Raw genomic sequence first — 72,089 nt, 5'->3', positions numbered from 1 at the left:
AAAGAAGTATTAGAAAAAATAATTTTATATTTTTATACAATCATTTAAAAACCAAGTTGCATTTACAAGAATGTATTATTTTCAGAGCTCTTTGAAAAGTTTACAGAAATATTTCTTAAAGCAATTTTTTTCTTTTTTGTAGCAGATAGTGAAAAGTGAAAGTGAGGGACCCCACAAATCTGCTCTAGGAAATTCCAAAAACATTTTGGTTTCCTCTTCAATGTTTCTTTCCATTTTGACCATGAAGGTAGGTGCCATGTATTCTAGGGGCACAATTTCTGTAGGTTGGGCTTGTTTGTTTTTTAATGTAGATTCTGGCACACCTTTGGCTGCTAGCTTCCTCCTGAGTGCCTAGTTTAGAACAACTTGGTTATATTTCCATCTGTTCTTATGCCTTTTTTCCCACTATTGCATATTCAGCATTGCATGTGGATAAAATGGCTGGCAAGACCAGCATAGATAAGATCTTAAGAAAATAAGAATTATCTTTGCACCTAGAAATTTTTATTTATATTCTTAGTTCTTAGGATTTTCAACCATATATATAAGCTGTAAAGGTAAAAATATTATACAAAATAGGGGTGTTCAAATTTATGAATTCTAAACTCAAAACAAGTCTTGAACCAACGATGTAATATGGAATATCCCACTAATTCACTCTTCTTTGTTTAATTGCCAACTGAAGGCTTTAGTAGTGCAAATGCTAGAAATATCCATTAACGATTGACTCTCAAAGAGTTGACATATAATTCTCTAGTGAAATCAAATTAAATTAACACGTTTTTGAACCCCAATCCAACTGCAGCATTTCACTGATCTCTATTTACTTAAAAAGCTTTTCCTACCTACTCATAACTTATTTTTTTACAGTCTGTTTTGTGCTGGAATTGGCATTGTATGTCATTCAATGTGCCAGCCACTAATTAACTAAGTAAAAATTGAGTTTGCAGTGACTAAAAAACCAAACGTTATATTCAAGTGGTATTTGCTATTTTAATTTCTTTAAATTTGAAGTAGAGCTGGCAGTAGGTGATTCTGGAACATAAATTTCCTTCTGACCTTGAAAGAGTTGTATTTTATTATGAAGTTTATAGCCACCTAGGACCTTCCAAATGTATCATTCCTAGGTTTAAGAATTTTTTGAATTATATAAAAAAATATCACTTAGCGATGCCCAAGCCAGAGAATAAGCATGGTCATTGGGAGCATGCCTTCTCGGGAGCATTCCTCTGCAGCCTTCATTTCTGAATTATCCCCACCACTTCACTGTGATTATTGACTGAATTATGCTATTCTGTCAAAGGCCAATTTCCTCTGTAGTCCTGTGGGAAGGAAGACCTAATATTCAGTTAATTACACTTGTCCTATTAAGCCTGAAAATCTCATTGACTCTCTGAGTTCTCAATTTCTATTCCTCATAGGTGGACTTATTGATGTGTCTTACCACACTCCGCAATCCCACAGCAGTGCGCACTGTCATTCAATTGTCCCTTATTTAAAAGGACTCTTAAGTTCAGCTCTGTAGAATTATAGGGGTCAGAAGTTATAAACCTGTTCCTGCCTCTTCTGCCCGTCTATGTTTTAGTTGGTAACCTGGGTCTCCAAAGACTTCAGTCATGTGAATTTGCTTCCCTTTAAAGTAAATAGTGTTTTATATGATTAAGGATTTACAAATTGCTCCACAGATAGGCTGTCATTCAGTCCTGTAAGTATCCTTAATAACCCAAATTTACAGATGAAGACACGGAGGCCCAGAGAGTCAAAGTATTTAACTCAGGTCACTCAATTTACAAATATGGCACTAAAATGGTAATGTATCCACTCTATTTCATAATTTCCCATTTCTCCTTCGAGTCACTTTGAGAGCACAAACTTTAAAGCCAGAGTGCCAACATGTGATGTTTAGGTCTGGCCACTGACCTCAAGCTGGGTAGCCTTAGCAAAGTTGCTTGGTTTTTTTTGTTTTGTTTTGTTTTGCTTTGGTGTCCTCATCTGTAATGTGAGAATAAAACTAATATACCTGCCAGATGGAATGTTGTGAGGTTAAAAGGAGCAAGGAATTACATCCAAAGCACCTGAAACCATGCTTGGCACATCCTTATCTGCATACAATTATCTTTGATTACCAACTGGAATTCTCTTCCAATACTAAACTAGAATCATGCCAATAGACTGCATAATAGCTGCTTAGCATGGATGTCTCTGACCTTTCCAGGATGATGACTACATAGCACTGACGGCCCTCTGTGAAGACTGGGAATTTTGCAAGTATTCAATAAAAGCTTTAAACACAGCCCTGGCCAGCTGGCTCAGTGGCAGAGTGCCACCCCAATGTGTGGAAGTCCTGGGTTTGATTCCCAGTCAGGACACACAGCAGAAGCACCCATCTGCTTCTCCATCCTTTTCTCTCTCCTTTCTCTCTCTCTTCCCCTCCTGCAGTCAAGGCTCCACTGGGGCAAAGTTGGCCGGGCACTGAAGATAGCTCCAAGGCCTCTGCCTCAGGGCATTAGAATGGCTCTGGTTGCAACAGAGCATCACCTCAGATGGGCAGAGCATTGTCCCCTAGTGGGCATGCCAGGTAGATCCCGGTCGGGTGCATGCAGGAGTCTCTCTCTCTGCCGCCCCACTTCTCACTTCAGAAAAATACAAAAAAAAAAAAAAAAGTTTTATATATATATATATATATATATATATATATATATATATATATATATATATATATTGTTCTGAGATAAGTAGTCTAATTTAATGGCCTTGAATACATTATAAGTGGTTTTCTTACTCTAGTTGTGAAAATTAGAAAATTAAATAATTAGCACAGCTAATTAATTATATTATAAAGCCAGGCCTCAAAGAGCACTTATAAACAATTAAGTTGCAAAGCAATGATCGCTATACTTACAAATGATGGGCAAAGCTCGAGTAGCAAAAGAGGTTTAGAAAATCATTATTTGTTTTTGTTGATGCATGTTACTTGTTTATGATGAGAAAGAGCAGAGGTTGGGTTGGATGTGAGTTGAAATGACTGTAGGCAGTTTAACAAAACTATAAAAATAATAAATTGTTATTCTCGTCAGTAGTTTCTTGTTCTCTGTTTTTATTTAAAAGGATGAATTTGTTAGTAAGATTCAAGCATTATGAGGCTTTGGTTCACGGTAGAGTCACGGTCAAGGTCAAGGTAAATTTTAGTAAAAACTACTAAGTTGTATGTCCATTCATTCCACACCACAGATGACATTTCTCCTCCATATCTGCCTTATATTGAGGCTGCTATGCCTGAGTATCAGTTCTGGCAGTTCAAAGATTCTGAACTGTGGGAGGTTGATGAGCTTTCCTAAACCTCAGGCTACTGATTTACAAAATAGAGATAGAGTACTATTGTGATATTAATATACAAAGGACTGGACATCATTAATATATAAGGTAAATATTTTCATATACTTAGCTACTATTTATTTTTAACATATTTACTTAGCTAGGTGATATCAGGAGCATTAATGTTACTAAATATATTTTTAATTAATTACATTTTTTTTCAGTGAAGATTATATTTATATAAAGCTGGACATTTCAAAATGTTTCGCAAAACTTATATGCAAAAGGAACAGACTTTGTTGATCCCTAACCCCAATCCTCTCCCCTTTGAAGCAACTGGTTCCAACAAGTTTAGCTATTTCTCTTGGTCTTTCTCTCTGTTACCACACGAAGTACCTTCACTGTTGTTCCTTCATTTCTGTTTATGTGATTAGTTTACTTCTACAGCTTAGCCGTGTGGCCAAACCCCATTTCCTTGTCTTTGTCTGGGTAAGTAGACAGTGCCCACGTGTTCTGCACAGCTTAGCCACGTAGAGCACAGTCAGAGCATTTAGATTTTTAAAAACATTCCTGGGTGTTACTTCTTGATGCTATTGAAGCATCTTTTCCAGGCATTCTGTCTCTTGCTCCAGCCTGCAGTGGTGATTTTCCTGGTCTGAAGCTCTCCTCCTGGGTGACTCTTTCCATGGTCATCCTGAGAGATTTCCTTCTCTCCTGAGTTGGAAAACCCTTTTTCTGAGTCCTGCTTCTTTTTCCTCGGTTTTGCCCTCATCAGGGAGAAGACGCTGATCCCTTTTTCCTGAGAAAGAGCACTTGAGAATAAAAGCATTGAGAACGTATAGAAATAAAAACGTCTTGGCCCTGGCCGGTTGGCTCAGTGGTAGAGCGTCGGCCTGGCGTGCAGAGGTCCCGGGTTCAATTCCCGGCCAGGGCACACAGGAGAAGCGCCCATCTGCTTCTCCACCCCTCCCCCTCTCCTTCCTCTCTGTCTCTCTCTTCCCCTCCCACAGCCGAGGCTCCATTGGAGCAAAGATGGCCCGGGCGCTGGGGATGGCTCCTTGGCCTCTGCCCCAGGCGCTAGAGTGGCTCTGGTCGCGACAGAGTGACGCCCCCTGGTGGGCAGAGCGTTGCCCCCTGGTGGGCGTGCCGGGTGGGTCCCGGTCGGGCACATGCGGGAGTCTGTCTATCTCTCCCTGTTTCAAGCTTCAGAAAAATACAAAAAAAAAAAAAAAAAAAGTCTTTATTAATCATTTTCTTGATTCTGAATTTATTGTAGTAGATCTCCATTGCCTCTGGGATTACAGGGAAATTGAGAACCATTGCCATACGATAATCAAACTTTTCTAAGTGACCGGGTTACATGTCCAAAACTACAGAAAAAAGCTTGGCGGACATTAGGTGGGTCTCTCATCATCCCTTTAACTGAACATACCTTATGTTCTGAAAAACCTATAATTTCATAAAATTCGATCATGAAATTCTTAAAAGTTTTTTATTCAAATTCATTTTCTTGCCTCTAAATTCCTAAATGTCTATTATTTAGATATTAGGTTTTCTGGACTAATTCTCTAAATCTATTGTTTTTATTTCTCTGTTTTCTATTTCTTTTTGTTGTTATTGTTTTAAAATTTGAGAAGATATTAAATGTTATCTTTATACTCTTTTTTTTTTTTTTTTTTTTTTTTTTTTTTTTAATATAATTTTATTTTTTAATGGGGTGACATCAATAAATCAGGATACATATATTCAAAGATAACAAGTCCAGGTTATCTTGTCGTTCAATTATGTTGCATACCCACCACCCAAAGTCAGATTGTCCTCTGTCACCTTCTATCTTGTTTTCTTTGTGCCCCTCCCCACCCCCTATCCCTCTCCCATTCCCCCCTCCCCCCCCGTAACCACCACACTCTTATAAATGTCTCTTAGTTTCACTATTATGTCCCACCTACGTATGGAATAATACAGTTCCTGTTTTTTTCTGATTTACTTATTTCGCTTCGTATCATGTTATCAAGATCCCACCATTTTGCTGTAAATGTTCCGATGTCATCATTTCTTATGGCTGAGTAGTATTCCATAGTGTATATGTGCCACATCTTCTTTATCCAGTCATCTATTGATGGGCTTTTTGGTTGTTTCCATGTCCTGGCCACTGTGAACAATGCTGCAATAAACATGGGGCTGCATGTGTCTTTACGTATCAATGTTTCTGAGTTTTTGGGATATATACCCAGTAGAGGGATTGCTGGGTCATAAGGTAGTTCTATTTTCAGTTTTTTGAGGAACCACCATACTTTCTTCCATAATGGTTGTACTACTTTACATTCCCACCAACAGTGTATGAGGGTTCCTTTTTCTCCACAGCCTCTCCAACATTTGCTGTTACCTGACTTGCTAATAACAGCTAATCGAACAGGTGTGAGGTGGTATCTCATTGCCGTTTTGATTTGCATTTCTCTAATAGCTAAAGAAGATGAGCATCTTTTCATATATCTGTTGGCCATTTGTATTTCTTCCTGGGAGAAGTGTCTATTCATATCCTCTTCCCATTTTTTTATTGGATTGTTTGTTTGTTTGTTGTTGAGTTTTATGAGTTCTTTGTATATTTTGGATATTAGGCCCTTATCTGAGCTGTCGTTTGAAAAAATCATTTCCCATTTAGTTGGCTTTCTGTTTATTTTGTTATCAGTTTCTCTTGCTGAGCAAAAACTTCTTAGTCTGATGTAGTCCCATTCATTAATTTTTGCCTTCACTTCTCTTGCCATTGGAGTCAAATTCATAAAATGCTCTTTAAAACCCAGGTCCCTGAGTTGAGTACCTATGTCTTCTTCTATGTACTTAATTGTTTCAGGTCTTATGTTTAGATCTTTGATCCATTTTGAGTTAATTTTTGTACAGGGGGAGAGACTGTAGTCCAGTTTCATTCTTTTGCATGTGGCTTTCCAGTTTTCCCAGCACCATTTATTGAAGAGGCTTTCTTTTCTCCATTGTGTGTTGTTGGCCCCTTTATCAAAAATTATTTGACTATATATATGTGGTTTTATTTCTGGACTTTCTATTCTGTTCCATTGGTCTGAGTGTCTATTTTTCTGCCAATACCATGCTGTTTTGATTGTCGTGGCCCTATAATAGAGTTTGAAGTCAGGTATTGAAATGCCCCCAGCTTCATTCTTTTTCTTTAGGATTGCTTTGGCTATTCGGGGTTTTTTATAGTTCCATATAAATCTGATGATTTTTTGCTCTATTTCTTTAAAAAATGTCATTGGAAGTTTGATGGGAATTGCATTAAATTTGTATATTGCTTTGGGTAATATAGCCATCTTGATTATATTTATTCTTCCTAGCCAAGAACAAGGTATATTCTTCCATCTCATTATATCTTTTTCGATTTCCCTTAACAATGGTTTATAGTTTTCATTATATAAGTCCTTTACATTCTTTGTTATGTTTATTCCTAAGTATTTTATTTTTTTTGTTGCAATCGTGAAGGGGATTGTTCTTTTGAGTTCCTTCTCAGTTGTTTCATTGTTGGCATATAGAAAGGCTATTGACTTCTGTATGTTAATTTTGTATCCTGCGACCTTACTGTATTGGCTTATTGTTTCTAGTAGTCTTTTTGTGGATTCTTTGGGGTTTTCGATGTATAGTATCATATCATCTGCAAAAAGTGATACCTTTACTTCTTCTTTTCCGATATGGATGCCTTTTATTTCTTTGTCTTGTCTGATTGCTCTGGCTAGAACCTCTAGTACCACATTAAATAAGAGTGGAGAGAGTGGACAACCCTGTCTTGTTCCTGATTTAAGGGGGAAAGCCTTCAGTTTAGTGCCATTTAATATGATGTTAGCTGATGGTTTATCATATATGGCCTTTATCATGTTGAGATATTTTCCTTCTATACCCATTTTGTTGAGAGTCTTAAACATAAAATTGTGTTGTATTTTATCAAAAGCCTTTTCTGCGTCTATTGATAAGATCATGTGGTTTTTGTTCTTTGTTTTGTTGATATGGTGTATTACATTAACCGTTTTACGTATGTTGAACCATCCTTGAGATTCTGGGATGAATCCCACTTGATCATGATGTATTATTTTTTTAATATGTTGTTGTATTCGATTTGCTAGTATTTTGTTTAGTATTTTAGCATCTGTATTCATTAGAGATATTGGTCTGTAGTTTTCTTTTTTTGTGCCATCCTTGCCTGGTTTTGGTATGAGGGTTATGTTGGCTTCGTAAAATGTGTTTGGAAGTATTGCTTCTTCTTCAATTTTTTGGAAGACTTTGAGTAGAATAGGAACCAAGTCTTCTTTGAATGTTTGATAAAATTCGCTGGTATAGCCGTCTGGGCCTGGACTTTTATTTTTGGGGAGGTTTTTAATGGTTTTTTCTATTTCTTCTCTACTGATAGGTCTGTTTAGGCTTTCTGCTTCTTCTTGACTCAGTCTAGGAAGGTTGTATTTTTCTAGGAATATATCCATTTCTTCTAGGTTGTTGAATTTAGTGGCATAAAGTTTTTCATAGTATTCTACAATAATTCTTTGTATATCTACGGTGTCCGTGGTGATTTCTCCTCTTTCATTTTGGATTTTGTTTATATGAGTTCTTTCTCTTTTTTCCTTGGTAAGTCTTGCCAAGGGTTTGTCAATTTTGTTGATCTTTTCAAAGAACCAGCTCCTTGTTCTATTAATTTTTTCTATAGTTTTTCTGTTCTCTAATTCATTTATCTCTGCTCTGATTTTTATTATCTCCTTTCTTCGGCTGGTTTTGGGTTGTCTTTGTTCTTCTTTTTCTAGTTCCTTAAGGTGGGAAGTTAAGTGGTTCACTTGGGCTCTCTCTTGTTTGTTCATATATGCCTGAAGTGATATGAACTTCCCTCTTATCACTGCTTTTGCTGCATCCCATAGATTCTGATATGTCGTATTGTCATTTTCATTAGTCTGTATATATCTTTTGATCTCTGCACTTATTTCTTCTTTGACCCATTCATTTTTTAAAAGTATGTTGTTTAGTTTCCACATTTTTGTGGGATTTTTTTCCTCTTTTTTGCAGTTGAATTCTAGTTTCAAGGCTTTATGATCAGAAAATATGCTTGGTACAACTTCAATTTTTCTGAATTTGCTGATGTTGTTTTTGTGGCCCAACATATGGTCAATTCTTGAGAATGATCCATGTACACTGGAGAAAAATGTATACTCAGTCACTTTGGGATGAAATGTCCTGTAGATGTCTATCATATCCAGGTGCTCTAGTGTTTTGTTTAAGGCCACTATGTCTTTGTTGATTCTCTGTTTGGATGACCGATCTAGAGCCGTCAGCGGTGTATTGAGGTCTCCAAGTATGATTGTGTTTTTGTCAGTTTTTGTTTTAAGATCAATAAGTAGCTGTCTTATATATTTTGGTGCTCCTTGGTTTGGTGCATATATATTAAGAATTGTTATGTCTTCTTGATTCAGTGTCCCCTTAGCCATTATGAAATGGCCATTTTTGTCTCTGAGTACTTTTCCTGCCTTGTAGTCAGCATTATCCGATATGAGTATTGCTACACCTGCTTTTTTTTGGATGTTATTTGCTTGGAGTATTGTTTTCCAGCCTTTCACTTTGAATTTGTTTTTATCCTTGTTACTTAGATGAGTTTCCTGTAGGCAGCATACAGTTGGATTTTCTTTTTTAATCCATTCTGCTACTCTGTGCCTTTTTATTGGTGAGTTTAATCCGTTTACATTTAGTGTAATTATTGATACTTGTGGGTTCCCTATTGCCATTTTATATCTTGCTTTCTGTTAGTTTTGTGTCTTGTTTGATCCTTCTCTTTTGTTTTTCTATCTTTTGTTTTTATTTGGTTTTTATACTCTTTTTTTAATAAATTTTTATTAATGTTAATGGGGTGACATCAATAAATCAGGGTACATATATTTAAAGAAAACATGTCCAAATTATCTTGTCATTCAATTATGTTGCATACCCATCGCCCAGAGTCAGACTGTCCTCTGTCACCCTCTATCTAGTTTTCTTTGTGCCTCTCCTCCTCCCCCTTCCCCCCTCCCTCCTTCCCTCCCGTGTCCTCCCTCCCCCCACCCCTGGTAACCAACACACTCTTGTCCATGTCTCTTAGTCTTTTTTTTAAAAAAAAACAGCTTTCTGCTATTATGTGTGTCCAAAAAAAATTTAGGTCTCTGAATGATTTTTTAAGTGGTTTTTTTTTCCTGTTTTTAATTCTTCTTTCCCTATTTTATGGTTTAGTAGTCTGTCTTATATCTTAGAACACTGTATTGAGAATTTATTTTTTACCTTTCTTCTCTCACTATTGTCTCTTTCCTCTGATTGCTCTTTTCCATTAATTTTTTTTTCATTTATCCAGTTCTTTATGGTATGTTAGAAGTTTTATGTATAAATATCTGTTGTCCAATATCTGTTGATTCATGGCTGTCAACTGACAGGAGAGAGTTAGAAAATAAAATGCTAATTGGAATCTGCGCATTTGTGGAGATCATTAATTGTGTACTTCAATGTAGAAGAAACTTGATGGTTTTATCTCTGGCTGCCCACCAAGCTTTGCTATACAGAAGTATTTTATTTGAAGCTGGGAGTTTCTCCAGAAAGAAGCCACCCAATCCCTTGCCTGGAATTATTTTTGCAGTAAAAAAAGAGGTTGAGGGAAAACTTATCATTTAATACACTGATTTCTTTTATTTCCCTGATTTTACTTCTGATAGTCTCACTTTCAAATGTGTCTTCTGTCTCCAAACCAAAGTATTGCTAGTTCGATATCTTCAGTGAGTCGAACACTAGGTTTGACATAGTTTGGTTTGGTCAGGAGGGGGTCAGCTAATCATCAAGGTGTTGGGGGTGTTATAAGCATCCAATATTTCTTTCTCAAGGACTTGAAAAGAATTCTGTCTCTAGCCCCATCTGTACCACTGGCTTCTGAGCTAAATGGATCTCCCAGTTCCTATGCCTTTCTGGAGCTCTTTGACATTGATCATCCTGCCCTGGGCCTCCCCTCTGCTGGCTGAGAGGGTCTTTTTGTTTTGTTATTGTTTGTTTGTTTAAAAGGGAGATATTCTTTTTAAGACTTTATTATTTATTTATTTATTTATTTATTTATTTATTTATTTATTTGAGAGAGTGAGAAAGAGAGACAAGAAGTAAGGGAGATGAGAAGCATCAACTCATAGTTGTGGCACTTTAGTTGTTCATTGATTAATTCTCACATCACATTAAGAAAAAAATTAAGTAACAATGTGTTCTACATTTTTATGTACCTTTTATGTACCTAATGCCTTAACCAAGGGACTTAAACCAGTGACCTTGGACTTCAAGCCAGCAACTGCAGGGCTCTACTCAGTGACCGTGATCCCACACTCAAGCCAGCGATCTTGAGCTTAAGCTGGTGAGCCTGTGTGCTCGAGCCGGATGAGCCCAGGGTCAAGCCAACCTTGAAGTTTGGAACCTGGGACTTCAGCCTCCAAGGTCAACACTCTACCCGCTGTGTCATGGCCTGGTCAGGCTTTAAAAGAAAAAAATTACTGATTGCTTTTTTGTTTGTTTGTTTTTTAAGAGAGAGGAGAGACAAAGGAAGGGAGGAGGAGCAAGAAGTATCAACTTAGAGTTGCTTCTCATATGTGTTTTGACCGGGCAAGTCCCAGGTTCAAACCAGTGACCTCAGCCTTCTAGGTCGCACTTTTACCTACTAAGATACCACAGGTCAAGCAGTAAGAGCAATCTTTTTGCACAAAGCCAGTTGGCACTGGTCTGTCTGCATTGCAGCTTTCAAAATGTTATATTGCTGTCTCCCTTTTCATTCTCTTTGTCCTATGGCTTTAGCCCTTTGTTTATCTGCTTATGGTAACTTTAATAAGAGTCAGAGGAATAAGAATGGCAGTCAGTAATAAAGTGTGATGAATACATTTTTTAGCATAAAAGAAAAAGACTCTATTATATAGATTAATAGATATAAATGCTACCTTTACCTTTACCAGACTGTGGATCCAAAACTTGATGTCTAGAAGCTTTCTATACTTTATTTCAGACATTTATATAAAATCCTAATCACTAAAGTACAAGCTAGAGCCTCTGCCAAGAGGAAATGACCATTAAATAAAATACCAGTTTGGTCATCAAAGAGCGACACACATTCTAATGAACAGTTCCCTAATGCATGAATTAAAATGCTCTTCATGGAGCAATGATTTTCTGGACTAATACATCTAAATTTGTTATTTTCCTTTATCACCAGCACTTGTCTGTTGGCCCTTTTATAAACTCACTTAGCTGTAATACCAAGAGCAGTGTGCTTAGAAACTAATGCATCTGTCTCAGCTCTTTGCCAAAATTTCATTTTTCTGATCATGAAAATGGGGCATATGATACCATTTTTTGATAGTTTGTGAAGATGAACTGAGATAATTGTGTGCACAGACCCAGAGCTATCCACATAAAACACTTCCATCGTACTGAGAAGTGATCCAGCTTCCCTGTCCTGCCCTGGTCCATCTTGTCTTCCTTCCTGCTCTTCAGGATGGTGAATAAAGTCACACACTTCCCTAAAACAAGAGTCTCCTGATTTGGTTTCTATGTAAAATCTCACTGTGTAGCCCGCCCTTTATGGCATTGAACTAACTCCCAAGGCAGTGAGAGAAAATGCCATTTTTATATGAGACTTGGCCCTGGCTGGTTAGCTCAGTAATAGAGTGTCCACAGGGATGTGGAAGTCCCAGGTTCGATTCTGGTCAGGGCACACAGGAGAAGCAACCATCTGCTTCTCACCCCCTCCCATTTCTTCCCTTCCCACAGCCATGGTTGGAATGGCTTGGGCAAAGTTGGCCCCGGGCACTAAGGATGGCTCCATGGCCTGCCTCAGGTGCTAATATAGTTTAGTTGCCAAGCAACAAGGCCCCAGATGGGCAGAGCATCACCTAGTAGGGGGCTTGCCAGGTGGATCCCGGTTAGGGCACATGCGGGTCTGTCTCTGCCTCCCCACCTCTCACTTAATTTAAAAATAAAAATAAAAATCATACGAGAATCAATGTGCTGAGATCAAGTGCCTGTCTGAATCCCATTTCCTAAGGAAAGAGCAAAGCTTGCACATCAGAAAGTGAGCTGTGTGACACGCGACACTCCTCTGTGGACCCAGAGGAGGTGGCTGTCTGCATGCGTGTGCCCACAGGAGGCTTGGGAGCCAGGTGGAGTTCAGGCGGAGCTCAGGAAGGAGGTGGCCATCCAGCAAGGCCAACCAGCACCTCAGAGGGCGTGGTTCCGATAACTGGATGAATCTGTCCTAATCTTTTTATGGATACAATAGGAAGATAATTAATTATCCAGATTTTGTACTACAGACTGTTACTCAGCCTAGAAATAGATCTTAATGTTTCAGACGGTATGCATTACACTGAAAAGTGATTTGAACGATGAAAACTTTTAATCACAGCGGCTAATTGTCTCGCATTTTTTCCTCAGGTGGCTCTCTCCCTCTTTCCTCTGTGTCTGTCTTCCTCCCTGCCTGCCACCCCTAACCCCTCCAATCTAGCTTTCCCGCCATCTTTTGGGAGCACAAAATTGCCGTGCGGGACAGTTCTCAACTAGGTTAAGGACTTTCCCCCTTTTCAGGTATTAGATTAAATCTCAGGCATTGGCACAAACACCATGTAAAATCTCTGTCTTACCCTATGTGGCTTCTTTGAGCCTAGATATAAATTTATATCATGAATTAGGTAGTAGAAAGGCTTGATGAGAGACCTGTGTTTTATTTATTTTTTTCTTCAATTACATTCTCTCCCCACCCACCCCCCTTTATAGAAGAAGTCAACTGTTGGAGCCAGAATCTCCTAATTTCTGTTTTATTTATTCAACCTTCACCAGGTGCCAGGCTCTGTGCTAGGCCCCCGAGAACACCATTAGCACTAAAACATTGTTTCTGTCTTCAAAGATCTTGCCAATAGAGTCATGAATAAAAGGCAGCAATCTTTGGAGTATTATAAATACTCCACTTAGAAGTTAGTATAGGGTTTATAAAGTTCATGTTTGCAAATAGAAAAACGCATTTTGATTGCTGGGTTTGGGAAGGATTCATAAAGGAGGTCAGACCTGTTTGAATGTTTAAATGAAAGGAATAGTTCACTGGGTAGATTCAGCCAAGAGAAGGAAAGCTGTAAAGTCTGTAGATATGAAAGAGCTTTGATCATTAGAAAAAAAAACTATATTTATTTTGATCATTAGAAAAAAGGCCTACGTTTAAAGCATTTCTAGAAAACACATGTTAGTCTCTACACATTATAGGAACTTAGAGTTGAGCAAAAAGGTGACCATTTTTAGTTAAGTAAAGCCTTTTATGCCAAAAGAAGGAATTTAGACTTTATTCTATGGGTTCTGAAGGACACAAGATAGGTCTTTTTTCAGGAGCGTGTCATGCTTAATTGCATGTCAGAAATATCACTAGCACAGTGCTGCACGGTTTGGGAGACATGGGGGGAAGGGGAGGCCGGGACACTAGGCAGCTACCTATGGCAGTAAATCAGGCACAAGATAATCAGGGACTAATAGGAGGCCATTACAAAAGAGTCCAAATGGAGGGAATACTTAAGATTAATATGAAAGTGTACAAAAAAATGTAATATTGGAATGAGAGAGATGGAGTAAAGGATTGCTTTGGGGTTTCAGTCCCAGATTAGAAACAGAAAGAGAACAGACAAAGTTTGTAACTTCAATTCTCAGTTTGGGACATGCTATGTTCATCAGTGTTCTGCTCTCCTCTAGTTCTGTCTTTTTCCAAACAGCAAAGGGATTTGAAACATGGTGTTTTAAATCCTGGCTCTTCCTGTTTAAAGCTGTGCTATTTTGAGCAACCTGTTCAATATCTCTGTGCTTCAAAGTATTCATCTATAAAATAGGCTCAATTATAGCACTTAACATGTAGGTTTATTTTCAATTTATTAGGAGGATCTGACATATAAGAAGCACTAAAAATGTTTATTGTTGCTGTTGTTTGAGATGATCATTATCATTATCATCAGTATGCTTGGCTATATGCAGGGAGAAAAACAGAGCTATTACATATCCTTCTAATGTCTCAATCGCAATGAGTTTTCATTTTCTACATCTTTGCTCCAAGATTAACCTCTATAAACTGTGCTGAACTTCTATAAAGGGAATTCATACTATCTTATTGGATCTGTTTTTTTCATCATTTACATAACCCTCTCCTTGCCTGGAATCCTAAAATAAATACATTTTCATCTGTCTCTCCTCTCTAATCCTTGTCTTTATGAATTCTATCTTTGAAGGTCAAAGTAAAATGATATTTCTCTCAAAAGTCCATTCTGGGTTATCTACTCAAATATTTGCATGGTTTTGTGTTCAATATTTACTTTATTGTCTTCTGAGGAATTTTTATTTCCATTTTATATTGCCACTTATCAAATACAGACATGCACTATCAATGTACACACATCTTTGCCCTCTTAGTTTCTCAAGAGCAGATCTCAGGCCTTAAAATCTTCTTTATCATTGAAGGTAATGAGCAAAATGTCTTCTTTAGAATAGAAATTTAATAAATATGTATAGACAAGTAAATGCATTACTTTGTAAAAGGATTAACTGCTAAATTCTAACCACAACAAGTATACATTATCAGTTTTTAAACAATATAGTTTGAACTAAGTTTTAAAAGAATGAAATTATAAGAGTCAGGATCCAAATGAGGTCTGTATGCCATCCAACCCTTTTTTTCCCCCTACCTTATTTCAGGTGCTGGGAAGAAAAAGGTTATTTTCAGGATCATATATTTTTGCTTCTGATTTTAATCATTGAGCATTAAATAGTCTAATCAATCAACACAAACCTTTAAAAATACATTTTGTGTGTATACAAAAGTAAAGAAAAAATTAGAAATAAGAAAAAGAAAAAAACCAGAAAATGGGTCAGAATAAGGATAAACAAATTAATAATTTGGAAAACTAAAGAAACAAAAACAATGCTGGAAGCAGTTCCAAAATAATTGATATTACAAAATACTAAATGCAATGATAATGTGATGCTTATCCTACTTTTACTCGTAGTTGCTCAAATACTATACACAATGTATTCATTGATGTTTAAGACCTTGTTCTAATTGATTTCTATAACCTTGATTTGTAGAAATTTGTCAACATTTTATGTACTGCCATTACTAAGCAGAAGTAATTCTATTCATAAAACTAGGCCAGAAAGCAATTGACCCAATCAGAGTGTAGGATTCCCCTATGCCAGTTTTTAATTAGAAATTTTTTAGCAATTCTACAGTTTTGAATTTCATAGATCTCTTCTATGATAAAAAGTCTGCTTATCTTACAAAAGTAATATCCTCTGAGACCCAGTTCCTACAACAACCTTCAAAACGCAACTTCTCCCCTGCTTAAACTAGATTTTTTATTTGGTTGCACCAAAATGACATCACAGTTTTGTTCAGATGATCTGCACGGATGAGACTTGGCAGATAAATGTCTACCACGCTGTACTTGACACGTTCCTCTCCATCCCCTCAGTTATTCTTTTGGATTTAGGGTAAATTATTCCATTCTGAAAACATTAGTATATACCTGCTAAGAAATAAAATATTTAAGTTTTACTCCAGATATTAGCTTTATTTTTTTATTTGAAGCCACAAGTCTCAAGAGTATTAATTCCCATGAATAAGGAAGCAGAGGTAGGGAAAGAGGGGGAAGAGGGTGAAAAGGGGAGGAAGAGGAAGAGAAGCATCAACAAGCTTGGCGAAGTCACTGAGACATGTGAGAAACAAAACGGGAGTGGGTGGGCAGAGGAAGGAAAAGCAGGAAATATTAGGGGAGGAATTTCAATGGCATTCTTCACTTCGGTCTTTGGAAACCTAAGACAAAGTGAATTAAAGAATGGCATAATATTTTAAGTGGAGTAGTTTTTCTACCTGTTTTTTCACCTGGTAGCTGACTACTCATGTCTCTACTTCATGATAATAATAATGATGATGAGGCTAATGATAAAAAGAACCAAATTCTTTGAGAAATATCTTTCCTTCTTTCTCCAGTGGAAAAATTCCAAAGGAAAGTTCTCAACTAAAAGGAGCTCATAATACACACTAGTTAAGGTGTAAATAACCTACAAGAAATATGCCAATAAGAGAATCTTTCAAACCAAAGAAAGTTCTAGAAGTATCTGCACACAAACTCTGTGTAACATGGAGGTTAAATAGAGAATTCTAATCAATTTAGAACTAGCTAATGCTTAGTTCTGGAGTGGAAATACTAGAGAGCAGAAATTAAGACAAACACTTTCTGCTTCTGCTCTCCACATCAACTCCTTTTCCAGAATTCTCCATAATGGCTGGGGACCTCACAACACCTTACATAACAAAAACTAAAACTATTTACCTCCTTCTATTTAAAACTAACTATTTATCTCTTTCTTCACTAGAATATGATGCTGCTGCAAAGTTTTTCTCTATTTCCCTTCATTCAAAAATGTTTGATTATCTACTAACTTGGACTAGGCTAAGAGTTAATGAAGCCAACCTTTTTGTACCCTTCAAGTGTTAGTTTGTTTCTAAATTCCTCCTCTCTACTAACAACCAATGATGGACTAGGTCAGTGTCAGAAAAACCTAGGACTTGAGCCAAATCCAGCCTGCTGCCTGTTCTGGTGTGTTCATCAAAGAAGAAATCGTTTACTTTTATAATGATTGAAAAAGCCAATTCATTATATTATATGACAAATAAAAATTATATAAAACTTACATTGTTTTCCATAAATAAAGTATTCTTGGAGTACAGACATACTCATTCATTTTCATTTTGTTTAGAGTTCAAGCAACAAAGGGATAGTTGAGTAGTTGCAACAGAGACTATATGACCCACAAAGCACTAAAATATGTACTATCTAGATCTTTTCAGAAGACAGTTTGCTGACCCCTCCCATGGGTCCTTCATATACAGGTCAGTAGTACTGAATACCCTTTAACTGATTTTCTTGCTTCTCCAAATATCTCTCTCCTTCAATCCATCTTCCATAGAGCCAGCAGAGAATGAAATCTAGTCTTGTCACTCTCTCAATTAAAACCCTCCATTGGCTCATCACAAACTACAAGACAGTCCAAGCTTTGTAAATCAGCATACCAACTGTTTATAAATCACTCGATCCCCTTTACTCTACCCTACTCTTTGTAGCCACATTATGAGCAGTGAGGAATTCCTATTTACAAAGAAGGAGGAGATAGAAATGCTCTCTGAAATTACCTATCCTGTGTAAAAAAAAAAAAAAAATGAAGAAAAAGAGACACAAAACAATCCATAAAGTAAGAAGCCACAGCTGAAGAAGGCCTCAGCATCACAGGCAAGACCCCAGGCTTTGAGCAGCATAGCAGAGTGTAGCCAAGTCAGTGGTAAGTTTACTGATGGGGAGGACACTGTCATTCATGCACATCCAGCAACATCCAACAACAAATGTCTACATTTACTGAAACGATCCACTTACTGAATACTGAAACTATATTTTTCTGGGCACTATACAGTACTAGGTATTGACAATCAGAGAACTGAATAGTCACAGATATATATATATAACAAAAATGTTCATCGGCCTAGGAGAAATCCACTGATGATATAAGCTCAGGGCCCCTTGGAAATGCAAAGAAGAGGACCCTGTACAAGGTGTGGAGGGCCAAGGAAGACTTCCGGAAAAACATGACCCCAAAAAGTAAGTAGGAGTGATCAAGTAAGAAATGTTCCAAGCTGAAGAAAATGTTTTGACAGTGGCTTGGTAGCAGAACAAAGTACAGAAACAAAAATATCTGTATATGGGAACAGTGAAACAGGCTCTACTGAAGGAAGATTCTGTGGTTTGTCTATTACACCCGAGTTCTCAATTCTGAGGTTTTCTGCCACTGTGACCAGTCCTGAACCTGTCAGTGCTTGGCTGTGATTTAAGCTTGGAAATCAGCTATATGCACCTCTCTACCTGAAACACTGACATTTGAAAATTAAAAATGAATAAGAATTAATATTAAAAAAATTTGTAAAAAGAGAGTGGGAATTAAAGATTTCATAGCAAGGAATGAACATTGAAGAGTTTAGATTCCACTTGAGCAAGTCCTTTGGTGGAACTTCTGGAAGGGTAGGGGGGCATCTAGTAGTTTTCATTCCTTTTCTGATCTTGGCAGTAACATTGAGCTATTTTTGATGATGGTCTGAAAGAACTGACTATGGGCATCAGCATACTAAAGGATCAATGAATATCTGTGGAGGTTGGACAAGATATTTTAATATTTCCACGATATTTCTCAGAGGTTTATGACTGTCATTTCAAAGTGATGAGGTAAACTTTCCTCTCTTTTTTTGTTCCAATGAGAAAGTCATCTCTGTTGACGCCTCATTTATTCTGTTATCTTTCTGTATATTTTTACAATATTGTGCTTCCATATTTTTGCTTTTTTTTTGTAACATTTCACTTGTTTTACACAAACTGTCTTAAACTAGGGGAAAACAGAATCTTGTACCACTGAAAGTATTAAATGTGAAAGGCGACTGCAGTAACTTTGTTCAGAAAAGCCAGCCATGCTGTTTTCTTTTTAATTGTTCTTTTGTTAGATTAAGCAGGAAAACTTATGTGAAAATCTGAACATAGCCACTGGTACATAATAATCACTCAAAGAATGCCAGTTGTATATTTATCCAATTTTTTAAATCATTTTTATTATTGTCACTTTCAAGTTTTCACAATGTGACAAACACTATAAAATATCTGATGCACTAAATATAACTCAAAACGCTTTTCAGTTTTTTTTTCAATGTGTTGGATTAGCAGTAGAAATATTTTCCATGATAACGTAATTTTTAAAGTAATTAATCTGAAAAATGGATCAATTTAAAACTCTTATTAAAACAAATAGAATGTGAAAATACTGCTGACACAACAGCATTTTGGGGAAAAAAGCATATTGAAAAAGTGATGGACTCAGGATAACAGGACACACAAATTTAAGAGTCTGATTTACCTCTTACTGCCTTTTTTCTTTTTTTATTAACACCTTTTTAAAAAATTTAATCTTTTGGAGATCCTATTCTACAAAATACATAGTAGCCTCATGAGTGTTGGTGTAAATATTGTAAGAATCAAACAGAAAAGATAAAAATCTGACACCTAGAATAACATTCTTATGTTCTATTCATTCAGTACATAACGCTATTTTTATGCAAGAAATTATCAGTTGAGTTATTTGGTTCTGTTCACTTCAACTAGTTGCTTGGGTATGCTAAGATATTTCAGTTCTCAACTACTCTACCTATGGGATTTCTGGTCCAAGCCATAGCACTATGATCAAAAACAAGTGCTTTGAAGTCAGAAAAAAAAATACCATGAATTTAAATCCTGCTTCTGCCCCTCATCAACTATGCAAACTTGTATAAACATTCTGTGACTCATACTGCTCTTCTACAAAATAGAACTACCATCCCCCTCCCGGGGCTGATGCAGGAATACTACTTGTGTTGCATAGGTAGCAGTTTAGCAGAGTTCTTGGTATGCAGACCCATGCTCAAGAATAGCAGTGCTCTCTGTGAATAGTCTCCTCCTCTTTCTCCTTCCTCTTCCTCCTCCATTTTCTTTTTTCCATCTTTATAACCTGAAGAGCTTTACCATCTTGATAAAAGTTTGAAAAAAATACAGTGAATAATCAACAGAGACAGCTTTAAGCAAATTATAATGCAAGGTATAAGAATAGGAGGTCATTTTCAAATAAAGAATCAGATGACATTTATTCTCTGTAGAATAGAGAACAACCTAGAGACACTAATAATAAATGTACAAAACCCATAATTACATAAATAGCAAGTTGAACTGGAGGTCGAAAATCTCTTCTAGTATGAAATTGTGAGCAAGCCCTCATGGCGCGACAGAAGGAAGAATAAACTGCGTCCACTTTGTCCCGAGTTCTAAAACATAATTCAAAAGGTATTTTAACAAGCAGTTCAACTATATTACGTGTCAAATAGCCTTTTGTGATATGTCCTGAGAAAGTAATAATCTTGTAGAATATTCTTCTGTAAAAGCATAACTGTTAAGTTCCAAGCAAATGACTTCTACACAAATGTTAAATCTCAAGCATTTGCTAGTTGGAGACAGATCATTTATTGTTAACATATGAAGATAACTAGGCATTTTTAAAGCTGAGTCCCTAAAATTGATGTGTTTATGCCATTTACGCAATTATTACTTCCCAAACTTGCTTTTACCCTTCTGCCAACACAGAGCATCATTGCAATAAGCTGAATTTAAGTGCACCAGCAGGCAAAAACTGATTTAGTGATGTGACTTATGGCATCTGGGCAAGTGCTTTATATTTAGGGTTGTCTAATAAAATTTAACATAGTCAGACTCACTTTCATTGGAACTTGGGAGTAATAATGAGGAATTTGGCAGTATACGTATGTTCCATGCATAATTTGCTAAACCTTGAAACTTATTTTCAGTGCAGGATGCATTATATATAACTTTTATAGACTTGTGTATGTTTTCTGACACCAAATATGTGAGTTTTTCTGACACCAAGTGTGTATGATTTTCCACACCAAGCAATTCTCCAATTATCTGATAAACTGGGAGGAGGAGGAGAAAGAGAAGACGATGATGGACAATAACAACTATAACAACACCAACACTTGCCATGCGCCCTATTCGAATAAGTATATCCATTTCTTTCTTTCACTTGTTTCTTTCTGTTTGTCAAGAAGAGATAAAGGGGTAGTCTAAGTGACTTATATTGCTGAGAGTTAATTATTGACATCTTTCAGATGGCAAGACTAAGTATAATATTAATAAGCATAAATGCATCACAGTTCTCATCTTTGGTATTTAATAATCATCTAAAATTTACTGAGCAGTTACTATATACTATATTTTAAACTTTGTTCAGCATAACATTCAGCATAAAATTCAATACAAATACAAATTTTAGATCAAATCTTGATGTCAGATTACATAATTTTAAAACATTTTATCTAGAAACACATTATAAACATCTCAGTTTTATTATCTGGAATTACTTTTTGCAAAGATGTGGTTTTTTACTAACTTATTGTTTAAAAGGCTGTTTATAGATAACAAGCAGTTAGTCAACTAGTCAAACAACAGACACTTTAGAGAGATTATAATGTTCAAATAAAGAGATAACAAAAAACACTAACATGGTAATAGAACTTTGGAATGCATTTATTGTTTGTTTTCATATTGCTTGAATTTTAATATCAGAATCGACCTACTTTACATTTGAGTAATTAGGTGACAGACAATAGGCAAGTCAGTCTTGGAGAGCCAAGCACATCTCAAGAAGAGAGCATTCAATCAGAGTGAGGGAGAGAAAAATTTTCCAAAAAAAAAAAAAAAAGAGTCCTGAGAAGAGGATGTAACAGTGTGATCAGTGCCTGATGAGATCAAAGGGTATTTGTTCATCCATTCACAGCTTCACAGTGAGCCCACTTACATTCCAGATCATCCACTGATGCTCTGATGTCCTTTAAAGTAATTCATTAGTTCTGAGGCACAACGGATATGTGTATACATAGAAAGAGCAGGTAGAAAAGAGGTTGACAAGAGGTGAAGTAATGAAAATAGGCAGGGGTCGAACGCAACATTTTACTCTGTCTGGTCTAAGAGCTAGTGAGGGATCTACAGCAATAGGTAAAATGATCCTTTTTTTTTTTTTTTTTTTTTTAATTACATGAAATTTAAACTTCGGTGTCCACAAAGTTGTTTTTTTGGTTTTTTTTTAAGGTATTTTTTATTGGTTGATTCTACAAAGGAGGGTGGATGAGAATTAGTTGCTTCAGTCTAGCTGTTCATTGGTTTCTTGTCATATGTGCCTTGACCACGTTCATATGTGCCTTGACCACGTAAGCCCAGGGTTTCAAACAGGCCACCTCAGCGTTTCAGGTCGGTGTTCTATCCACTGCACCACCACAGGCCAGGCAGTAAAATGATCCTATTTAAAATGTAGAAATGGCCCTGGCCGGTTGGCTCAGCGGTAGAGCGTCGGCCTGGCGTGCGGGGGACCCGGGTTTGATTCCCGGCCAGGGCACATAGGAGAAGCGCCCATTTGCTTCTCCACCCCCCCTCCTTCCTCTCTGTCTCTCTCTTCCCCTCCCGCAGCCAAGGCTCCATTGGAGCAAAGATGGCCCCGGCGCTGGGGATGGCTCCTTGGCCTCTGCCCCAGGCGCTAGAGTGGCTCTGGTCGTGGCAGAGCGACGCCCTGGAGGGGCAGAGCGTCGCCCCTTGTGGGCGTGCCGGGTGGATCCCGGTCGGGCGCGTGCGGGAGTCTGTCTGACTGTCTCTCCCCGTTTCCAGCTTCAGAAAAATACAAAAAATAAATAAATAAATAAAATAAAATAAAATGTAGAAATATCATGTGGCTACAAGAGAACAGAGAGACTAAAGGGGCATGGTATAAAAACAGATTCTAACACACAGTTACTATACTGACTATTTTACTCAAAGTGCTGCTGCCTGTCACTTTGTTTTTCTCCAGTTCGGTCTGGCCTGCCTCACTGCTCACACCCATGGGTGAACGCCGAGGTTATTAAGAAGAGGTCAGGGTCACGGTTTCTGGAGCAAATGGCTTGGAACCTCAGTTCCTCCGCTTGCGACCTGCATGAACCTGGGAAAGTTACTCAACCTCTTCTTGCCTTGGTTGTATCATCTGTAAAGTGAAATAAAGGCAAAAATATCTACAAGGATAGGTCATTTTAAGAATCAAATACATTAATATTTAAAGTGCTAACTAGGGTTTCTAGATAAAATATATAATGCCCAGTTAATTTTGAATTTCAGATAAAAATAACTTTTGGTACAAGATGTCCTAACTGTTGCCTAAGTTTATCTTAAATATTGCATGGGACATATCTAAATTAAAAAAAAAACAAAAAACTTTATTGGTTACTGGAATTCAAATTTGACTGTCTTATATATTTTTTTAAATTTTTATTTATTCATTTTAGAGAAGAGAGAGAGAGAGAGAGAGAAAGAGAGAAGGGGGAGGAGCAGGAAGCATCAACTCCCATATGTACCTTGACCGGGCAGGCCCATAGTTTTGAACTGGCAACCTCAGCATTCCAGGTCAACGCTTTATTCACTGCGCCACCACAGGTCAGGCCCTGTCTTATATTTTTATTTGCTGAATTTGCTAATAAGACTTCCTTACACATATTAAGTAGTAAATAGGTATTAACTCTTATCATAACCCACTTCTTTTACTCATTATGCCCCAGGTTATGCACCAGGAATTGGTAGGCATTGGGTTCTAAAATATTTCTAGGTTTTCTAAGATTTTTCCTTTAATTAAGGCACATCTTTCAAGTTCTCTGAAAATGGACATTATTATTCTGAGTCCTATGAATCTACTTGTAGGTTATAACAGTTAAATTTATGCTTCTGGATTTCCTAAAATAATTTCACATATGCCCTTATAGAGAATTTCTTGAATTTTTCTGCGCAGCTTCTAAGAACAACATTCAATGAGAGTTTAATATTTTGTAATACTTATGCACTTAAGTAAACTATTCTAGAGCCTGGAGTTATGAAAAAGTATCTCCCTTTTGAATAACTATTTTTTTCCTACACCTCTTTGTGAAGAAACTCACAGTTGAATTTTCTGACTTCCCTTCTCTATTGTCCTCACTGTCCTTCTAGAACTTGACACTTTTCTATTACTCTTACTGGAATAATATTTTTCTTTTGTAATATTTGAGCTTATTATTGCAAAGATTCTCAAACCACTTAGCAAAAGAGACAGAGTTTATATGTTGTTAAAGATCTTTATAAAATCTTAAAATTCTAAACCAATGACTATGTCAAATATATTTTCTCTATTTGCTTACTGAGTTTCCAAAGCAGTTTTTCATTACTGTGTTTTACTACTAGTCAGGTATAACAGTAGAAATCATAGTCAGTTAACAAAGAAAAATTAATGAAAGGATTAACCTCTTTTCTCTACCTCTGCTACTTACCTTGATAGTGAAAATTGTTATTGAAATTATACACATAAAGTAAGTCCATTAAATAGGAAGGTAGTTCTCTGTGTATCTATCTATGTATCTATGTATCTATCTATCATCTATCTACCCATCTATCTGTCTGCTATCAATTTTGTTTCTCTCTTTTTTTGTTTTACATACAGGGTTGGCAAATGACAAAACAAAATGTGTCTTATTCTTCCATATGTATCTTTTCTACTGTGTATTGTGCACATACTTCAAATTCTAGTGTAAAGGGATCTAATAAACTCATCCATACCAATTGTCAGCCCTCTCCCCACATGCCTACACATTTGATGTTGCAACTAAAGACTGAAACAAAGAGTCACTGCTTAATACAAATGATCTGATACACTTGGTAAAATTGCAGGCATTGTGGCAACAAGGTCTGGCTGAAGCTTCAGAGTATGAGAGTTTACCTGATGCCCCTTAACTCAAAGTACACCAGCGATACTTTACCAGTGTACTCCCTAGGTCTGTAAACTTAGAAGAAAGCTATTCTCGCAAGAGTAAGAAATAAAGCAGGAAGCCCCTTTCTCTCCCTTGTCAGGAAAGAGAATAAAATCTCAAGGATCGTTACTTAATTATTAAATAATACATGGTAGGAAGGAAAACTAACAGTGCTATTTTATTACAAAATAATATTAATTGCTTAATAGAGACTACAAAGAGAATAATGTGAGATCTAAAAAAGCCCAGTAATTGTAAAAAGAAATCACAAAGCATCTCTTAAATTAGGTGAAACATGTTCCTTCCTCTCTCCTTTGTTAACAACTTTATGAATATTAAAGAGTACCATGAAAACTTCCATTTAAAGAAGTGATTTATTATTTAATATTTATTTTATTGTTATTGTTGTTGCCAAGCAAGCATCTTCATAGTGGTCAAATAAGAATGTTTTTATATTTTAGTGCTACAACATTAGTTCATCTATTATTAATACAACTCATAAATACTCTCACCATCAAAAATAGCCTCAAACAATCTTATCTCGGCAGACTCAGCCTTTACTCCTTCCCCACGGGTTTCCAGTTTCTGGACGATAATTAGTTGTCATCTATTCTGACGGGGAAGATTTTACCAACCTTCCTGGTGTCTCAATAATGTTCTTGACAAATTTTATATCCCAAGGCAACCTAAACAGTTTACTAAGTGAGATCCATCCACTAGTAGAAAGGAAAAAGGTAGAATAGGAAAAAAAAAAGTGTTATTTTTAGCTAAAATTTAATTAGGAGTTTTTGTAGAGTTGTTTTCCTGAAAGTATTCATATTTTGCCAAATGTGTGACACAGGTTATATCACCCCTTAAAATAATTTGAGCCACTTATTTGAATACTTTCTATATCTGTATTTAAAAAAAAGTATTTCTTGCTAATTAAGAGCCATCCATTAAAATTTTATGCTGTTAAATGATTCTTTTAGATTTAACACTTATATGTTATGTAAAATGCCTTAACTGTCATTTATTTCCTAAAACAATTCATTGAGATAATAAATGACCATATGAAAAGTTCAGTAGATTCTAGCCCTGATAAATAATAAAGTCTTCACAATCAGAGCTAACATGAAAAAGCTGGTCATTCTGGGACTATCTCAGTGGGAATCTGGGCTGGTCTGCCACAATGCAAGCTCTGGCAAATGCTTCCAGAAAAAAAAGGTTAAGAATAATCATACCAGAGTCAGGCCGGGCCTTCACTGTTAGAAGGAAGACAAAGGTGGAAATCATCTTGTTTTTGAAGGTAGATCTTAGCTGTGTTATGTATATCTGTGTTTCAACCATAGCTTGATTGGTTTGAGCAAAGTTAGTCCTGGGCACTGAAGATAGCTACATGGCCTTACCTCAGAAACTAAATAGCTTGGTTGTCAAGCAACTGAGCAATGGCCCCAGATGGGCAAAGCATCGCCCACAGGGGGATTGCCAGGTGGATCCCATCGGTGCATGCAGGAGCCTGACTCTCAGCCTCTCCACCTCTCACTTAATAATAATTTTAAAAATCTGACTAGAATATAAAATGTTAACAATATACTGTAATCTCTAAACCAAATAAAATAAATCATACGAAGAAAAATATATTCTGTTGCAATAAAGAGAATAAAGTTTTCAGATAAGGATTAAAATATATTAACGCAACAGAATAGAGTCCAAAATAAACTTGCACATACAGTATATTGATAACTGATTTTCAACAAAGTTGTCAATGCAATGAAATAGACAAAGAACAGTTTTAAAAAATCATATTTAAGAAAAGAAACAAAAAGGACCTCTTTACCTATTCCACATTATACAAAAAAGACAATTTGCAACAGATCATAAACAAAACATAAAAGCAAGTATTTTAAAAGTTCTATATGGCCCTGTCCGATTGGCTCAGTGGTAGAATGTTGGCCCAGTGTGTGGATGTCCAGGTTCATTTCTCAGTCAGGGCACAGAGGAGAAGCAACCATGTGCTTGTCCACCACTTCCTCCTCTCTCTTCCCCTACCCTCTCACAGCCATGGCTGGAGCACATTGGCCCCAGGCACTGAATATAGCTCCATGGAGCCTCTGCCTCAGGTGTTAAAAATAGCTCAGGTGCAAGCATAGCCCTAAATGGGCAGATCATTGGCCCCAGACAGGTGTTGCCAGGTGGAACCTCATTGGGCGCATGCCAGGAGTCTGTCTCTCTATCTCCCCTCTTCTCACTTAAAAATAAAATAAATAAAAGTTCTATATGTTAAGCCTAATCCGGAGGGACTTGACATGTTGAAGACATGAACAAAATACGTCGATTGCACATCAAAGCTTTATTGTCTAGCTTGGCCAAGCGGCGGCAACTCCAGAAATCTGAGAAAGAGCGCACTGGCCCTTTGTTCTACCTAGTTTTTATAGTTTTGTAAGTGGGAAGTACAGAAGCAAAAATTGCAATTGGGAGCCCTTTACCACTATTGGTTATAGTCATATGTCCTTTAACATGATAGGACCACGTTCAATTTGCAAGCCATACATCATTTTGGAGAAAACAAAATTTATAAGTCAACACAATGATAGAAAAATGTCTCTTTACATATTAAAAGGCATTCCTATATTTTCTTGTGTATCTGCTATCTCTCTGTCCAGAGTCACACGTATTAACCACATGCATTTACATAGGAGAGGTAGTTTCCGTGGGGACAAATGCCCACAAATGGCTCATTGCTATAAGAAAAAGTTGATTTTGACTTTTCTCTTCCTGCACCTGGCTAGCCATTCACCCCTTTCCCCACAAGTGTGGTGGAATGTCTGAAAATCCATGTTTTCCTTCCCTTTGCATTTATAATACAATGCCAATCACACAGTACAGAGATTATTCTCAAAAGTTCTCTGCACATTTTAACCCAAATTAATAAAATATTCTTCAAGCCTCTTAGAATATTAATATTAATTCTGTAGCTTTTGGTACTTTACAACACCTGTGGGTGAAGTGGCACAGTGGCTCCTCACTATATGAAAATGAAAGTAACTGTTTTCCTGACCTTGGACTTGAAATATACTTTTTGTATAAGATACAAAAAGATCTAATTATAGGAGACAGACACCAGAGTTCATAAAACCACCAGGATCTTATGATCAGAGTTTCCTCATCACCCACCAGCCTGATGTTTCTTGGGGAAAAAAGTGCAACTGCATAGTCTCTTCTAACCTCAATTGTTAGTTTTTGGCTTGTTGGTTTAATGCTTACTCCGACACCTGATGTCTCACTTCTTCTCTAGCTCAGCTGATCTCCTAACATACAAGGACCAAAATCAATCAGCAATATAAGTAGACATTCAGATAGTTGAAACTCTTCTTAAAACAAAATCCTTCACTATTATCAGTATGAAAACCTGAAATTAACATTATTACAGATAAATCATTTATCTCCAAAATCAAATTTGGTAAATAATGATGTATTATTTATGTGTTCATTTTTGGAGATGGGGTTATTTATCATGGAAAGGTAGTAAAGCCCTTTATTTTTACAGTACAGTTTTCTTAATAAAATCTGATCTATAAAATAAATATAAAAGGGTAACTGGTAAGTGTAAAGCAATATCACAAAGTGGGCATTACCATAAAGCTACCAATCAGACCAAGATCTAAAACATTACAAGCATCCGAATACCCTAGACCTGTTCTTCTTTCTTTTTTTTCTTTTTTTTTTTTTTTTTGTATTATATTTTTCTGAAGCTGGAAACGGGGAGAGACAGTCAGACAGACTCCCGCACGCGCCCGACCGGGATCCACCTGGCACGCCCACCAGGGGCGATCCTCTGCCCACCAGGGGGCGATGCTCTGCCCCTCCGGGGCGTCACTCTGTTGCGACCAGAGGACCAGAGCCACTCTAGCGCCTGGGGCAGAGGCCAAGGAGCCATCCCCAGCGCCCGGGCCATCCTTGCTCCAATGGAGCCTCGCTGCGGGAGAGGAAGAAAGTGACAGAGAGGAAGGAGAGGGGGAGGGACGGAAAAGCAGATGGGCGCCTCTCCTGTGTACCCTGGCCGGGAATCGAATCAGGGACTTCCGCATGCCAGGCCGATGCTCCACCACTGAGCCAACCGGCCAGGGCCCTGTTCCTCTTTCCTAAGTATGATCCCTTTTCTTTTTCCGAAGTAAAAAAACTGTAAAGACACCTAACATTACAGATTACATTTTCCAACCTCAAAAAAAATTCTTAAAACATGTGTTCCTATGCCTTTGTTCCCCTTTCCTTCTGTTTTCACAGTGGCATCCAGACGATAGAGATTTCTTACCTAGTGTGAGGATGACACGGATTCATTGACCTCAGATAAGCATGCAGTTCAAGAGAAATACCAACCTTTGATCTTCAAGTCACTGAGATTTGTTTTTTGTTTGTTTACTGCAGCCTATTCTATAGCATCCTGACAAACAAATATGTTTTCATATTTTAAAAATATATTATGTAAATGATCATACCTTAGATGAAGGGGAAAATGAAATGACTATATTAATATAGAGAAATATATATAACTTTCATCACTCGTTTCTATTAAAAAATCTTAGCAAAGCAGTAATAGGAGGAAACTGCTTAATATATAAATATTTTAAAATGTCCTGGTGAAAGCTCTTAATAAACATTTTAAGTATAATTTTTATTTCATAAAATTATAGATCTGCAGAAAAATTATGAAACACCAATTTCCTGTATTATTATTATCTTGCACAAGTATGGCCCATTGTACAATTAATGAAGCAACATTGACATATTGTAACGCTTTCAATTTATGCGTCACCTTGACTGGGCTAAGAGATGCCCAAATATCTTGATTAAACATAATTTTCTGGGTGAGTCTGTGAGGAATGTCTCTGGAAGTGGAAGAGATTAACATTTGAATCAACAGACCAAGTTTAAAAAAAAAAGAAAGAAAAAAGTAAAAACAATAACAACAAAGCAACCTTATTCATGTGGGTGGACAGCATGTAATTTGATGAGAGCCGGAATAGAACAAAAGGATAAGAGGAGGGCAAATACTCTCTAGAAGTCTGAGCTGAATGATATATCTTTGCTTATCCTCATAAATGGAAACTGATGATTCTGGTTCTTTTTCAGACTCAAACCAGTATTTATACCATCACTTTCCCTAAACTCAGTTTCTCAGACCTTTGGTCTCAGAATGAAATATTCCACTATTTACCCTGCTTCTCCAGCTTTCCAAAGACAGATTTGTAGGTCTTTTGGCATTCCATAATTATGTGAACCTACTCCTATAATACATTATCTATCTATATATTGATCTATCTATCTATCCATCCATGTATCATCCATCTATCAATCTTTACCCTATTGATTCTGTTTCTCTAGAGAACTCAAATATAATCGTTACCAACTTAAGTTTGTTAATTCAGATTTCCTAAATAGAAACCTAATGACCTTTTTTTTTTTATTACAGAATCCCATTCAAAACATTATTTTACATTTAGTCATCACATCTCCTTAAGCTCTTTAGACTGTGACATTTTGTTAGAATTCCTTTGATGTTGATAACCATGACAATACTGAAAAGTATTGGTCAGATATTTTGCAGTCCATTAATTTATTTGAATCTGGCTCATGTTTTTCTCATCGACTGGATTTTATGATTGTCGTAAAGGCATGTTTTTATCACATTGCATCAAAAGTATGTACCACCAACATGATTTGTGACTAGTAATGTTAACTGGAAGAGTTTGTGAGGATCTTCCATTGTGAGTTACTTTATTCCTCTCCTACTGTATGCTTGGAAAGGACGTCATTGGAACAGCCTACATTAAGGAGGGAGACATTATATTCTTCCTTTTTTTGTTTGTTTGTTTTTTATTAAGTGACATGCTGACAGGCAGAGAGTAGAGAGACAAAATCTCACATGTGCCCCAAATGTGATCTACTGGGCAAGCCCCCTACAGGGTGATGACCTACAGGGCCACATCTGGGGCCACTGCTCTATTTGAGCACCTGAGGTGAGGCCATGGAGCCATCCTCAGTGTGCAGGGACAACTTGCTTGAAATATTTGAGCCATGGTTGTGGAAGAGGAAGAAAAAGAGAAGGGAGAGGGGGAGAAGTGGGAAAGTAGATGGTTACTTCTCCTGTCTGCTCTGACCAGGAATTGAACCTGGGACTTCCACACACCAGGCCAATGTTCTACTGCTGAGCCAACCAGGACCATGTTCCTCCTACTTGAGGATAGAATATTTTTTATTTTTTATTTTTTTACAGAGACAGAGAGAGAGTCAGAGAGAGGGACAGATAGGAACAGACAGACAGGAACGGAGATGAGAAGCATCAATCATCAGTTTTTTGTTGTGACACCTTAGTTGTTCATTGATTGCTTTCTCATATGTGCCTTGACTGTGAGCTTTCAGCAGACCGAGTAACCCCTTGCTCAAGCCAGTAACCTTGGGTCCAGCAAGCTGGTGAGCTTTGCTCAAACCAGATGAGCCTACGCTCAAGCTGGCGACCTCGGGGTCTTGAACCTTGGTCCTCTGCATCCCAGTCCAACACTCTATCCACTGCGCCACCAACCGGTCAGTCTTGAGGACAGAATATTTACAGAAGTCTTTTGTAATTTTTCTACATGGAAGATTTGTTTCTTCTCTACTATTTATTTATTTATTTATTCAGTCATTTATTTTCTTATTCAGTCATTTATTGACATCAGTATGGACTCATGAATATTTATTTTATGCTTTGAGTTATGATTTAAATTCATTATCCTGTTGCTCAATTTGCTTCATCTTTAACCTTTACCAGCCTTTTCAGTTGAATCCTGTGTTCCTTTGCCATATCCCATTGTTGTAGTGTTTTTGAATTATGAAGCACTTCCTTTCTTTCTAGCACTAAAATATATTTTATTCATCTTGTATATTTCAATGCTACAGCCCTAGATTCAGCCATTATTTCAAAAGGCTCTTATTCCATTTATTGCTGAATGATAATAGAAATCCAAATCTGGGCACAATGTCTGCTTATTCCTGCTGAGTTGTCAGTGATTCTAGGCCATATCAGGTGACAGAATAAGGAAATATTTATGTTCAGCAAATATTTTAGTGATAGAGTATTAGATACATTCTCACTAAGTCATGAACCATTCATGAGTGCTCAGTGCCGTCATTGCATTTCAACATTGTAAAAAAGATCTCAGCTAGTGTAGCAAGACAAGGAAATAAAAAAGAACTATCTAAGTTGAAGATGTATATATACTTGAGCTAGTATTTACACTCCTAAAAAATATTTTCACCCTATGTGTAAGGTACTTTTCCTGGCCGAGAAGGAAGGAAGGGGTGTAGCCACCAAGTGTGGAATAGTAAAGGCTTTATTCAGTACAGAGCGTTTCTCAACGAGATTCACTGGCCCAGAAGATGGAGGTCAGGAAAATCGCACATGGAGAGACTGCGTGGGCAAATTTAAAGGGGTCCTCTAGGGAAGTCGAGCTAATGTGACATAGCAAAATCTCACTGGCTGACAGTCAGTCGCTTTACTCCCAAGGACTGCTGGGAAGTTTCTTTTGGTGCACTTGGCTGTGGGTGGTCCTAGCCAAAGTTCGTGGGTCTGCGTTCCCCACGTGACCATCACCCATTATCCACCGACCTTACACTATGTAAAGAAAGATATACATAAAATGCTGATAACAACATTGCTTAGAGCACTAAAAATTAAAATGATCCAAATATTCATTTTGGTATAACAAATACAGTGTGAAATATCATATGTGCCTTTCTTTATCCACTGCTAACTGGAATAAATTACATGGCATCATATATATTCATTTCATATCATTATTTACCAAAATTAATAAGTTCCTCATTCTAAAATTGTTCTGTCTACTTGACTTCTCTTCTGGACATTCCATGTTGGTTTGTTTTTTGTCTTTGACACTGGTCATATTTTGTCTCTTTTTTTAAACTCATCTCACCAACTGTTAAGTTTGGAGTGACCTAAGGATCAATTTGGAATCTTTTGTCAGTGAGTTCTTCTAGTTCACAATTTCAGTTATCATCTATGTAATAATAGATTCCAAATTTATAACTGTGGTCCAGATTTCTCCACTGCATTTCATAAAGCTTGACACTGCTACTTGAAACATCTTAAACTTGAAATGTGCAAAAAAGAACTGTGGATTATTCCTCATAGGGGTCCCCAAACTTTTTACACAGAGGGCCAGTTCACTGTCCCTCAGACCATTGGAGGGCCACCACATACAGTGCTCCTCTCACTGACCACCAATGAAAGAGGTGCCCCTTCTGGAAGTGCGGCGGGGGCCAGATAAATGGCTTCAGGGGGTCGTAGTTTGGGGATGCCTGCAACCTGCTCCATTCACATACATTCTTCCCCATTATTGTGCTCCATCATTCTAACACATTAGAAACAATGACAGCTTGATTCAATCCTTTTTTTTTTTTTAGCAATAGAGAGATATAGAGAGGGACACATAGGGACAGTTGGTTTTTAGTCTTTAAACATTTCATTTATATCCCACATATATCATGTCAGAAAAATTGACTTTTCTTAAAAATATGCACAGAAACTAACCGTTTCTTACCACCTCCCCCCACTCCCAAACCCTCTCTCAGGCACGATTACTTCTTCCCTAGGTTACTGGGAGAGTCTTCTATCCTACTTCCCTTCTTATTCCCACAGAGTTCCTTTAAAATACAGTAACCAAAGTGTTCAACATGTCAGTGCAATCGAGTCACTGCTCGGCTCACTAACCTATACCAGCTTCTCTTCTCATGCAGAGTGAAAACAGTGTTTCTTCATAATCCAGGTATCCATCAAAATTCTGATGTCATCACGAGCACTGGCTTCATTCACGGCCCTGCCTGCCAAGTCATCGCTTAGCTACGTCAGTTGTGCTCTTGTGTCAGGGTATTTATTCCCTCTGTCTGTTCCTTCTGTTTGAAATGCTATGCTCTGGTGTCTCCTCCTCCTTCACTTTTATTCTGATTTCTCAAAATTAAAGAAATAAAGAAAAAAAAACCCTCATATACTCCCCACAATACTTAAAATGCTTTCATTTAACTAGTGTACCTTATCTCCTACCATACTGTGTATGGGAAAATAAGTAAATATCTATGATAAAAATAAGTCAATATTATGTTTACTTCTTTCCATCCCGTTAATAAGTGCGTACCAAGATTTATGATTCTCCCTTGTTCTTACTGCTACCTGAGTCCACCATATAGTGTTTGGTACACAGTAGGGACTCAATCAATATCTATTGACTGAACTAATCATTAGAAAGACAAAATATAAAATGGCCTGGAAATCTGTATTGTAATAGCAGGAAAAATGTATTCTCATCAGATATTTGGTACTTTATTTTTAATTTTTTTTAATAAAAAGACAATATAATAAAGGAGCCCACTGCATTATTCACCACAGCCATGACTAAAAGCACTGCTATTCCATAAAGGAGAAATTCTCTCATTTGCAACATAATAAAAAGGTATAAGACATAATTACATAAGAAATCTTGAAGTAATGAAACACAGGGATAAAAGAAGCAATCATTAGGCAATATTCTTTCTCTTTTTAAATACTCACTAGTAAACTGACATGACCTTCAGAATGTTAATAAAGAAAATAATCCCTGAACTTCACTTGAGGAGCAACACGGCTGGACTCTAAAAAATCATCTTTATTATGAGAAGAGCAACTGGAAATATCTCAGTAAAGAAGTCTCAGGGGATTCTAGCATCAGAGATGGCTGAAACAACCTTGTTGGGTTGGGGATTGGACGAGACTATTTCCAAGTCAGTGAACTGTGGGTGGCATGCCGAGAATAGAAACCATTTTTTTTTTAAAAGAAGATTATAAATGTTGTAAAGTACCGTTTCTCCAGGTTTATGTAGAGACACCAAGTTCAAATGAATTTTTAAGGAGTTTTATGAAAAGGAGGAAATTTAATATGCCGGCTGCATATTAAATTTGGCTAACACGGGACATAGCTGACCCAAATCATGCGCGCCACGAACAGCCCAGAGACAGGTTACATACCTTTGATCACATACAGGTTGGTGGGAAAAGGGGGAGGGGGAGTGATGACATAATTCATTAGCAAGTTTATAACACTTGTCTATTGGATTTATAAAAAATTTCTATATATCAAAACTGACAAGGTAACACAATAGCAAAAATGTTGCTTTTTATATTAAAAGACTTTTCTAAAATTTCCAGGGTTTATTTGCTACTCCTTTGTCTAGAGGTATATGTATTAACTATATGCTTTCAGGATGGGGCGGGGAGCCTACATGTCACCAGGGAATAAGCTTTTGCAAATGGTCCATTAAAGAAGGAAGAAGAGGAGAGGAAAAGATTTATTTTCCTCCCATTCCCCTCCACACACACCTGGCTAGGTTTTTAATGTTTCTCACAGAGGTGGGGGAGGGGAAATCTAAATCTCCCCAGCACAAAATTTCTTTACAATACAATACTGTTGTCTATCCTGAGTTGGTGCAAATCACACACAAGTATAAAAATCATATTTACAAAATTTCTCTGTATGCCTAGCCTAAATTACAAAATGCCCTTTAAACTTCCTGGTAAAAAGGGGTTTCTTACACAGTATGTCTCTGCAAGCTAGGAAACTTTCACATTCCTTTACTTTCACTCCCTACAGAAAGGAGAGGACAAGAACCCTGATTTTAAAACATCAATATTAATTTTTCAGTTCTTTGATACCTTACCACATAAAAGTTATCCCAGAGAGAAATGTACCTGTCATTGATTTCTTATACTGTAGAACAACAGGAATGAAAGGCTATAGTTTCTCTCTGAAAAATTAAAAACAGGAGTTTTATAGCTAACCCTTTTACCATTTTAAAAATCCTTTGTGAGCAACTATACTTGTTATTGTGGTTTTCTTGTTAAAAGGCATTCAGTGGGGAAAATTAATTAAAAGAATCAATGATACAGTTATCTTTTGTTGTTCTCTCTATAAAGGATAAGATTTTAACGTCAAAAGACAAGATCAGGAAGTCACTTGACTTAAACTTTAAAGTAAACTGCAAACTTTAACTCTCTTATCCAATCTAATACAGTGTGTCTGTAAAGTCATGGTGCACTTTTGACGGGTCACAGGAAAGCAACAAAAGACAATAGAAATGTGAAATCTGCACCAAATAAAAGGAAAACTCTCCCAGTTTGATATCTATTCAGTGCAGTCGATGTGGGCTCACGCACAGATTTTTAGGGCTCCTTAGGTAGCTATCCCGTATAGCCTCTACAGACTCGTCACTGACTGAGGGCCTACCAGAACGGGGTTTCTCCACCAAACTGCCGGTTTCCTTCAACTGCTTATCCCACCAAGTAATGGTATTCCTGTGTGGTGGCACTTCATTATAAACGTGCCAATATTCACGTTGCACTTTGGTCATGGATTCGAATTTAGCAAGCCACAGAACACACTAAACTTTCCTCTGTACTGTCCACATCTCGACTGGCATGGCTGTGGGCTGCTCCGCTGTATACACAGTGTTACGTCATCGTCTGTGCATGCGCACATGCTGCCACATCATCTTACAGAAACTGGGAGGGTTTTCCTTTTATTTGGTGCAGATTTCACATTTCTATCGTCTTTTGTTGCTTTCCTGTGACCGGTCAAAAGTACACCATGACTTTACAGACACACTGTAGTGATATGCTATCACGCAAATTGTTAGGAGTAAATGGGTCTCAGGTAGCTTGTAAAATTGTAAGAGCTTATATAAAATTAAACAACACTATCAATTCCAATTGCAATTTAAGGGGGTCAGAACATTGACACCAAAATGTGTCGATGTGGCATGTGGATTATTTTGAACTGAAGCCAATCAAGACCTAGTCGACTCAAGAGAAACTTTTATCTCATCCTCAACTACCTGAAGAATAGAAATAGGGGACCTGTACCAGAAAGAGAGCTATTACCAGAGATAACCATTTTATCTGAAAGACTTATCTGTGTTGCCAGGCAAACGTCTAATTACCCAAAGTCTTCTCTTCTTATTGTGCAATGAATTACCCTCTTCACTTTGAAGCTCAGACCGCTATCCCATTCTTTAGCTTGGGATGCCTGACCTGCCCTTGTTTCATTCATTGTCTTTGTGGGCTCTCATACATACATATAATTAAAGTTGGTTTTCTCTTGTTAATCTAGTTATAGCATTTTTATTGTTAAACCAGCAATGGAACTTAAGAGGGTAGATGGAAATTTTTTTCCTGCCAGGAACAATTCAATTGAATACCGTCCTTCTCTTAATAGGGCACACATTCATTGCATAATAATCACAAGATCTGAGAAATTTGGTGCAATGGGTTAGTAAACACAAAAAAGTAAATACTGTGCAGCTCTTGATTCATATCAACTAAACCAAGTGATACTATAAGATCTCATGTACTTTGATCAAAGCAAATGTATTAGATATTTTCTTTGTTAATATAACTGTATTTGTACACAACGATAACTGTGGAATTCAGGATCTGAATTTACAAGATAGATTCATCAAATTTCCTGTTGCCTCTTCTATTGTCTCACAGCAAGAGAAGCAGTTTGTGGAACTATATTTTATTTCCACTGAGTTATCACTATCATTATGCAGTTACTCCCAGGATGACACAACTCCATTATAGCAGGTTATGTATGACTGAGGTCTTCCATTAATGTAACCACATAAATTTATAAAATGCCAAAATGAGAGTTTTTGTTTTTCTTGTGTATTTATTGAACAATGAGTACATATCATTGGCTCTAAAATATTTGCTTTAAAGTAATTAAAAGCAATACTTATGTCACCCAGGGGTAATTGCACTTATTTATTTCTTGTTTTGAAATTTGCCTTCATTAGTTCAGGGTGACAGGGCCAATTGTAGAACACACATCAGGGTTTTAGGATGTTTTGACCATTTGAACTCAAAGAGTATGTAGAGTGAAAATTTCCACAAATAGTACATAAACTTGAATGTGATTTAGCAAGTGATAATGACCTCAAACAAAAAAAGAAAGGCACACAGCTGAATCACATCAAACCTATTTTCCTGTACTTTTAAGGGAAAAACAACACACTGAGGTTGAAATTGATATACAGTTATGCTCATGATTTTATTTAAGCAGCTAATTGGAATCATTGACATCAAGATGTTTCACTGGTTAAGGTAACTCATACTCTTTATTCAGAGTCATCTGACATTATCTCTACATTTATCAAAAAAACAAACAAACAAAAAACTAACCAAACAAAATTAGTACCTCCATCTCAGATGTAAGTTCCTGCACTCACTAAACATTAATCCAACTCAAAGTTGAATACATTATCCTCAAGAATTTGGAGATTCATTTGGACGTATACTTTTGTTGAAAGTTCAAATAATGTTTTTCAGGAAGTATAGACAAACATATACATAAATATAAATATAAAAATACACAGAAAGTTATCATTACTGTTACTTTATTTCATCAAAATGCTAACTGAAGAGAACCATTGATTTTTTTTTTAAGTGAAAGCAGGGGAGATACAAAGGTTGGAATCCATCTAGCAACCTTTGTCTGGGCTGATACTCTGTTCATCTGGGACTGCTTGCAACCAAGATAGTTTTAGCACCTGAGGCAGAGACTCCATGGAACCATCTTCAGCAGCCAGGGCCAATGTGCTTGAATCAATCAAGCTATGGCTGCAGAAAGGGAAGAGGGGGGGGGGTGGGTGAGGAGAGAGAAGCAGATGATCTCTTCTCCAATGTGCCCTGACCAGGAATCAAACCAGGGACTTCCACATGCCATTTGACACTCTCCTGCTGAGTCAAATGGCCAGGGACTAATTTGTTCTTTAAATAAACATAAACTAGACACTCAGTAAGTTTTAGATAATAATTTTAGACAGATTTTAGATATTTAATAAGACATGTGCAAAATACAGTCTCTAGGTAGACTGCAGTGTTATATTAGTAAGGTAACAATAATTATCATAATTATCATGGTTATTAGCCATACTTACATTTATTAACTTTGTACTATGGTAAACTCATTACAAGTATGAACTCATAGAATCTATGAAACAAGTTATGATGCACATTTTCCAGATGAGAAAACTGAGCATCAGAGAAGTTAAGTAACCACTCCCTGTTGCACAGCTAGTAATTGTCAGAGCTGAGAACTGACATCACATACTCTGCATCTAGATTCAAATGTCTTAAATACTATATCTGGCTGTGCCTTTAATAATAACAGGCAAAATGTACCTCTCAAAATGTGTCACAAATACCATATAACTATGTAAAAGGGCTGGTGTTAAAAAGAAAAGTGGTCAAAGCAAAGTGAGAAGTGAAAGCTACTCTGTTGACTTAAATAAAACAAGTCAAGAGACAATGTATACAGCATAGAACTTTCAAAACAAAGTCAGTGTTCATGAGACAGGTAAACTCATGGGGATACAGCAACCTGAGCAAAATTTTCAAGTATAAAATGACCTGGTATCATAAGAGAATTGTAGATAGTTTAGTAGGACAGAGGTTATGATTCAATGGATATACGGAAAGAAAAGAGAGGGAAGACATAAAAGGCAAAACATTGTTTTTTCTTTTCATGCTTCCAAATACTAGATAATTTTAGGAGATATCCAAAGCAATATATTTAAATATACGTTTATTGTAATATAACTTAAGAAAAAAATACATATAATTGCTACTGAAGTTTTTAAGGCATATTATGAGGCTGAAAAAAATATTTAAATTTAAAATGAGAGTTGATTTAAAGAAAACTATCGAGTGTACTGTAAGGAGAGTATTATGGCAACACATGAAGTTTGAAAGAAGGATGGAAACAACACTTTATTTCATCTTTATCCTATGAATAATTAAGAATAGTTAAAAGACTAGAAGTAGTTTTCTGTTTGAATTGCCATCCTGTAGCCATTCACTCAGCAGGCTTGCCTAAGTCCAAGTTGAACTTGGTTACTGATGAAGCTTGGAAATTAGGCAATGGATACAGATCAGGCAGCCTGGAGTGATTTTGGCTTGGGCAGTCCAATGAAGTGTAAAACTATAGTTGTTTTGTTTTGTTTTAGATATTGGTGGGGAAGGATATATTTCAGGTTTGGACGTATTCAGCTTGAATGCCAACATGCAGATACTGACAGCCTAAATATTTGAAGAGTCACTAAGCACTGTGACAGGAACAATGACTTTCACCACTAGGGAGTTGCACTCATAAGCAAAGAACATGTCAAAATAGCATAAATCTATTAAAAACTGTGAGACATCTTGTAATCAAACAATGGTTCAAAACCCTTGGATTTATTTATTGATTTTTAGAGGGGGGAAGGGAGAGTGAGAAAGAGGGGGCAGAAGCGGGAAGTATCTACTCGCAGTAGTTGCTTCTTGTATGAGCCTTGACCAGGCAATCCTAGTGATTTGAACCAGCGACCACAGTGTTCCAGGATGGTGCTTTATCCAATGTGCCACTACAAGTCAGGCAACAATTTTCTTTTTTTTTTTTTTTTGTATATTTTTCTGAAGCTGGAAATGGGGAGAGACAGACCCCGGCACGCCCAACAGGGGCGACGCTCTGCCCCTCCGGGGCGTCGCTCTGCCGCAACGAGAGCCACTCTAGCGCCTGGGGCAGAGGCCAAGGAGCCATCCCTAGCGCCCGGGCCATCTTTGCTCCAATGGAGCCTTGGCTGCGGGAGGGGAAGAGAGAAACAGAGAGGAAGGAGGGTGGGGGGTGGAGAAGCAAATGGGCGCTTCTCCTATGTGCCCTGGCCGGAAACCGAACCCGGGTCCCCCGCATGCCAGGCCGACACTCTACCGCTGAGCCAACCGGCCAGGGCAACAATTTTCTTAAGTAGTTTATCAGCACAGCCTAGTTTGGGAACAACTATTCTTACTAACATTAAGTTCTTCTTTTGGTGCCTGTATTCCCCAGGTCTCCCCACCATTTGGGGATGTTAAAAGATCATGTGAAGCACAAACCAAAGACAGTCACGTCTCTTTCTATTCAATTTCAAGAATCATGATAGACATGTCTACAGGAACCAGAAGTAAATATTCGTGAGTAAAGCAAGTCAGGTGTAGGAGAGAGGGGTCTATATCTCTTAAGCTAAAGGGGGCAGCTGATAATCACTCCAGGTAATTATTGCTTGGCCAGCATGTGAATTCTCTGTTACATATTTGTATAATTTTAAAATAATTAATTGGCAACAAGTTAAAATTGAAAAAAAAAAAACAAACAAACAGTAAATCTGGGATCTGCTTTCAGCCTGTGATAGCACATCAGCAGGTGGCTTTCTTGCCTCCTGGTCAATGAAGAACCTCAGGAGATAAGAAAATGAGAGGCCAGACTTGTCTCCCTAGCAACGTCACAGAGGGCTCCCCACTCACTGGGTCACAACCCCTCCCACTCTTCCCTTTACTTCTTCCCTGCTCCTCAAAGTTATTGATTGGTCCAATCTTGGACCAATGATGATGACAAGAAATACCTGGAAACTCTTATTACAATTTTACAGATAAATTTTATGTCTGTTGGGTTTCAATTTTAAAAGGTAGATCTTACAGGGTTTTGTATTTCACTTTCTTAGTATTTCAGTTTTAGTGTATTTTACAAAAATATCTGTTTGCAAAGAATTAGAAATTAAACAGAACAAAGCAAACACACGGAAAAATTTGGTTCTTCCCCACAGATTAGCTTGCCAGAGTTAATGACTAAAATGATAGTATTTCAGTTAATTTTGAATTTCAAAAAAAAAGTAATAAATAAATGTTTAGCATAATCTGTCCCAAATACTATATGTATTTTCTCTGGCAATCCTACCGTAGACGGTTGGAGAAATTCTGCTCCACAGGGTTCTCGCCTTCCAAGTTCTGATATACATTCTAAGTTGTGTTGTTGTTTTTTTGGATATAGACCTGAGAATAGCTCGAATGTTAAGAGCAGGGACCTGTAATAATCCCTGTAGTTTTCCATAATTATGCCCTTACCTTTTTCTAAATATTGGTCCAATAATTTTGTAAAATATGATTTTTATTTTTGCTCACTTTTATTGTTACAAAATGGTGCTGGGCAGCACCAGGTATATGTGGTCTGAGAAATTGCAAATTACCTTACTGCTTGGGAAGGGCCATTGTTTTGCTAATGTTTGCTGGAGGAGAGGTTTTTGCACCAGAAAGTTTTGAAAAGAGAGAGCAGAAGGAGAAGGAGAAAGAAGCTATGTTTGCAGAGTGAGAGAGAGGAGAAGGCAGAGTGCTGAAGAAGAAGCCATGTTGTCAGGGAGGAAAAGGTATGCAGATGGGAGCAAGAGGTAAGGGGGTTTGGCCTTTGATTCTAGGAGGAACCAGAGAAGATTCTCCTGGTTGTGGAACCAGAGATGTGTCAGTGGCTTTGGGAGCCCTGAGTGAAAGGGAATTGTTTTCCCTGCCTGAAAGTTCATTGGACGGTGCCAGACTTTAATAAAGGAATGGCCCACCATGTTTTGGCTCCACTGTTTCTTTACCATGTGCCTGAATCCAGTAAGAACCTACATGTGAATGGCCATGACGGCCACAACTGGCTCCACACTAAAGTTCCTTTATAAAACTCACCTTTGATTATCCTCATCTGAGTATGCCATACGTTCTTTCCTGGGACACTGACGAGTGCAGCTTCTGGGCTATGTTCTTTCAATTATTTCAAAATCCTAGAATACAGTACTCCTCCACTCAGTTTCTTTACTAATTTCTCCCTCCTCAGAACTGCCACACTGCTTATGCTAACACGATAAGAAAGAACAGAGACAGCCACTGGATGTTGTTGAACTGCCAATCAATATTACCCAGATGTCTGCATCTGGTTATCTCATTCCTCAAAAGCCTTTCTCCCTCCAGCTAACTGCTTTCAATACATAGCTTACGTGTTCTCAGACTCTTGTCACAACCACTTCTTAATTGCACTAAATCATGTCCTGCAACTTTGCAATGCAGAAAATGAGGAAACTTGCTGTGAACCAACAGCTACTAAGTAAGACACAGGACATAACTCCTATTGTCCAGTTTCAGCATTATGCTCTGTATGGAAATAGCCAAGACTCTCCCAAACACCAATTCTTTGTCTCATCTCACACACACACACACACACACACACACACACACACACACACAAAGTGCCAGAACTCAGCTTAAAAATTCTTGACTCATCTTTTAATTTTACAATATGCTCAGTCATATGCAAACTCTTACTTTATTTTATTTTATTTATTTTTTGTATTTTTCTGAAGCTGGAAACGGGGAGAGACAGTCAGACAGACTCCTGCATGCGCCCAACCGGGATCCACCCGCACGCCCACCAGGGGCGACGCTATGCCCACCAGGGGGCGATGCGACACCCCTCCGGGGCGTCGCTGTGCCACAACCAGAGTCACTCTAGCGCCTGGGGCAGAGACCAAGGAGCCATCCCCAGCACCCGGCCGTCTTTGCTCCAATGGAGCCTTGGCTGCAGGAGGGGAAGAGAGAGACAGAGAGGAAGGGGGGAGTAGAGAAGCAAATGGGCGCTTCTCCTATGTACCCTGGCCGGGAATCGAACCTGCTCCCCAGCACGCCAGGACGATACTCTACCGCTGAGCCAACCGGCCAGGGCGCAAACTCTTACTTTAGACAGTGCTTTAGGTTGAAGTGAAATCTGCTTCCTTGTAACTTCTATTATTTCTAGTCTTATCTTCCTATGTGGTACAAATATGCATGTCCTCTTTTACACACAACAGTCCTTCATATAATCAGCATTTAATGTATGGCTAACAAAAGTATGCCACTATATCAGACACTTTCCATTACCATAGAAGGCAATGCAATGCCTCAGTTAACATTGATATTATAAATTATTATTCATATGTATGTGTAGTCTACAAAAACCATGGAAACCTTCCTCAAGGTATAATTTTGTCTAAATGTGACTTAATTTTGTCTTACAAAACTCTAATACTAAGTCATATCGGAACAAAAGACATTTGTTATTTTGCTGGTCCTGTGATATTATACCCCCTTTTTTTTATAGTGTCTCATATATTTCAGGAACACTACCACACACACAATATATATATATTGTTTATTCCTTTAAAAAATAGCTTTAGTTTCTTTTCCTTGCTATTACTATGAATACAAATGTTATTGACTTTCTTAAAATGTATAAATATGAGAGTGTCTGCATTAACCGTCTAATAAGCCTCTCTGGGAACATCGTTAGGTCCAAGGTCATGGCATGGCAAAGCATAACAAATGATGTTGGAAAAGAGTGTGGATTACTTGCTTCTGTTATAAAACTTATTTTGTGTTTGCTTTGGTTTATATGACTATTTCATTGCAAGAAAGTAAAGTCATATTGAAAACATAAAATTGTTAAATGCTTAACTTAACAGTCAATTAACAGTTCCATTTTAAAATATATTACACAGACTCTCCATGGCCTCTCTCTTCACTCAAACAATTGTTTTTTCCAAAGGAAAAAAGAGTAAAAATATTGGTCAAAAAATGGAATATGGTTTAGACAGGTAAACATGTGGACTATATATTTTGATTATTTTTTATAACATTTCTCTGACTTCTTTTCTTTACTTTAGCTTTTCTAAGTGGAGGTAATCTTGTCTCTATACTTTTACTGGAGCCCTTTCTAAATAGTCTTAAGCGGGTCCTGGCCATTTGGCTCAGTGGTAGAGCATCGGCCCGGTGTATAGATGTCCCAGGTTCGATTCCCAGTCAGGGTACACAGGAGAAGGGCCCATCTGCTTCTCCATGGCCCCTCCTCCCTTCCACAGCCATGGCGGAATTGGTTTGAGCACATTGGCCTCAGGCACTGAGGAAGGCTCTGTGGAGTCTTTGCCTCAGATGCCAAAAATAGTGTGGGTTACAAGCATGGCCCCAGAAGGGGCTGCCGGGTGGATCCCAGTCAGGGCACATGTGGAAGTCTGTCTCACTATTTCCTCTCCTCTCATTTGGAAAAAGAAGGAAAAAAATAGTCACAAGTTTAAATGTCTCAAGAACAAGAGGCTGAAACTCATTTTTGTTGCTCTTGTTAACCTCTTCCAGTAATATGGGCACCTACTATGCTCAGAACAATTTTTTAATGAGTAGGTTATTAATACATAATGGCCTCATTCATTTGCTCATTTAACAGGTTTTTTTGATTGCCTACTGTGTTCCAATGTACTTATTGAGGTCTCCATTTTTGCTACCCTCACCTTCTAGGTTATGACTAGAGTTCTTTTTTTTTTTTTTTTCTCAAGTGAGAGGCAGGGAGTTGGACAGACAGACCCCTGCATGCTGCATGCGCCTCAACTGGGATCTACCTGGCTACTCACCTCTGGGGCTGATATTCTGTCCAACTGGGGCTGCTGCTCTGTTGCTCAGCAACTAAGCTATTTTAGCATCTGAGGTGAGGCTGTCCACAGTGCCCAAGGCCAACTTGCTCATTTGAACTTGGCTGTAAGAGGAGAAGAGGGATGCGGAGAAGCAGATGGTCACTTTTCCTGTGTGCCCTGACTGGGAATCAAACCCGGGACTTTTATAAGCTAGGCGATGCTCTACCACTGAACCAACCATCCAGGCCCAGAGAGTTCTTTTTAAAATTTGAAACTCATTGTGCTGTCCTCTTATTTGGACTGTCACTCTGACAACCACATAAGGATGAATATAATTTCCAAAGTTTAGAATATTTTACCTTTTCTCAGTTGGATTCTGTCTTTTTTTTCCCAGATACCTGTCTCTCTGACACCGCACTTGTTTTTAATCTAGTCTATAGTTTATTAATCTATCTGTGATTTCCCCAAATATACTATATTCTTTCATAACTCTATGCATTTGAGAATTTTTTCCAACTGTCATCATATATTCCTGGTGAAGTTATAATCTAATTAATATAAACAATTATTTACTGAGTTTTTTTTTCTTTGACTAGGCACTGTGCTAGATGTTATATCTAAAATATATTATTGAATTCCTGCAAACACCCTGCAAAGAAGGCAAACCTGCCGTGTTTTACAGAGAAAAACAGAAAGCCAAAAACGTCGATTTACCCTTTCTGGTAATACAACCATCTTATTTCAAAGCTGTTATTAAATCCATTATCCCTTACTTTCCTTCCTTTATTATATAATGCCAGACTTGGGTCACTAATTAGTGATCTAGGATTTGTACATATACTTTTATTCATAAAATTGGTTTAAATATTCTCTCCTACACTGTCCTTGCTTCATTTTGGTATAAAAATAAAGAAAAAAACAAAAAACAAAAAAAACTACACACACATATATATGAACCTATATGGCCTTAATTCTCCCCTCAGCTTAACTAAACTTGAGATGGGTCTCTTCCAATTATAAGTCCTGACTTTTCCTCTCTTAGAATATTTACTTAGACCACTTGCTTTTGTAAATTATTTCTCTGATTCTTTGAGACATAAATCTTTTCCCAACTTCTCACCAGTTTTACAAACCAGGAAATTATTTTTTATCAAGGACCTGGGGGCCATTTCTTTGAAATGTATATATAGCAGATGGAGTCCCTATCTTTGGGCCTTTGCAGGAAGACAGAAGCCTAACTTCAATAAGTGCTAATAGCAAATTCTGATGGCCAAATCAGATTGCTCCACCTCCGCATTGACATTTACCAGTACTTGTCTACTAGCTCACTTTCGGGCTTAAAAACTTAACCCACTTCTGTTTCAGTGCAGTTGAGTTCAAACTCTCTCCCCTATTACAATAGCCTTGCATAAACTCTTGCTTGCCCCTTTAACCATGTCTGGTACAATCATTTTTGACAACACATGCACGTACATTTTATCTGTCTTTCTGGTCTTATGCCTTTTTAAAAAAGCATTTCATTGTTATATATAATGAGTCCAAAGAAGTAAGGTCTATGTCTTATTCATCATCTGTATCTATTATAGAAATATTTCTCCATTGGATGTATTCAATTATTAACAATATTTTTCCATGACCTGTTGTTTTCTTATAGAAAGAAAATTATTTACATTAGTTAAGTATACAATATCTCCTGGATCTGATATTAACTATTATTTTAAGAAAGAAGATTGTGAGAATTCCTTCTCACTGTAAGTTCCACAATCATTACTTCTTTGTCTTTTGTTTCTGTATACTCTTCAACTAACTCATAGCCAGGTACATAATACGGACAACATATATGGTGAATGATTTAATCAATATCAAACTTCCATCTAAGTCATCTCCTCCATGAGGTCCCTTTACAATTACTTTAGCAGAATTTCTCGTGGGACTAGCTGCAGTGCTGTGCTTGACACTCCTCCTTCCAGATCCAATAGCTGGACATGAGTTTGTCCTTCTCAAATGACAACCCCCAGATTTGACACTGTGTATCTTGGGAGCAGTTACATTGGCTTTATTCTCTTTTATCTAATAAAGTTTGTCTTATTAGCACCTGATTCTTGGAGACAACCAAAAAACAATCTGTGTTCAAGGACGTATATTGCTTTATAGGCCAAATTTTAGAAGATAACTTTAAATACATAAAAAGTATTTTAACCACTTTTAAATATTTAAAATAATTTTAAATTTATATTTCCACTATACCTTATTGTTTTTTCCCCATATACAGTCTCTGTAAGTTGAAGATGTTGAAAATTTAACTTGTTTGAGAGGTCAGTGTTCTCTGGAAGTCCAAGCCATTCTAACAGAAATTTTTCTTTTCATATGAGTTTCTCTCCAAGCTGTCATTCACCAAGATAATAGAATAATATTTTAAGATGCAAATAACTTAGTATTACACTTCTGCTTAAAAAACTCCAATGCCTCCCTTTGTTCATGAAATAGCATGTAAACTCCCTTATATAGCCTTGAAAATCTACCTAGGTCTTTGCTGCCTGGCCTAGGCCTTGGTCCATGTTAAGAATCTCAAATCAGCCTTACCAGGAGGTGGCACAGAGGGTAGAGCGTTGCACTGTGATGCTGAGGACCAAGCTTGAAACCCTGAGGTCACAGGCTTGAGCTCCAGCTCAGCAGCTTGAGTGTGGGGTCACTGACTTGAGTGTGGGATCACAGACATGACTCCATGATTGCTGGCTTGAGCCCAAAGGTCACTGGCTTGAAGCCCACAGTCACTGGCTTGAGCAAGGGGTAACTCACTCTGCTGGAGCCCTCTTGTCAAGGCACATATGAGAAAGCAATCAATGAACAACTAAGGAGCTGCAACAAAGAATTAATGCTTCCTGTCTCTCTCCCATCCAGCCTGTCTGTTTCTCTCCCTCCTCATTTAAAAAAAGAAATCTCAAAGCATATCTGTTAGTCACATGGAGAAAATCCCTTAAAGAATTTTGCATTTTCTGCATTGTACTATAAATCATGCATTTTAAGTTACATTTTCTAAAATATTTTCAATGAATATGTGATGTCTAAAGAGTTGAAGGTATTTCTTAGTAAATTAGACCACACAGTCTTTGATCTGGAAAGTTAAAATAATTATAGTCTATTTGAAATTTTTTATGATATTAAAATACTGCATGTGGTTGACATTGTTTTCAGGGTCAGCAGATTAAGTTCAGTTAGAGAAGAAAGCGTTTTTCATTTTGATAATTTGAAAACACTCTTTTAAGGGTGAGAATGATGTCAATTTTATTGCTTCTTTTATGCTTAAAAGACTAAAGCAGAGTCTTACTTTTATCAGACTCAGAAAGAAGTGACATTCTCTACTAAATATTTCAAGAGGGTCTACACACCTTCAAAATGTTCAAATAAATTCTTTGTGAAAATAGCATCTATAGGGAAAAGAGAAAATATATTCAACTTGAGCATTTATTGTAGTTTATTATAAGAATTTATATGAGACTATGAATATCATTTAATATACCATATAGTGTCATACATTTTAATACATTTAAAGAACATATTCTGGAATGCTATCCTAGTGAAGAATGACACTGCTCGGAGAATAAAACTGGCTCATTTTTACCCAAGTTCTGACTATATTTTTCTTTAGCAACAATTTAAATGGTTTTTAGACACTTACTCAAGGAGTTTCAGACATTGCACTACCCATGTTAAAAAATGTGCACTGATCTCCAGGTGTGACTTTATTTCACTGCTAAGGTCCTTACTAACTAGATTTGACATTATTATATTTGTCTATATTCCTCTGCCTTTCAATATAGGTGAGGAATACAATGTCACACCTTATCAGATGTTAGGACATAATACTCTTTTCTCAAAGCCAGCTTCTACAAAGGAGCCAGGAGCCATACTAAAGAGAATCATTGTCTGTTTCCTCTCCCTCCTTAGATTTGTCTTAGGCAAAATCTGTGTGGCAAGGATCATGTCTTCTCCATGCCATTCAACTTTGCTTACTAAATAATCGTGCAAAGAAATGAGAGTTGGTTGATGGTAATGATCTATGAGAACCATTTGTGGGACTAAACAGGACTACAGAAGCGGATGTGGCTTCCGTATCGTGACTTCGACCTTTTACAATTAATATGGAACCTCAGAAAGCCAAGATACAAAATACATTGTGATTCCTATGTTAGACATTTTTTATTCATTTTCCCAGTGATTCTTAAACTGGGCCGCACATTTGGAGCACATCTGCAGGTTTAGAAATCCTAATATGCACGCCTTCCCAAATACTAATTTAAATCACTATTTCTAAATGTAGGTACCAGAAGTCAGTATTCTTGAAAGCTTCTCTGGTGATTCCAATGAGCAGCCAAGTTTGGTAAGCACTGATCTAAGCCATTCCTTTGAAAGTAGAGCTAATTGTTACTTTAAATATAAGTCATTATAATCATTTTATCAAAACATCGTAATGTAGAGAAAAGGTGTCCGTTTCAGTTGAAATGTTGTCTGAATGAGCCATGCTATGCTATTTACCAGGGCCGGCATGGGCCTGAGCTTCCAGCATTGGCTCAGGAGGCATAGCCGGCTGCAGCTTCAGCGCCTGCGCACCCTGAGGACCCAGGTGCAGGTGCGGAAACCAGTGCAGAAGAACAGCCCGCTGAAGAACCAGAGGGATGTCCACGTCCAGAAGCTGCTTTACAGCTGCAGTGAAAACGACATCCATTCCCTCAGCCTCTCTGGAGCAAAAGCCAAAGTAGCGCCTCCCTTGGTGGGAAAGTGGTAAGGCAACCAGGATCCAGTCTTAGGGTTCCTCCAAAGTTTTCATTTTTTTTTAATTTTTTAAAAAAATTTTTATTCATTTTTAGAGAGGAGAGAGAGAGGGAGAGAGAGAGGAGAGAGAGACAGAGAGAGAGAAGGGGGAGGAGCTGGAAGCATCAACTCCCATATGTGCCTTGACCAGGAAAGCCCAGGGTTTTGAACTGGCGACCTCAGCATTTCCAAGTACACTTTGTCCACTGTGCCACCACAGGTCAGGCTCCTCCAAAGTTTTCCATTCACACACAGTAGAGTCCCCCTACACCCACAGCCTCACACAATCCACTATCCGTATTCTTTGTATCCACACTCCTGGGATTTATTATATCTAAAAATAACAAAAACAAAGAAACTGGTTTTCTAAGAAAAAAAAGTAGTCTGGCTCAAATTTCACCTTTCAGAGACACTTTGAGAGGTTTAATTTTCCTTAAGTATCATATAAAATGATGATGGCACTACACACCTCACCGAGAACTTCTGAGGATCATCTATAATGGGTAATGCCTGCCATATAATTACTGAATAAATAGTTGCTCATACAACAGAGATTATTTTGGTGTAATCCTAGAAAAAAATTACATGCCACAATACATATGTTCTCTGTCCTTACACCATTGACCTTTCTTTTTTCTTTTGTTATCAGAAACTTGATGTTGGGGGCAGAATGGATAAACATATTCCAACCTTAAATTTCTATGCTTCAGGTGAGGCTGGTAAATATCCCACTCCTCCTTTGTGTGTGGATGTGGATATGTGACTCAAACTTGCTCAAACAATACATTCTATACCACAAACATAGTGATTGGTTCCGAAAGTGGACTTTAACCCGGTGTGGGCCAATGAGCATCAGTGCCCAGACTTTCAGTCAGATTTTTTTTTTTTTTTTTTTTTCATTTTTCTGAAGCTGGAAACGGAGAGACAGTCAGACAGACTCCCGCATGCGCCCGACCGGGATCCACCCGGCACGCCCACCATGGGGCCACGCTCTGCCCACCAGGGGGCGATGCTCTGCCCATCCTGGGCGTCGCCATGTTGCGACCAGAGCCACTCTAGCGCCTGAGGCAGAGGCCACAGAGCCATCCCCAGCGCCCGGGCCATGTTTGCTCCAATGGAGCCTTGGCTGCGGAAGGGGAAGAGAGAGACAGAGAGGAAAGCGCGGCGGAGGGGTGGAGAAGCAAATGGGCGCTTCTCCTGTGTGCCCTGGCCGGGAATCGAACCCGGGTCCTCCGCACGCTAGGCCGACGCTCTACCACTGAGCCAACCGGCCAGGGCCAGTCAGATTTTTTAAACACGGGGAATTTTCTTCATATTGGGCTTGCTGGAAAGATGTAGACCTGGACCATTAGCCACAGGCTATCAAGTAGGTTCTAGGAACAGGAAGAGTAGAACTAAGAAGTAGTGAGATCAGATCCTGGTAGATTTATGAGAGCCCTTGATAAAGTGCACCTCAAACTAAATAAACTCATGAACCACTAATAATTTTTCTTTTCTCTTTCTTTTTCGTAAGCCAGTCTCCAGCCTGGATTGCCTTTGCTGACACTCTCACTGGAAACATTCCTAAATGTGTACACATTTTAATCAAATTCTTTCACTATTTTCCTACTATCATATCCTTGTTTAATGTATGTACCTGATGATAGATAACTACTTACAGTTCTACAAAATAAATCATTCATTTGTGGTATTCTTTTCTTTTATATGCTTTATTTCCATAATTAGAATAGTTTTCATTCTTCTTTTTTTTTTTTTTTTTTTTGTACTTTTCTGAAGCTGGAAATGGGGAGAGACAGTCAGACAGACTCCCGCATGCGCCCGACCGGGATCCACCTGGCACGCCCACCAGGGGCGACGCTCTGCCCACCAGGGGGCGATGCTCTGCCCCTCCGGGGCGTCGTTCTGCCATGACCAGAGCCACTCTAGCGCCTGGGGCCAAGGCCAAGGAGCCATCCCCAGCGCCCGGGCCATCTTTGCTCCAATGGAGCCTTGGCTGCGGGAGGGGAAGAGAGAGACAGAGAGGAAGGGGGGGCGTGGAGAAGCAAATGAGCGCTTCTCCTATGTGCCCTGGCCAGGAATCGAACCCAGATCCCCCACACACCAGGCCGACGCTCTACCGCTGAGCCAACCAGCCAGGGCCTCATTATTATTCTTCTTGACAGATCATGTTTGTCTGTACAACTTTAGAGCAGATGTCAAATTCTTATTCTTGCTCCAATTTCCAGGAAGAATTATTCTCCTCCTCCTGATTAGTTTTTACTTAATTTGTTAATCCTACTCTCTACCTGAAAACAAGATTCATGTCTTACTCATCTTTTAACTTCCACACTTAGTGCATTGTTACTGTAGATTAGAATCCCTATTAATGTTATTTGTTAATTTGATTTGAAGTGATTTTTCTGCAAGTTAATGAAAGCTCAGGGTGGTTTCATAAGCACAACTATAATGTTTGCAAAAAGGGCAGCAATGTCTTGGATGATTGGCTATGTCTGAAAATTTGTGTTCCATTTCAGGGATGGCCCTTTCGGAAGAAAAAAGATGGAATAATAGCAAATTAGAATATTCTTATAAGAAACTATCTGCCTGAATTATTATAATTGGTGTAACTAAAGCAACTGAAGAAATTTGAGCTATATATTCTGATGGGTGTCCTCAACATTTAAAGAATAGTCCCATGTTGACCTAGAAAACAAAACTAAAGCCAGTGGTAGAATTGATAAAAAGAATTGGCAGGTATGGAAGAGATGCTGAACAAACAGTGAGACATGGTATGCATCTTCAGAGAGTGAGCCTTGTTGCTCTCTAAAATGTTCCCAAAGGGAGGAGTCACTTAGATGAGAAAACTTGTACATCTTTTGCACCTCCAAAATTTTTTGATTCAATGATAGATAGAAATTGTCATTAAACTATAAATCAAAACAGCAAAACAACATCTAAGTAGCAATCACCAAGTAGCCCTGTAACCATTTAAAATACTTTTTTTTACACTCTTTGTTATTTCATTTGCTAGTGAATGGAAGGAACCTGAAAGAATCCGAATGAGCTGGGATATTTTTCCCAGCTTAAGATGTTTATGCTTTTGTCTTTATTTCTTTTTATCTTTAGTATCTCTTTACTTGACATTTTCTTAATAATCTTAATATTTCACCTTGTTGTGTGGTCTAGAATCAAATAAGAAAAAAATATATAAACCTGAAAATGTTTAATTATATATATAAATGGAAGCAAATTCTTAGCATGCACAATAAAAGTGTTAAATTTCTGAAATAAATATAAAAATTAATATTTACATGCAGTAAAATGATTCAATAACTAGGAATTTGTGGCACATAATCTAATATCTATCTAAGTCTATTGAATTATATTTGCCACCAATTTGAGGAATGTGCTTTAAAAATGTTATGTCACATTAAATAAGAGTAGTATAGATGCCATGGACATTAATTGTGGGGTTTAAAAAGAATTAAAAAACTATACCACTACTTTGGCATTGATTTTACAAAAAATGATTTAGAAATCTAAAATAATAATGTAAGTTTTTAACTAAAGAATTTGAGAAACAAAACACACACATTTCAGGAAGATAAAAAGAGTACATATCAAGCAATTATTATGCAGTTTTAAGTAAATGTAAAACAAAATTGGGTGTAAAATTCTTAGATTAAGGAATTACTTAATTCTCAGATTGAAAAATAATCTTTAATAAAATATATTATAGGCAAAATGTTGCCTGCATAATGAACACTTGCAGTAATTCCTTGAGGAATTACGTACAAATGTGGTCAGAGGGAATTAATTATTGATTTCAGCAATATCACACAAGTTTCTGTGTCAAAAATTGTTTAGGAATTTCAATTAACACATGGACAGCATATATAAAATGGTGAAATAAATGATGGGTTAACCTGTCCTCAAGGATTTTAAGATAACTTAGAGTTGAGTGGATATGAACAAAAAAATAATAAGAAGAAAAGAAACAAAGCAGAACAAAGTAGACCCATAAAATAAGTATAAACACTTGGAATTTCAAATAGGAGGAAGACATTCCTGGCTTAAAAAGATCTAGAATGACTTTTTAAAGAAAACCTGGTTATTTTTTAAGTTGCCCTTAATAAATAGCCATATATATATATATATATATATATATATATATATATATATATATATATTTTTTTTTTTTTTTTTTAAAGTGAGAGGAGGGGAGATAGAGAGACAGATTTCTGCATGCACTCAGACCGGAATCCACTCTACAATTCCTATCTGGAGCAGAGGATCGGCCTATATGGGGCTAATGCTTACACCTGAACTATTATTAGCACCTAAGGCACAGGCTCCATGGAGCCATTTTTAGGGCGGGCTCAGGGTTGACATATTGGAATAAATCAAGCCATGGTTGTGGGAAGGGAAGAGAGAGAGAGAGAGAGAGAGAGAGAGAGAGAGAGAAGGCGGAGTAAAGAAGCAGATAGTCGCCTCTCCTGTGTGCCCTGACCAGGAATCAAACTGGGGACATCCATATGCCAGGCCAATGCTCTATCACCACTGAGCCAGCCAGCCAGGACAGATAGGTAGATTTTCAATAGAAAAAGAAGTGTTTATTTGGGCAGCAATATTATTCAGTCTTTTCTTCCTGCCTCTCCTCTTCTCTCCTGTCAGAATACTGGTATGATGTAGATAATGTGCAACTTGGGGAGAAATAAAAGGAAGCTTACTTATTTGATAACAAAGAGGTAAGAAGTATTTTCTAGGGATGTTAATTTTGAATAAAGTACAAGTGGAGAACTGGGTGAAGGAAAAGGAACTTCAGGCAACGGAAAAAAGCTCAAGTGAATCAAAGAAAGCCTGGAAAAAAGAAGATGCTCTTTTTGTTTAAAATGCTCCTTCCTTTCTCCAGTTGCAAAGAAAACACATTTATTCTCCAGATCCTTGCTCAGAAATGCCACCTCATGAAAGCTTTTTTGATTTTTCTGACTTGATCAAATTTCTTCCTGACAGACATGAATACCACCATGTACCCTTCTTTTATGTCACTTCTCACAATGTGCCATGTTATATTTACTTATGTGATTATTTGAATAATAATCTGTCTCTCCGCCAGACTAAGAATCACAAGGTCAGGAGTTAGGTCCAGTTTTGCTCAGTCAATACACAGCACAATAGTCTCAACAGAGTTGGTATGCAATATATACTTATGGAGAAATAAGATACATAAAATAATGAGGTAAGACACACAAAATAATATTGTTGGAGAAAAATAGTGATATGGATTAAGAAAGATTCTTTTTTTTTTTTTTGTATTTTTCTGAAGCTGGAAATGGGGAGAGACAGTCAGACTCCCGCATGCGCCCGACCGGGATCCACCTGGCACGCCCACCAGGGGGCGACGCTCTGCCCACCAGGGGGCGATGCTCTGCCCCTCTGGGGCGTCGCTGTGCTATGACCAGAGCCACTCCAGCGCCTGGGGCAGAGGCCAAGGAGCCATCCCCAGCGCCCGGGTCATCTTTGCTCCAATGGAGCCTCGGCTAAGGGAGGGGAAGAGAGAGACAGAGAGGAAGGAGAGCGGGAGGGGTGGAGAAGCAGATGGGCGCTTCTCCTGTGTGCCCTGGCCGGGAATCGAACCCGGGACTTCTGTACACCAGGCCGACGCTCTACCACTGAGCCAACCGGCCAGGGCCTAGATAGATTCTTATTTGTCTTGTTAAAGTGCACAAAACTTATTCTACAAGCAATAGAAAATTACTGAAATGCTTCAAGAAGCATTGAGGATTTATAATCATATTTTTACCTTACCTGGCTGATTTTAACAATAATTTAAAGGATGGATTTGGGTATGGGGTAATCATGGAGGATAGTTGAATAGTCATGAAAACATTATAGTTATGTACAGGTGAAATTATGAGTTCCTTAGTAGAACTCTGGTTTAATGTGCATAAGAAAGAACTCTATTTCAGAATTTGAGCTTAGATACAAAACATAAATTAGACCCAGAGTAGAAAAACTTTGCATATAGCAACTATTGATATCATTCAATAAATAGGAACATTTTTTTCAATTATTTTTTTTCTGAATATCTGCTACGCTTCCAAAACAATCCTTGTGCCATTGTATTATAGATGTAGGTCATTATATGTGTTACTATCTCTCTGAGATACTCTTCTTTTGAGATAATTTATGACAAATCCATCAATGCATTGTTGTGCTGTAAGTAAAATATATTCCTCAGGCATAAAATCATATCCTGTCTTTATAAATGATGCTGCAAGAAAAAGCTAACTACATGATGTATCTGCAAAGTCTTAAGACAATATATTATGGTGGATTTGATTTTAAAATGGAACCATAAATTATATACAACACTAAAAATTATAAGGCTTAATGATGAACTTTACTGTAACTGTCATCTGAGACAAATGTTGCCATAAAAATCTAAATCAGCATTTAATGAATTGACAGAAGCTGGAAAATATGAGAACAGTGCCAGTTGGGAAAGACTTTAAAAACCTGTACAGAGAACCTAGGTCAGAAGGTAAAAATCTGTACTCCTCCATTCCACCTCCCGGGCGCAGAGAGGCACTCAAATGACATCTTGCCAAGGGCTGAGGGGACAGCCCTAATCTGTGAAGGAACTAGTCTCTCATTTTTTTAATGCTCCAAATGAGACAAAGAACTAGTAGCTGAAGCATCTGTTCTTGCTCAAGCTGAACAAATAATAAATCTTTTACTTAGTGCAGTCACACACAAAGGAGAGAGTGATCCGGAAATGTACATCACAAAAGGATCTTCCCTGGCTTGTTAATGACAGGTCAGTAATTACTCTGAAAGAGAAGGAGATTGATAGAACTCTCTAGAAGATCAGACCCACCCTGTTAGACACCCACACTGTTTACTTTGTGGGGGGGAGAATAATTTCAATTCAATGGAAAAATATATTTTCTGGATGTAGTTTCTATTAGATGTTTAATTAAAGTTCATAAAAACCTTCCTTCTAAAAAAAAACCAATTAAACACTAGATAATGCTTTTTACCTCCTTTTGGTTGTTACCCTTCGAAAATAATCGATAGTCATTGTCTTCAATGTTAGAAAAATATCCGATGTTAGAAATCACCCTGTCATCATCCAAAGCTGACTTATATGCAGGGGAGGGAGAGTAATTTTTAGATAACATATCCCATAATCCTTGATAATAATGATAGGAAATGAAAAGATTACATTACTGGTTATTTGCATTATGATTCCATTTTGGTGCTGCTCATAGACAAGTGTCAAGTGTGCAGAAAAGTTTTATCTGGTTCAGATGGCAAAAGATTGAAAGTACTTGATTGTGAAAAGTGCTCAGTGAGCCAGTCTTCAAAGGATAATGAGTATTTAGGATCTCCTTAGATATTAAGGCTTGCCTGTTCTCTGTGACAGTGTTGCAAGAAGATCTGCACATTCAGTTCTGGACTTGGGAGTATATTTAGAAACTCACAAAGAGAGAGATTCAATGGCCTGAATGTGTCTTCACAGCCCCCAAACTGCAAAGGGCATAATGGGAGTAGTAACTGGCTTAAAAATATCATTCCAAGAACAAATACAAACTGTCTTATGTATCTTTGAATCACTAGCATCCAGTACAGTTCTTCTCAATAAAATATTGTTGAATAAAGAAATATATTTTACACAGATATTTCATATTAGAAAAAGATGGGTTTTATACAGTGCTGTGATATAGATTGTGTTTCAAAGTGTGTGTGTGTGTGTGTGTTTAAAGTAACTCTTTCTCTATTGACTCAGTTATGTTCTCTTTTCTAAATTCATAATAACAGAAGAAATGGAGGTGCTATAACCAATCATTGTTATTTGATTTTAGTGTTTTTTGTTTGTATGTTTGTTTTTTACAGAGACATAGAGAGAATCAGAGAGAGGGATAGATAGGGACAGACAGACAGGAACGGAGAAAGATGAGAAGCATCAATCATCAGTTTTTTCATTGCAACACCTTAGCTGTTCATTGATTGCTTTCTCATATGTGCCTTGACCATGGGCCTTCAGCAGAGCAAGTAACCCCTTGCTTGAGCCAGTGACCTTGGGTCCAAGCTGGTGAACTTTGCTCAAACCAGATGAGTTCGCATTCAAGCTGGTGACCTCGGGGTCTCAAACCTGGGTCCTCCGTATCCCAGTCCAATGCTCTATCCACTGTGCCACTGCCTGGTCAGGCTGATTTTAGTGTTTACACTTAAGTTTAGTATATATGGTAGTGGAGAAACAAAGAGATGGCATCCAATCAAAATGAATGTGAATATGGTACTGTGAGTTTACCATCCTTTCTCCCACTGAAACTACTCCTCTGTAACTTCTCAGGCTAGAAAGTGACTGGGCCACCTCCCAAAACTAGGAAATTGACCTGACTTTTCTCTGAAAACTTGCAAACTCCCATTTTCTCAAGAATAGAGATAATTAGATGGACTTCCTTGTCTGACTTCTCTTAAATTGGACTAAACTCAAAACCTATTGCGTTAGCAGAGTTAAACATTTAGCTGAGAGAAGTATCTTCCAATCTAAGAAGAAAATGAAAGTGTTCCAGTGTAGATTATGTGTTTAGGAGCCTGGGTATAGCCTGTGACTTCTTCACTCAATAGGATGTGAATTCCCAAGCTGAGCAAAAGCCAGAGTAGGTACACTGACCCTGTGGGGAGGCAGGAAAGGGTTAAGGCTAGCGAGATCCTACAGGAGAGAAAGAAGATGATGGAAAACAACACTCCAGATTAGGATGAAGAGAGTTGACATTCTTTTTAGTGTAACTGAAAATTATTGAACAAGACGTAAAGGACAAATGCAAATTCATGGCACATGGAAGAAGCACAGGTTACACATGAGCTAATAGAGGGAATGGACTGTAAAGGCTGATGTGCTTCAGACTAGAAGTTCAGGTAAGAAAGTGTAGAAAAGAAAGTATGAAGCCCTGGCTGGCTGGCTCAGCAGTAGAGCGTCAGCCCGGCGTGTGGAAGTCCCGAGTTTGATTCCCTACCAGGGCACACAGGAGAAGTGCCATCTGCTTCTCTATCCCCTCCTCTCTTTTCTCTCTATCTCTCTCTTTCCCTCCCACAGCCAAGGCTCCACTGGAGAAAAGTTGGCTCGGGCACTGAGGATGGCTCCATGGGTTCCTCTTCAGGTGCTAGAATGGCTCCAGGTGCAACAGAACTATGCCCTAGATGGGCAGAGCATCACCCATGTGGATGCCAGGTGGATCCCCGTCAGGCACATGTAGGAGTCTGTCTCTCTGCGTCCCTGCTTCTCACTTCAGAAAAATAAAAAAATAAAAATAAAAAAGAAAGTTTGAGAAAGGGCAGCAGAAAGAGAGAAAGTAAACAAATATGGAGAGACAGGTATAAGTTCATATTTAACTTTCAAGTAAACAAAATACTCACTTTAATATTTTTTTAAAAGATAAACTGCAAACAAACATTATGGCAATGCAAACATTATATAGTATAGTTCAGAAAAAAAATTCTTAAAACTGGTTTATGCCTTGATGCTTTATAATTGACACCACTTATTTAAAATCAAGTATCATAAACATAGACTTTGATAAGCAAGTATTCTTACTGAAGATGTCAATGGAATGGAAAAACCTACTTTACATCTTAATGATCCTTTTTATCTTAAAGGAGATGTTGTGAGAGCAGACAATCACTGAGTCCTTGTGCCCAATACTCTGGAAAGCCAAAACCCGAAGTGTGTGGCATAAGGAAGTTTGATTGATGGAGAAGGTGCCATTCGAGAAGTGCAGGCCCTGGTAGTTTCTCAAATACATTTAAAGAAAGTACAGAGTTCAGGCTTCTTTCATATCAAAGGAAGAAAAAATGGGAGGGACTGTTTTGGTGAAAACTCAAGCCTCAAGCAGAGCTCCTCTATTGATTTATGTGTAATGTGGGAGCTATGAGCCTGAAGACCCAGAGAACGGTGCAGGCATGAATAAGGTGGAGTCAGGGAGACTCAACATTCATCTGGTATGTCCTCTCTTTTCTTCATTCACTGAGTACCGCCCGTAGAGTTCCTACTGAGACGCCTCCACACTGTGTCCCAACTGCACTTACTTTTCTGTCTCCATCATCATACAAGAGCATACGTCCCCTTCATGAAGTGGTATAGCTTTATAACTGGATCTGTTACATTTCCTCTAAATTTTATTCAATATTGTCACACAGCCACCACCATATCTTTAAAATTATAAAGTATATTTAATCATTTCTCTACTTCAAACAATTCAGTAATTTTCTGTTACACCAAAAAGAAAGCCAAAACTCTTCATCCTAACCTGCAATGCTGTTTTCAATCATCTGCTTTATCCCGTAGGAGACCATGCTCTGCCTGTTCATTTCCTGCCTCCCACAGCAGGAGTGTAACTACCCAGGCCTTTGCTAAACTTGGGAATTCACATTCTATTGGGCAAAATGTCAGAGGCTACGCTTAGGCTTTTACATAATCTATGTGAGAACAAAGTGTAGCATCTACTACTTACTGCCTTTGCATTCAGTCTAGCCCTTATTCACTCACCTCATAGCCCAGAAACTAACAGATCTCTATCTGTAATGTATTTGTAAGATACAGGGATCATAAATTAAAATTGGGAGGTCTACACTACAGAGTATATACCAAAGGAGAGCAGGTTAATATTCACTTTAATGTCAAAAGTTAGAGATTTTTGTCCCGTGAAGGGCTTCAGTATACTTTTGTTCACAATGGTAACATAGAAGATGTTGGCTTCATCTCTGAGGCAGAAAGAGAAAACAGCAGACTAGGGACAAAGCATGAGTATGCATGTAGGCTTGAATCGCCCAACTGCTCACAAACCCAGGAGAGCTGAGAAAGGAGAGGAGGCAACGCCAAAGACCACATGGTGCCCTGGCCAGATAGCTCAGTTGGTTAGAGCATTGTCCCAAAGCACATTGGTTGCCAGTTTGATCCCCGGTCAGGGCACACACAGTAAGAGATTAATATTCCTGTCTCTCTCTTGTTCTCTCCCTTCCTCTCTCTAAAATAAATAAAATAAACATTAATTAAAAAAAAGCACATGGTATCTGACATCAGAACTTAAAAGACAAAAACCCTGATGAACCCCCCCCCCCAAATATATGAATTTTTTTTTTATCATTTGTTTGTTTATTTCTTTATTTTTGATGAAGAGGTGCAAATCACAGAAGAATTCTTTTTTTTTTTTTTTTTTTTTTTTTTTTACAAAACTTGGAACTAAATTATTTTCCCATGAGATGAATAATAATATAAACATGTAGACCTAACTGCTCTAATATATACCATATTTCTAAAACCTAACTCCACCTAAGTCAATTAAGAACAGGTGTTTACTAAAACTTCAGCAGCAAAATCATTTTATTCTGCGTAGGTTATAGTTGAGTTTACTTTACTCAGCATTTAAAGTAGGCGGCTGCTCTGATTATTCAAGCCACTGTCTGAAGTGAAAGGGGCTCTTTTAAGTGAATCTGAATGAGAAGGATCATAAGTGGCTGAGAACGGAAGTTGCCAGCGGCTGACTCTAAATTACAGCGTGAGTAATCGCGGTAAATCCTTCTCACACAGCCAACAAGTCACCAGGGGCCAGATCTGTGACAATCTTGTTCTGTAGCCTGGAATTGTGAATGGGGCTGCTAAGCACGACATTGCCTGTGTGAGCAGCGCGCGGCGGCTTTCATTTCTGATTAAGTTATCTCCACATTCAAAATATTGGGCCCATCAAATGACATATAAATCACCATTTTGCCTTAACAATAACTATAAACTAATAGAAAAACATTAAAAAATACTTCAAACATAATTTTATTTAAGCTGTCATAAATGCCTAAAGCAATATGTGTAACTAATTTTTAATGTGAGCACTAAAATGTTTCGTTTGACTGGCTAGATTTGATGGGCTGTGGATTGAAGTTTGGAACTGAAATTTTTTTTTAAGTGAGAGGAGGGCGATAGAGGAACAGACTCCCACATGCACGCTGACCAGGATCCACCTGGCAGCCCCTGCCTGGGGCTGACGCTTGAACCAGTCGAGCCACTGGTTGTGGAGGGAAAGAGAGAGAGAAAGGAGAGAGGGAGGGGAAGAGAAGCAGATGGTCATTTCTCATGTGAGCTCTGACTGGGAATCGAACCCAGGACGTCTGCATGCCGAGGCTGATGCTCTATTCACTAAGCCAACCACCAAAGCCTTGGAACTAAAAATTTACAAAGTTGCACTGTCATTTTATAAGATGTTTCAAGAAAACACAGGAAACAGTTCTGTGATATCCACATTGACAACAGATAAGTTTCATCCCATAGCAAACATAAACGTTACGAACATTGTAAATGCCACTAATCGTGCATGTATTCTTGCATTTTGAGTATATATCGTGTGATTCATATGTGCCAGATGCCATGCATGCTGGTGGATCAGAAGATAAATAAGTTTAGGCTCCAAATATCACTCTCCTCTCTTTTGAGGTGGCTAAACCCATTGCTAAGGATCTGATCGGATCTATGACGTCACTGGATTGGAATTGTTTCAATACGAAAGAACAGGTTCACTGCAGAATATATAATTGGAGATAGAACACAAGAAAAGGAAGGATAAGTTCCAGTTTCCGAATAGATCTAAGGCATCATTAGTAAACAGTTAACCTTATCATGGAAGAGTGTTACATGTATTTATCACTGATACCATATTCTAAATGCCTTCTCACACTATTGTGAGGTCCCATATAGAAGAAACAGGGATATTTATTATGTTGCACAAATCATCAAACATAAGAACCGCATGGTCAAAATTATATTGTTTCAGAGTTTGTGCATGAATTGTTTCTTTTCCCCTCCCCTCCCCACCAGTACTCATTTCATTTCAACATCACATTCTGCAATACTGGCTCAACAGTACCCAGGAGGAAGACCAGAAATCAATCAGCATTAACAGAGTGAAGAGGCATGGTAACAAAAGGCGTTCTGCTGACACACAACCTTTTACTGCTCTTGCAGATTTTCTTTTTCTGTGGTTTGAAAATATTAGATGACCAAGTTTACCTCATTCCCTTGGTTTCACTCTGTATGGCCAGTAGTCACCACCGTCATGACCATGCACATGCAGGTTCCCATTAGATTCGGGCAGATGGTAAAGAAACAGTGGATCTAAAAAATGGTGGGCCATTCCTTTAGTAATGTCTCACACTGGCCTGCGAGCAAACACACAGGGCTCCCAAAGCCACTGACTGACACATTCTCCGGTTCCACAACCAGGAGAATCTTCTCTGGTTTCTGCAGAATCAAAGGCCTCACCAGTCTCAGTGGAGCTCACAGAGCCCCTCAGCTCTGGTTCCCCATCTGCACACCTTCTCTCTCCCTGCCAACGTGGCTTCTTCTTCAGCACTCTGCATTCTCTCCGCTCTCACTCTGTAAACATGGCTTCTTTCTCCTTCTCCTTCTGCTCTCTCTTTTCAAAACTTCCGGGCATGAAAACCTCTCCTCCAGCACACATTAGCAGGACAATGGTCCTTCCCAAGCAGGAAGGTAATTTGCAATTTCACAGACCACATACCTGGCGCTGCCCAGTGCCATTTTTAACAATAAAAGTGAGCAAACTCAAAAAATACAAATCTTACAAACTCAGTTGCCCAACGCCCAACGCACTCCCTTGGCCTTCCTGAATGGTGGTGATAACTGTGCTCCACTGTAAAGGCTAGTAAAGCAGGAAGGAGTCATCTGGAACTCCTAGATGTCAAGCGGATAGACTAATATACCCAGTGCAGGGGTCTGATTCCAACTTGCCGTTGTTTACTGTGTTACTGTCACACTATTAGATCTCCCAGAACACTGAACAGAGCCGGAAATAAGGACTTGGCCACCGTGGGGAAAATCTCAGTTTTAATTCTTTGTCAAAGCATGACTTGGGCACTCAACTGTGTGTAAAGATCGTACGCCAACTTGCAGCCTCATTACAAGCCAGGCACTATTTCTTCCCTAAAGATTCCCCAGCATGCATTCTGCTTCTGTGTCTCTGAATCTCTCTCCTTTTTCACTGTCTCTCTCTCTCTCCTCCTCATTCATGATTCCTCACACCATCCACGATGTAACGAATACAACTCTAACTAGGAAGATGGATTAGCCAGCAGGCCTGAGGAGGGAGCTTTACAGCCCCCAGGTGTTACTGAAAATTTTTCCTAACAATAAATAACCAACCTGCAAGGACAGAGCCCTACTATTTTAAAATGAGAGTAGATGAAAAGTAAGATAGAGAGCTTTTAGACTCTCCCATCTCAATACTAAGGTAGGTTCATACGTTGCAGCATCTTTACTACCTTACAAATTTCCCCATTTGTCCTTCCCTGCCAGGGCATACAAACGAGGCTGTCTCTAAGATCTCAGCAGGCCCAGGTACTCAGAGAAAACTCATATTGACCTCAAGTGTCGAGGCATAATGCTGTGGTTTCTGAGATGCTTTTAAAACTCTACAGCGGTGTGTAATGAGCATCCCTGAGCCACTCTGGACGCCTATTTTCACGTAGTAAACCTCGAGGAAATCTCATCAGCTCTCTATATTTCTTCATCATGATCTCACTGTCATTAAAGGTTCTGACACACAGGTGAGCTTTGTGCTTGTGAAACATGAGATCAAGGAATAGAAGAGAGGGAGTCAATAATTCAACAAAGCGTGCAAGACAGTACCCTTTATCTCCACAGGCTGCAGAGGACGATTTGTATGCTTTCAAGTTTGTGAGTTCAACAAGTGAAGCTAATCCCTCTCCCCCTTCCCTCCACATCTATTCTGAGAGGGGGGATTGGGAAGTACACTTACGCCCACCAGGAATGGACAGGAGACACTATGAGAGGGGAAATGGAGCCTTTGGCAGGACCTGCAAAAGGGACAGCAAACGCCAAGAGGGGGACTGCAGAATTGAGCACAAACCCATTTACCCCCAACGGCATGCCAACCAGAATACTGGTACACAAAATATAAGTTACAAGACAGGAACTGATTTTATATATTTCTTGTGGATGAAGATAAACTTAGGGGTTTTAATTTTTTTTTCTTAAACTGCAGTTTTCTCTGACAAAAAAAAAGCAAAACAAAAATAAATAAAATAGACAAAAAAAGAGGAACAGGCACATATATAACCTCAGACATGGTGCAAATGAAAAATGAAAACTGGTTTTATTTTTTTGTAAATTTTTTTCAAAGTAGTCCATCACCATATAATTGTTTGTATTCAGTCTATATCATTTCTTACCTGTACAATAATATGTCCCTTTTAATTTGCAGGCATTTCTAAACCCATGAAATAATTAATTTTGTTATTAGAGATGTTTTCAGATATTAAGGAAGGGAGGTTTTTAATTTATTGTATTTTTACAAAAATTCAGTTTTCCAGCTGTCAGGTTATTTTATCCCAAAATTACTGAACTCCAAGACTTCTGTTAAAGAACATGCATTGTCAGGTCATCTGAAGCATTTTGTTGATGGAATAATCACTATTTGTACCCTTGCTGTGTGATAAAACTTAAAGTAATCATGAAACTGGTGCCAGAACTCAATTTTAAAAGATGCAGAGGGGGACCCTGGCCGGTTGGCTCAGTGGTAGAGCGTTGGCCTGGCGTGCAGAAGTCCCGGGTTCGATCCCCGGCCAGGGCACACAGGAGAAGCGCCCATCTGCTTCTCCACCCCTCCCCCTCTCCCTCCTCTCTGTCTCTCTCTTCCCCTCCCACAGCAAGGCTCTATTGGAGCAAAGATGGCCCAGGCGCTGGGGATGGCTCCTTGGCCTCTGCCCCAGGCGCTGGAGTGGCTCTGGTCGGGCAGAGCATCGCCCCCTGGTGGGCAGAGCATCGCCCCTGGTGGGCGTGCCGGGTGGATCCCGGTCAGGCGCATGCGGGAGTCTGTCTGTCTCTCCCCGTTTCCAGCTTCAGAAAAATACAAAAAAAAAAAAAAAAAAAAAAAAAAAAAAAAAAAAAAAGCAGAGGGGCACACTCAAAAATATATGTGAGAATTAGTCTATTCTGAAAAGAATGCAAAAGAGTTAGTTGAGGTCAAATGAGTAAAAGACACAGGGAGGATTAGGAAGCATACACGCTTTAGATACCCGCAGGGAGGGGTCTGATGGGCTGCATGCTTAGTTTCTTTTTTCAGATGACTTTCATGTCATATTGCTCTCTTTTAAGCAAATGAATAACCTATGTCCAGCCTGCTGACACTACCTTCTCACACCCTGGTCAACCTGCTCCTCCAATAATCGTCACGATCTCAGCAAATGGAAATTCCAAACCTCCAATCGCTCAGGACCAAACCCTTAGAGTCATTCACGCCCCTTTCCTCTCACACTTCACAGTCCATCCACTTGCAAATTCTCTTAACTCTAGCTTCAAAATTATCAAAATGAATAGACTCTTCTCATGATGTGTCTCCACTCCAACGTAAGTCACCATCATCAGTCACTAGCATTACGGAAATAGCCTACTGACTGGTCTCACTTCTTCACCTCCGACCCTTCATCCCAACTGTGTGAGACTGTCCCAGCACAGTGGTCAGAGCAAGGCGGTCATCATATGAGTCACATCTGTCACTTCACCACTGAAACCGGCCAAGAGTTCCTGTTTTAGTCTAAGTGAAAACCAAAGATTTTGCAATGATCTGTAAGATTCTAACTTCACCTTCCAACCTCACAGTTTATCTCTAAAAAAACTCTTCCTCTTCTGTTACTGTTATTCCACAGCAGGAAGGTTAACAAGGCATCACTCCTTGTTCCTTCCTCCTGGACCATCAGTGCCTGGGGCCAACTCTCCCCATTTGAGCCATAACTTCAGGACGGGGGGGGGGGGGGGGAGAGAGAGAGAGAGAGAGAGAGAGAAACAAGAGGACAAAGGGTGGAAAAGCAGATGCGCACTCCTGTGTGCCCTGACCAGGAATTGAACCTGGTACATCCACACACCAGGCCAAGGCTCTACCATTGAGCCAACTGGCCAGGGAAGTTAATTGGTTTATATTGTTCCTCTCTTTTAATCATAAGTTCCATGAAATGAGGGATTTTGTCTTTTATAATCTTCAATATGCGCAACATTTAGAGATGTGCTTGGAACCCATTATTGTTCAAAAAAAAAATAGTAGTTGAATAGTTACACTTTGGATTTTATTATTTTCATGAATGATAATCAGTTTATTTGTTCTTTCACTTAGTATTCGTTAGGCTATTAGAAGCCAGGCCTTGAGGGACAAGTGGGGCATATAAGCACAAACTCAGGAAAATTCCAGGCTTTAAGAATAATTCCAGATACTTTTTACTTGACGGTGGTGTTGAAAGGATTTCTACAGGTTATAACATCTCTTTTTTTTCTCCTCTACTTACAACCCCACAATGGCAGGATTTGCACAAGGTTGATTTGTTTTTGTAGCTCAGCAAAGGCCCCTGGACAACAGTGAGTATTTAGTAAATATTTTTATATGGATGAATGAGTCTTAATTATGGTTCCTAAAAAAATGAGAAGCTTGATCTAAAACATGTTCCCTCATTTCTGACATATTGACATTCTTTGTACACCTTAGATGTCAGTTGCATTCTTCTTAGCCCTTGTAACAGAAACAACCAGAATATCTCCAGACATTGCCAGATATCTCTGGGAAGCAAAATGCTCTACAGTTTGGAATCACTGGTCTAGAAGATTCTAACATTCTATAAATTAAGACTTTGAACTTCTCATCAACTATTCTCGTGAGTCATCCAAGCTCCTTATTTTCTCGCTGCTACCTTGATTTCACCACCAAAGATGTGCTGTCATCCACACAGCAGAATGAAAAGCCACAACATCAGTGAGCTGCTCTATTTTTCCCTGGTTTAAAGTTAATGAGTAAAGCTTTAATGTTTCCGTACTTGCTGCTCCTTTTTAAACATCTCTGCCATCACTCTTTTGAGGATACTATTTGCTTATTAAATGTGCAAAAGTGCTATTTAAACTGCAAAACATGTTGAGATGAGTTGGCCTGCAGGTTGAAAAGGAAACTTATGTATCAAAAAGCTGTGCAATAAATACTTCGCTATCACTAATGTTATCCAGTTCTCCAGGGACTTTTGACTGATAACTTATCCCAGAGTCAAACAAACATGGAGTTGTCAAGGTATTACAGCAAAAGTGTCAAACATTTAGTATTCATATCTTTAAATTTATGAAATAAAAATGAGCATAATGTCTTATATTTGTCAGGACATATTGTACTTACCAGTTCAAATAGTGCATATAAGAAAAAAATTATGAAAACTAGTTTTTTAGAATGTTTCAAATAATTAATCCACCAAAAATTGATTAGTTTTTCAGTACATTTCAGTCCCGGGAGAACGTGGAAGAAGTGACTTCACAAACATTGCAATTTAGTGTGCCATGAGTCTCTGCGATGTTACAGGCCAGCTGGATTAGCTCAATACTCAAGGGCTGTGGAGGACATGGCATATCCCTAAAGTCAATGTGACAGGCCAGAAAAAGCAAGAAGATTCCAACCCTCGTGGCCCTCTTTACTTTATTTTCCCCTCCTCATTACCTATATCATAAGCAGAGGAATCACTAGTCAAAACTATAAAAAAAAAAAATAAAGTCAGTTTGAGAATTGACCTTTGTTGGTTTAATTTGTACTTTGGTTCCCATTTCTATCAGGATAGACTAGCATATGCTACTACAACAACCAACCTCCAAGAACTTCCAAGTTTAAAGAACAAAGGCTCATTTCTCTCATGCTACCTATCCACCTTGAGTAGGTAAGGAAGAATTGATGTATGTTTTCAGCTGGGGATCAAGATGATGGAGTCTCAATTATGTGGAACATTGATGAGAGAGGAAGAGAGTGTGTCAAATTGTGGGTCATAACTAAAGGTCACGGTATATGGTCAGATCTAATACCCTAGCAGAGCCTCACATCAAGGGGAGTGAGGGAGGGCTGCCTTTGCCTGCCCAGTAGGAGGAGCACCAGAAATAAGGTTGGATAGTAACAGGCATCTTAGGTCTCTCTTTCTTCTTCAGAAATGTTCTGCTCCACTGTCATCATCCCATCATTTAAACATCACCTGTACATGGTCAAGTTTTTTTCTGCTGCCCAAAATCCCTATGATAATAGACAAAACAATAACAACAAAAAGAAAACCTACCACAGACTAGATCATTTCAACAGAGGCAGAACTGCGCATGTTTCAACCTCAATGAATGTGTTTTAGTCACCTTTGTATCTTTGGCATCTAGGACAATGACTAAAATGAAACTTAGAGATAGTTGATAATGCATTCCAGGGGGGAAAAAAAAGAATGATTAAGTAATAAAAAAGAAATAAATTAACAGGCTCTCTGGACTCAGTTTTAGAACATAAGGAGATAATTACTTTAAATTCAGAAAAAAAGTAAAAAATAAAGTAAAAAGAATATGCCTGAAAAACTGCTATTTGTTGTTGTTTTTCCACTGATAACATCAAAATTTTGGCTTTCCCATAATTCTACTCCTAGTCATATTCTCTTACTATACACTCTGACCCTGGGTGATATGGTAATATCAAGAAAGCGAAAGATATCGTGTAGTTCAGTGGTCCCCAACCATTTTTGGGCCATGGACTGGTTGAATGGCCCAAAACATTTTCACAGACCGGCCCTTAGGGTGGGATGGATAAATGTATCACGTGACCTAGACAAGCGTCAAGAGGGAGTCTTAGATGGATGTAACAGAGGGAATCTGGTCATTTTTAAAAAAATAAAACATCGTTCAGACTTAAATATAAAGAAAACAGAAATAATGTAAGTTACTTATTCTTTCTCTGTGGACTGGTACCAAATGGCCCATGGACTGGTACCATCCGTGGAGCGGGTTTGGGGACCACTGGTGTAGCTAACACTTTGATCAAGAATCATTCATAACAGGCAATCAATGAAAGTTTGTTGAAAACTGTTAATAAAATTATAGTTTCAAATTCTATATATCTAGTTCACATCTCTCTCTTAATCTTAATATACATAATATACACACATACATAAAAATATCCATATACCTATATATGTATACATGTATTCAAATTCATGTATATAGCTATAGACATCAATACTAGACAATTTCACTTAACATTCTATGAGTACCTCAACATATGCAAGTGCAGAACTGAGTGCATTAATTATACCTCTTTCTAGAATTGATCTTCTTCTTGCCCCATCCATTAAAAGTACTATCAGTGATCCACGTCAGGACCTTGAGCATTATTCTTGACTCTTTCTTTACCCTTACTTCCTATAGCAAGCCAATCAATAAGTACTGTCCATGCTACCTCTTCCCGATCTTTTAATTATTATTTCTTCTCTCCAGCTTCCTTGAGAATAATCTACATAAAGCTACCGTTATCTTTCATGAAAAAAAAAAATTCTCCTGACTCTTTACCTTTGTTCCTCTACCACTGGATCTCCCATTGATACATAAAAATTTGATGATGATTTCCCTACCTAAAATTATTCAGTAGCTTCCTTGGGTTTTTAGTAAAACACATTTTTCATAAAATGTATTTCTGTTTGTTTTGCTTTTGTTTTTCTTTACAAATGTATATCTATATATCAGCTGGTTTGACACTAATTCAAACATTCGATTTTAGAAGTGGAGATTATATAAATATTCATGTAATAGCTTTGATGAAACTACATATATACTTTAAAAAATTATTTACCTCTTTCTGAAAGAAAAACAAAATATTAGAAAAGATAAATATCTTAAAATATATCCAGGTTAAAGCCTCTGGACTTCACGTCCTTCAGCTGAATCTGCCATTTATTTTCTTTGGTGTTAGATATAAAGCTTGGGTATTTTTCTATTAGTGTTGTACTTATCCTCTTTGAGGCAACATGGAAATGTGTTATTATTTCTATGTTGCAGATGGAGAAAGGAAGTCCCAGTGCATTAACTGATTTGCCTAAAGTCTGCTGATTAATCTGTTAGGGTAGAGGGGGCATTTAGTTTTCTCAACCCTTATTTCTGCTCACTTCAAAGTTTCTCAGGGTGATGTGAGAAAAGGAAGAAGAACTACCAATCTTGACCTCTTAGGAGACCAAAAATAGGTATACAAAAGGGAATTATGCATACTAAAATGAAAATTATGGTGGTAATTTGACTTTACAGGATTTCTTACTTTTTTTGGACCACAACATTCCTACTGTTAGATTTTCACTTCAGTGTTCCCAGTGCCCCAAAGTGTTATAAAAATACTTGCAAGACAAATAGTGAATACTTAAATAAATAAGGTTGTGACCAAAAAATCAACGTGATTCTAATAATATTGTTTCCAACATGTTTTTACATGTATTAACTTATTTTACTTTAATTTTCCTTGCCTGTTAGCTACATATTTTTCTGACACACAGTAAGTGTTTAAAATATGTGAGTGACTTTACACAATTTTAGATAAGACTACACCATGGTCACAGAGTATTGAAGAGTTCCAGAAATTCTGCTTCTGAGTTGACAATATTTATTATAAAGCTTGCTGATTCTAAGATTGGTAGCTATCTTGCATTATACTAAATCAATTTTTTTTTGTATTTTTCTGAAGCTGGAAACGGGGAGAGACAGTCAGACAGACTCCCGCATGCACCCGACCGGGATCCACCCGGCACGCCCACCAGGAGGTGAAGCTCTGCTCACCAGGGGGGCGATGCTCTGCCCCTCCGGGGCATCGCTCTGTCGCGACCAGAGCCACTCTAGCGCCTGGGGCAGAGGCCAAGGAGCCATCCCCAGCGCCCGGGCCATCTTTGCTCCAATGGAGCCTCGCTGAGGGAGGGGAAGAGAGAGACAGAGAGGAAGGAGAGGGGGAGGGTGGAGAAGCAGATGGGCGCTTCTCCTATGTGCCCTGGCCGGGAATCAAACCCAGGACCTCTACACACCAGGCCGACGCTCTACCACTGAGCCAACCGGCCAGGGCTCAATCAATTATTTTTTAACAAGGAAATATTTGTAAGGATTATTGTTTTTGCTTGAAATTCTGTATTTGGTTATGGTCCTCTAGCAACACCAATCTTATGCTCTTCACTCTTTTGCTCTTTATCTAAAGCAAATTTTGCATATTTATTTAGGAATATTTTGCTAGAATTCAGAGTAAAACTAAGTAGTTTAAACATTTTCTTAAAAGCTTCATAAACAATATGCACATTTTAATCT

This window comes from Saccopteryx leptura, chromosome 5 (genome assembly GCF_036850995.1).
Source record: "Saccopteryx leptura isolate mSacLep1 chromosome 5, mSacLep1_pri_phased_curated, whole genome shotgun sequence".
Taxonomy (NCBI): domain Eukaryota; kingdom Metazoa; phylum Chordata; class Mammalia; order Chiroptera; family Emballonuridae; genus Saccopteryx; species Saccopteryx leptura.
The sequence above is the reverse complement of the archived record's forward strand: the minus strand, read 5'-3'. Positions refer to the sequence as shown.